Source organism: Dermacentor silvarum, chromosome 2 (genome assembly GCF_013339745.2).
Source record: "Dermacentor silvarum isolate Dsil-2018 chromosome 2, BIME_Dsil_1.4, whole genome shotgun sequence".
Taxonomy (NCBI): Eukaryota; Metazoa; Arthropoda; class Arachnida; order Ixodida; family Ixodidae; genus Dermacentor; species Dermacentor silvarum.
Window position 1 is genome coordinate 135,978,535 of NC_051155.1, and position 69,857 is coordinate 136,048,391.

The 69,857-nt window shown below is 47.9% G+C and overlaps 2 protein-coding genes across 5 annotated transcripts; both read right to left on the reverse strand.

Moving 5' to 3' along the window:
- Positions 1-7,576: 7,576 nt before the first annotated feature.
- LOC119441806 (uncharacterized) lies at positions 7,577-43,035 on the reverse strand. 4 transcript variants are annotated; one of them, XM_037706428.2, is made up of 8 exons: positions 42,653-43,035; positions 19,931-20,157; positions 18,281-18,541; positions 14,376-14,490; positions 13,253-13,375; positions 10,763-10,929; positions 9,226-9,295; positions 7,577-7,800 (listed from the first exon to the last, which is right to left on the reverse strand). In XM_037706428.2, the coding sequence occupies exons 2-8, from the start codon at positions 20,147-20,149 to the stop codon at positions 7,649-7,651; spliced, it is 1,107 nt and encodes a 368-aa protein (XP_037562356.1). In that variant the 5' UTR covers positions 20,150-20,157; positions 42,653-43,035; the 3' UTR covers positions 7,577-7,648. The 4 variants fall into 4 exon arrangements, with proteins under 4 accessions (XP_037562356.1, XP_037562358.1, XP_049517594.1 ...); XM_037706430.2 differs by lacking the exon at positions 42,653-43,035 and having other exon boundaries at positions 10,763-10,926; positions 19,931-20,472; XM_049661637.1 differs by lacking the exon at positions 42,653-43,035 and having other exon boundaries at positions 19,931-20,472.
- Positions 43,036-46,325: 3,290 nt separating this feature from the next.
- On the reverse strand, positions 46,326-53,037 carry LOC119441108 (NPC intracellular cholesterol transporter 2 homolog a-like). The gene is made up of 4 exons (XM_037705802.2): positions 52,552-53,037; positions 51,500-51,598; positions 48,225-48,400; positions 46,326-46,879 (listed from the first exon to the last, which is right to left on the reverse strand). The coding sequence occupies exons 1-4, from the start codon at positions 52,661-52,663 to the stop codon at positions 46,796-46,798; spliced, it is 471 nt and encodes a 156-aa protein (XP_037561730.1). The 5' UTR covers positions 52,664-53,037; the 3' UTR covers positions 46,326-46,795.
- Positions 53,038-69,857: the final 16,820 nt, after the last annotated feature.

The window sequence follows — 69,857 nt, forward strand, 5'->3', positions numbered from 1 at the left end:
CTTTGCCTACATTGGCGACACTGATATGAGACCCGCTTGTAAATTCCGGGTTCTCGTTTGGTAACCAATCGCTACGTTGATTTATTCAGGCGAAAGCCTTAGGTGTCTATGTTGGCGGTGCCCTTGCGGTGCCCCTTCGGTGCCCTTTCCGTGACCTTGCAGTGAGAACCTTGCAGTGACGTTGACGAAACTGTGCCGTGACGAAAAATGGCAGATGACGCACTGACTAAAAATGCTTGGATTGACGTCACATTTCTCAGGGAGGTTCCTGTAACCAAAGTAAATTAGTGGCTTTGAAAAGAAAATTTGGTAAATTTCCGTGGGAGACGCCCACTACGCTCTAAGCGCGTCCTGCAGGACCCAAATAAAGTTTGGCCAGTCCAGTCCAGTCCAGTAAATTTCCGTCTGGGTGGAAATCGAACCCGGGCCTCTGCAGTGCGAGACGAGCACGCTTCCTTTATTTTTTTTGTCATTATTGCTGACTTTGACACTATACACCAACAAAAACACAAAACCCAAACCAAATCACAAAAGATAAAACTTGTCAGCAAAATGTTTACTGGCACGATGTATTAAATTTGTTTTAATGCTGCCAATTCGTCCAGCTTTTCAATCCATGTTGGCTGTTGAGGTAGTGCCCGATGGACATCCCTGAATCGCACATTTATCTGTGCGACAAATTGCATCGCGCTTTATGTACCTTCGTGATGCTTGCCGTAGCTTTAGCGTAACAATATGTTTCTTCGCACAGTTATGCAAGTCCCTTTATGTCGTCACCTTCTAGGATTTGTTGTATGCTTGTTTGAAGCAACGTGTGGTGCCGTTAAAGGTTATCGACGAGAAGTCGTACTTGCGTGCAGACTGTTGCATGTGCGGAAGCCACGGCTGCTCCACGGTTGTGGCTTACTAAACATGTGCCTAGTGCCTGCCTGAATGCGCACGTCACTTAGTCACAGAGACGCGCTCGTGCCAATGCTCGCGCGTTCATCGTCGTCTTCTTCCACAGATGGCATGGCTTTCGCCTTCACTTTTTACAAACGTGTAAAACTTTCCTTTCCTTTAACTGTTGCTTCCTTTAGTGTTCGATCACACAGAGACACGAAGCGCACAATCACTGTATAGGGCGCAATGCTATTGTTGGTGGACGTGGTGGGAGTCGTTGGGAGCAAGCCGATGACAAACACACGTACAGTCGGCCCCGAAAGCTTGCGGGGAACGGGCTATGTGCCGCCCCGGGCTTCGCGGGAATAGTTTTTTTTTTTTCTCAAATCCCGTGTCCCGTAAACTTTGTGGCCGTCTGTACGCGCCTCCTCGCTGAACGGTCAGATGCAGACTAACAAATTCTTTCGGGCACGGTGCAAGTGGTTTCTGGTTATAATGGGAGTCACATAACGGAGTACTATATATGATGGAGTAGACTTCCGATCAAACGAGACCTTCAACCTTGGAGGGACTGCAGCCTGGCTTGTAGAGAAGGTAGCGAATATTGCTTTGCAGAAGCGTTCACCATCCTTTCACCCTTGGCCTTCGGAAGAACTTGCTGCTGAGCCATTTGATGGGTGTTAATGCTTGCAAACATCCGTCAAATCGGCTATCCGGTGTAACCGGAGGTAAGTGAATCCGGTTTTGAAAACCTGTTATCCGGTTATCTGTATTTCAAGAAGCGGATATTCATGATATCTGGTTTAAATAACCGGTGAGCTGAATATTCGAATAATAGGACATGAATATTATGTGTTTAAAAAGGAAGGGCAAGGAGGTTAAGCAGAACAGATATCGGGTTTGCACGAGTGGTTGCAAGAATAACTACAAATATAAGAATGCAAGAGAGAAAGAGCGGTAATTTTGGTAGAAGTACTGAAGAACGAATATCCGGCTATCGGAATATCCGAACATCCGGGTACTATTAACCGAATAACCAACCGAATAACCAATGACTCCGGTTATCCGATTTTAAATTCGAATAACCGGTGAATCCAATAACCGGATAACCGGTATTTCCGCAATACCGGTTGGATGTTGCTGCATGCACTAATGCGCACCCAAGACGTAAAGAGGAGTTCGTTTACGGCGGCCGCTTATAAGAAAAGAAGGAGATATGTCTTGCGTTTGTGTCAGCTCTGCTTGTGTCATATTTTTTGCGCGAGTGTGTCATGAGTCGGCCGCCGACGGTACACGAAAACGAAGTAGACGAAGTTCGCGGAGCATCCGAAACCGCGCGAGCGCTCGAGGCACGCGAACCGAGGTGCACATGTGGTCGAGGCAGAAGCGAGGCGAAGCATGATTATCGACGTGGCTCTTGGGCTGGAAGGTCACTTCGTCAGCTGTGCTCTGACGACGGGAGTGCGGAGAGCCCGGCCACGAAGCTCGTGACGCTGGCAAGGCCCAGGCGTGGCTGTAGACCTCGGAGACGTCCGGGCGAAGCTCCTGGGACCTTTCGGTAAAGGGGCCCTGGAACACTTTTCTAATTAATCATAGAATAACATCTCTATTAAAAGACGTCGTCTCACGTATCTCATGCCGGGAACAACTTTTTTGAATCCTGCAAGTATAAGTGAAGTTATTGCACCGATACGCGGCTCTCTCGCTCTTTTCGTCTCCGCTAACGCGCTGGTAGCTACACAGCAGAGAAGCCCAGAGGGCAAAGCTCCGCGCGAGCGTTTAGTGTCATGGCGGCGGAATAGAGTTACTGTATATTGCTCGACGCGGCACCCCATGGCGGCCACGGGAGACTGTGGTACGCAGCACGCCGCTGCTATCAACGAGGTCATGCGCAGCAGACGCAGCTACGAGCAGCCGCCGGGCGTGGGCCGGCAGTGCAAATATGAAATGATACTTCTGTATTTTTGTGGTCGCAGACATATATATATATATATATATATATATATATATATATATTATTTTACATTTAGTTAACTGAAAATTAGCAATTGTGTATTACTAAGTATGTTCTCGCGATCACGAAATCAGCCAATAGCTGTTCGTGGGTCCAGCTGCTTGCGATGACGCTGCATGACGACATTGCGGAAGAGAGAGCAAGCGATTTTTCGCGGTTTTCGATCGGAGATATTAAGTTACCTGCGGGATGCAGCTCAATAATAGCTGGTTCACATGTTCACAGGAGCCTCTTGTGCCGGCCGGCAACGTTTTCTTTCTATGTACAAAACGTGCTTTCCGTCCCCTTTACGCCGACGAGGTTATTGTGTCAAGGCCACTTCCTCAACTTAAAAAATTAAATTATATATATATCTATAGGATTGTACGTGCCGAAACCACGATCTGATTACGAGACACGCCGTAGTGGGGTACTCCGGAATAATTTGGACCACCTGGGGATCTTTAACGTGCACCTAAATCTAAGTACACCGGTGTTTTCGCATTTCGCCCCCATCGAAATGCGGCCGCCGTGGCTGGGGATTTGATCCTCAACTTCACCTTAGTGAATCAGTGTAGACATTTGGGCTTGTTGGTGTAACATGTTTGCAGGTTTTCTTCTTGTAGCGCAAAAACACACGGACGTAGAAGAAGAACGGAGACACACACAGACGCTAACTTCAAAAACTATTTATTTCCGGGACGGACGCCAGTTTTGTACCCCCACTTTTTTTTTTCCTTTTCTTTTCCCCACTTGCTTCACATGCAGGTGTCAGCTCACACGGTACATGATAGTCCAATATTCTAGGATACTTGCAGGCTAAGGCAAGGCAACAAAGCACATGGTAAAACGATATAATGACACTTGCAAACTAGGCAGGGAACACTTTTATGTTTAACGCACGCGCAGGAATACCAACTCTGTTAACTGCAGAAAATGTGTTATTTACAGAATACCTTTGCAATGTGGAAGGAATTATATTGGACAAACCGGCAGATGCATCAACGATAGGCTTAGAGAACATGCCAATAAAGTTAACAAGCCTTCAGCGGATGGCTTCCTCGCAAGTCATTGTAACAAGTGCGGATGCGGGGAGCCCCGCTTCGAAGATACAGTCATTATCGGGAGAAGCAAATGCGAACTAACTCGTCTAATCATTGAAAGTGCTCATACTGAAAAGTTCGGTGATACTTGTGTTAGCAAATCGTCTCTGTCACTATCCACAAAGGAGTTGGAATTCCTGCGCGTGCGTTAAACATAATAGTGCTCCCTGCCTAGTTTGCAAGTGTCATTATATCGTTTTACCATGTGCCTTGTTGTCTTGCCTTAGCCTGCAAGTATCCTAGAATATTGGACTATCATGTACCGTGTGAGCTGACACCTGCATGTGAAGCAAGTGGGGAAAAGAAAAGGAAAAAAAAAGTGAGGGTACAAAAGTGGCGTCCGTCCCGGAAATAAATCGTTGTTGGAAGTTAGCGTCTGTGTGTGTCTCCGTTCTTCTTCTACGTCCGTGTGTTTTTGCGCTACAAGAAGAAAATCTGCAATCACCTTAGTCAAAGTGCGGCGAAAATTTTTACCCGCTACCGCGAATAGAAGAGATATCCCAGCGCCAATGTGCAGTTAGCTGTTTTACGCGCTAGTCACTGCACTATATATTTCTAAAAATTTTAACACCCGTAAGGGCACTGCTTCGTCTCATGGCTAACGGTATTGAGGTATTAAACATTTTATTGTACACGACAACGATCTCGAAATGTATCTGGCATTAGAGAAGCCGTGGTTGAAAAACTATTATTTCTGTATTTGCTACAAAAAGTCGCCCAAAAGGAAAGCTTCATTTGTTCCCGTCAATTTTAACCCTTAAGGGTGAAGGTTTCAGCCATGAGATAGAACAAGTACCATTTATGCAACAATAAGGGTGTTAAAATGCTTAGTCCATGTGCATGTGCAAAAGTGTACGTCCATGGTAAAGCGCACAGGTTAGATCCTGACACAAGTAAATGTGAAGAAGACACGCGTATACGGACCGAAGCTCGATCTAACAAATGTTTTGTTGTTAGTTCACGCTTCGACAGTTGTTTGTTCGCGCTTAGTTTCATCCGTGTCTTGTTTCCGTTCAGTTGCTACGCGTGTCCGCGTGCCTCAGTGCCATAAATAGCATGCTTTACCATGGAGTACCCCCAACCAGTCCCTCTTGTAGACTTACTAACCACAGAGCTACCGCTCAGCTTTGGTGCTTTGCAGTTCGTTCGGAATTTCGCGCCCCAAATTTTCTGAGTTCTGGCTTCTGTGTGTGCATTTTGGAGGCCCCGACAGACACTGCTGTAGCGGACGACGACGACGATTATATATGCATAGCAAACAAGTTGTTCTTCAGAGATTGCGATGTACTCTGCGAGAGCCTGCTGCTATCGCTGTAAATGAGCTTGGAGTCGAAGGAATCGCTGAAGTCTGTTGATGTGTTAATGTCTTTTTTTGTGTTCATGCAAAATTTGCTTAATGTTCGCACTAAGCAAATTTCGCTTCTTTACATGCCACTTTGTCTGAAGCCTTTTGTCTGTCATATGTGTATGTGTGTGCGCGTGTGTTTCCGATGGCTTATTGAGCAGGACTTGCGTGCGGGCTAGCTGGTGTTCCATAATGGGCAGCACTGACGCTCGAAGGGAAGATAAGTATTCGACAAGGACCGACAGCGTCTGTCCTGATCGTACCAGTCTTCCTTTCGCATTTCAAGGCTACTAATTATGGCAAAGAAAAGCGGTGGTAGACAGCCTGCTAAAGATCGGTCTTACGCACAGGGCCTTTGAAGACGTCGTTTTCCCCAGAGGGCCCGCGGCAATCAGGAAGAGAGCGCAACGACTGCTGATAGCCTTCCTGCGAGACACGGGACTCATCGACACCTGGTGACACACTCCTGATCTCAACTCAAAGGAGGATCAGGCGGAACACTTGCCCAAAACGACAGAAAGCTGAGCTAGTTGGTAAGGATTCATAATGCAAAAAAGGTCGAAAAAAGACGCGTTCGTGTTGTCCACTTCTCTTGTGTCCGTGTCTGCACGCCTTACCTTTTTTTTTTTGCATTAAGAACAATTGCCGGCTATGTATGCCAGGCTAATCCCGCCTGCTTCAACATCATCACCACCACCACGGGTATGCTGGGATATTAAGTCGTGCCAATATTGCCCTACCAGTTTTTGTGAAGCTGAGGCGCTCCCTCTGTCGCATCAGAGTGGCCTGCCTCAGTTCGTCGAAAGTATTGTGTACTCCCAAAGCTAGCATGCGCTCCGTGGAGGTAGATTTAGGCAGGCCCAGAGCCGCCTTGAAAGCTGTTCGAATTATCGTGTTTGCCTGCCTCTCCTCTTCCCTGTTCAGGATTTGGTTGGGCAAGCCATATGTGATTCGACTAATCACTAAGGCCTGTACGAGCCTTAGGGTATCGATTTCTCGCATTCCCGCCTTTCTATACGTCACTCGACGTATCATTTGGGCTATGTTGTGGGTTGCGGATTTGATGGTTTTGAGCGTCTGTGCTGCTCTCCCGATTTATCTCAGCGAACAGGCCGTACCTCTCCCTCCTTCGGTGAGATCGAAAATAACAGTAGCTCCAATTCCCAAGAATATGCATCCCGAGTACAACAAGGAAAGGCGCAAAGCACGCGCACAACATATTCAATCGATGCACTCTAATAACGCTAGGTACAATACGTACTACACGGACGCAGCTGCGTGTGCAGAGGCTACCGGGCAGCGCTACCAAAGGAGGTACGCCCTGGCAGTCAGCCAGCAGCAAATTACCGCGTCGACCACGGCGGGCTCCCCACCTCGGCCTAAATGTTAGCAGTAGCGATCGCACTCGCTCACGCGGAGCGTTCGGAAAGGGACTCGGTCGTGGTCACTGACTCCTGGGAGACATGTTGCATGTTTCTTAAGGGGCACGTGACTGCGGCTAGCCTCGCGATAATCCCCAAATCGTTCAACCACCGCCATCGCCTACTCTGGTGCCCGGGACATGTGGGGGTACAGGGGAACGAACAGGCTAACGCCTTAGCTCGAGCGTCTACTAACCGAGCGATGGCGTCCTCTTCGAACCCAACCCCTCACTCCATCCCTCACAAAATCCCATCAATTTAAATGTCAAAGACATCCTTGTTCATCAACGCGGAGTCCGCAGAAAATACCCGCCGCCTCACCCACAACTTAGCGGGGAAGAGGCCGCCGATCGGCGCAAAATACAGACCGGGGTATTCCCCCATCTGAAACTGCCAAGTGCCGTGTATCCCACCCGCTATAGGGCCACGTGCCCTTGGTGCGGTGGCATACCTACACTAATACATGTAACCTGGGAGCGTACTAAGCACTCTCATAGGCCAACTAATAATATCTCAATGGAGCAGTGGGAGGCACAGCTCGCCCGTTCCGACTTGGCAGGACAAAAGTCCTTAATTAGCCAGGTCAGGCAGGCGGCAGAGGCCAGTGGGGCCCTGGACTGAGGGTCTCCGACCATCGCTATACCTAAAATATTTTCCAGCCAAATAAAGTTTCTATATGTACCACCACCACCACCACCACCACCAATGACAAATGAAGTCTGCGGCACACTGCCTGCGCTGACATTCCTCACAGCACGAGAGGCCATAGTGTGGCTGGCTCCCACCACTGCGTGCGTCGCGAGAAAGGGAGTCATGCTGCATTGGTGAGAGAGTTGCCAAATATGCACTTTATAGGGGATGGGGTCGCTGAAGGAGTGCTGCATAGAGTGCGGAACTAGGCCGCTCATGTCGGGCCACTGGAGGACTGCGGCGCGCCGGTCGACTGCTGGCACGCGTAGGCGGCCCTGTTCTCGCAGTCGTAGTCGTTCCACAGGTGCGCCAGCGACTCGATCATCTCCACGCAAATCTGCGTCCCTCCGCTGTTGTTTGGCTGGCCTGCGTTCATCACAGTGAAAAGGGTACGGGCTAGCGTTACTGCAAGGGCGCAAGGAAATTTTTTCTCCAACCTTGTACACATTGAAAATTAGTGATTGCTTATGTATATATAGCAAGTCAGACTTGGTGTTGACACTTCTGCGTGAAGCCTCTTTTCTGAAGCCTTTGGTTAGTCATATGTGCCTCCGAGACATCAATTCACGTAAAATTTGCTCTGCGTTCGCGCTGCTTGGCACGTGCCACTTTGCCTGAAGCCTTTTTGTCTTTCATGTTTTTTCACGTGAAAGAAAAACACGAAAAGGCAGTAAATGACTCAAATGTGTGGAAGGAAAACTCGGAAGCTACAGCCGACATTCGACGAGCGCATGCTATAGGATCAAGACACAATACAGCACCGCACTTAACACATCGTCTTTACTGAGGCACGTTGTATTTGCGCCTTGCTAGCACGAGTTCGTCAACGTGTACCTAAACAAACGATTTGTCAGCAAGAGCACGCACCTCAGCGGCACCTTGTGCAAAAGAGACCTGAACTTGTTTTCTGTAGGAGTTTTATACGAAGAACATTTGGCCTGTTTCTTCTGATATGAAGAAGCTTTTTTTTTCTTCTTTTTTTAGGGGGGGGGGGGGGAAGCAGAGGGCAGGATTTAACGACTACAGCTGCACATTTTACACTCTTTGTCAGTATACGGACATGAGCTGGCGTCGAGTACAAGAATTCGCGTTAAGATACACAATACGTTATCTTATTACCTATGTGGTTCAATGTCACACCAATATTATGCTAGCGCCCCTTAGTAATAGACAGGCCCATATCATTTCCAAAGAAAACCACTTTAAAAAAATCCGTGCATTTCTATTTTTAAATATGTTTCAACTCAAATTTTTCTTCCTTAGCGCTCGTACCTAACCCTGCTTTAGATTATGATATGCGTAAAAGAGTAATTTAGAGTGGCATGAATGCTGCACTATGTGTTTTTAATGCCCTCAGTATGGACGCAGAGAACACACGCGCCTGCGTGATAGAGTAGCGCCCAAACTATTCTTAACGAGGGCTCATCGTAGGGAGCTAAATAGGTAGTAAAGGTATTATTAACAGGTAAGAAAGTAAATCATAAAGCACAACTGTAATCGTGGAGTCACTGTATAATACCAGTACATAACATAGCACGCTAAAGCAGTCGCTGCCGACAGACCTGATGGAGTACGGTTCTTACGCTATGAAACGAGAACGGCACTGTGATATCGTTGCTAGCCACCAAACAAAAGGAAGCAAGATTTAGCCCCTCGCAGTGCCGCCAGTGTTCCTGTAAAATTTTTGATGAGCGTTTTCTATGTACGCATCATGCCGCGGTGTTATTGTAGCCTACTTGAATATGTGGTCTGCGTTCGTGCACGCGCCGTAAATTATCACTAACTGCGTACCTTTTCCCCATCGTCGGCTGGACTCCGGGACTTGTTCGCCGTTCATGAATGTGGTGTTGCCTTTCGCGCTCTGTGGTCGGGGTGCGAGAAAATATGAAAGAGAACACGTTTAGTGAAAAAAAAAAAAAAGACGCGTATATATGCCTAATGAAGAACGGACACTCATGAAAGGTTTTTCAGCGCTCTTCACGCAGAAGAGTGCTGAAATGGGCCGGTCTGTACGTAAGTGGAACGTAAAATAAAAAAAAATACTCCGAAATTATGCTTGCGAAATCGGCCCGCATTATAAACAGCCTTAAAGCCAACTGCAACAAAATTTCACTTTGTCTAAACTTGATATAAATTAGTAGTGTGTACTACTGAACCAATCTTGACAACCACGCATGGCTGGTAATTGTATAATGTTCTTGTCAGCAGCCTTTAACAGCACCTAAGCAGACGATGCGTGCACCTGGTGGTGTCACTACGACTAAAGGACGAGCGGCGGGTCGACCAGTGGCGGGCAGTACTATCAACTGCCTGCTCAACACGAAGAAACGTGTTCCCGTTCTTGTTAAAGAAGTAAAAAGAACAAGAAGAACGTGCGTAATAGTTGCGTAAAGTATGCATGGGGTGGATGGTTGGGGGTGGGACGCTAACTTTCTTGTTGTTGAGCGGCCTGGCGAGTATATATGTCTGCAGTGGCAACCATTCCGCATTGGTGCATCCGAGAAGGCGATGCTGTCACCTATCCCTTTCGGCAGCCCTCCATTTCCTACGTTAGCGGTGTCGATATTTAAGCTATGAAGGAAAGGAAAGGATTGTCGGGAGCAGCACGTCCGGCAGCTATAGCCTCGGAAAGGCAACCTACACCGACGCAACCCCTCCCTTCCGTCGGGGCCCACCTGCGCATTCACTATTGCAAAATGGACCTACATGGTCTCCGGAACGTTCAAGGGCTTCTTTTGTTCACCGTTCTATGCCTCTTAGGAAGGCCGTCCTCACGCGAGATCGTCCTCTCTCCGCTGTGACGTCATCGCGCCCGCCATATTGTAGCACAGCCAGCACGGAGAAAAGCTGCGCTTTATCTCGATACGCTTATATCTCCAGCGGCAGTGGAAGCTGTTAACGGGGCTACAAAATGGGCTTACGGTGACGTCACGTCAATATTCCTTATACTCTCACCCATAATGTCCACGTGCCTGGCGGCTAGCAATTACCGTTTGACGATCACGTGGTTAGGCACTACTTCCCGCAAGCCTTCTTTCATATACTCTTAATGACTATAGGCTTAGAAGTTATTTATTTAGTATTTTTCCTTCCTCCATGGCTTAAAAAGAAGATGCAAGGTACTGTACCGCGCGCGGATCACGTCACCTACAAATTACAACATGTACGTACTAACTAAAAGCATCCAATTATTTAAGTTTCTAACAGCTTCCGTGACAGGTTCCAGAAGTCGAAGCAGCCATATATACTTCTCGTACGTCGCGTCGTACCACGTGTCTCCCACTTTAGAGGCGGCTAATATCGCAAAGAAATGCGAAAGGTTGCGCACCCTCTGCACGCCGATCCACAGCCTGGGCGCCCTGTTTCGGCGCATCAGCTCCACCAGGGCGTCGTGGTCCTGGGCGCTGACGGGCATGGCCATGGCCAGGCCTTCGGCCGAGCAGGCACGCTGCGCCGCCATGAACGTCGTGGGGCCGGCACGGAACACGAACGCTGCTGGAAGCGCGCGCGAGCGAGAGTTCGTTGCTGGTCATCTCTGTCCCTAGACTAGCAAGCAAGCAAACTCGTCTATTTGAATTGCTCGAGCATAGGATGCGCCAAGTGGCTACAACAAGCTGCCGGTACGCACATAGGACGCTCTCTTAGACAAACAGTCTCTCGGCCCTCTCAAAATTTAACTTGTCCCCCTATTTCGCCTTGCGATTTCCACCCATGATCCACCTTTCGTTTGAGTTTTTCCTCAGAACCCTGATGGCATTATCAAAAGACCTCGGGCTCTTTTCTGAACATAAAACATTCTCAGCAAGAAGAAGCTTGCCTATATAAAAGGTAATCGGTTGCAGGTGCCAGTCGAACAAAGCACTTTGCGGAAATATTCTCATATAGCCCGCTTGTGTAAACAACGTGAATGGTTAAATCAAATACAGATTTCCAGCGAATCACTATTCAATAACATTTAAGGTTGAACCTCTTTCTGTTTCCTACGTGCTGTGCCATGCCGCTGTCTTTTTCAAATCTTGTTTTTTTTTTTTTTTGTCTGCTGAAACGGCTTTACCAATAACGGTAACTTGTTCGGCATGTTGATCCCTTCGGCATGTTGATCCTTTCGTATAGGAACTGTCAGCTGTTTTCGAAGTGTATCGGATGAGGAAAATTTTTGTTACTACTCCTCCATCACTTCACGAAGATAACGTTGCTGAAAAGTCTTCAATATATATTTAATGTTGAGGGACGTGGCTTTTATTTGGGCAAACCATTTCGGTCATTTTGGATACGTTTTTCATTGTTTCTCTATATTTGTGTAGAAATACAAAGAGCCTATATATAGCTATGGGCATTTATTTATAACTAGTAAATTGGCGTGCAGAAAGAGTGCTTGGTCGGCAGTAGAACTGGTCAATACTGAACGGGCATGCGTTCGAAGTAAGTGTCGTGAGAACTGTGAGGTGAACATGTATAGAAAATCTAAGGCACACAACAGATTAAAGAGAGAGAGAGAGAGAGCATGCATATAGTTCCGCGCTATAGTTTTGCGTGCTGAATCTTTTCCATGTATCTAAGAAGATCGAAGGAAAATGCGTCCTATACATTGTTTTTCAGTGCCATGTAGGTGTAAACATACTCATAGCACACAAAAGTATCCATGTATTAAGCATAATAGAGAAATTAAAAAAAATTAGGCAAGGAATACTGATATAAAAACTGATGGCACATTATTGATATTATACATGTATAGGTAGTAAGCCTCCGGTGTAAGCTTCAACAAAGCCGAGAGTTCCATGGAAACACATCTTGCAAGAAGTAAACGTTCTTAAGAAGGGTACCGCATGTGAACTTCGGTATGGTCACTGTCAAATTTGGTCATTTGTATTCGGCGAGTGCCTACTTAACATCGAGAGCGGTGTAAGCGCTACACCGAGTACCATGGCGTTTATAACTAAAACCCGTGAGGAGCTTTAGTTAATCACAGAAAAGAAGGCCTTAGGAATTATTGCGCTATACTTAGGGAAAGTATTATGTATTTACACGCTCCTTTTTTCTCAAACAGACTAGTAATCGCATCCGAGCCAACTTTAAATTGTGTGTTACGCCGGAGGCTCACGTTATTCCATCGGAGCAGTGCTTCCCAAACTTTCAAGCGACAATCCAACGACGCGGAGTTGTAATTTTTGTGTAAGTGATAAAAAGAAAGAAGAAGAAGTAGAAGAAGAAGAGAAGAAAAGCTCTGACTTGCTAGCATGACAGAAAACATGTGTGCAACAAAGTTTCTATTATCCACTTGTGTGATCCCGTTCCTCGCATACATTAGCCGTTGTATACGGCGCCAAGAAAAGCTCGTGACGTATGTTGTGCGCTCACCTTGTCAGATTGACTTCGCGACTCGGCGCTAGGTTACAATAAAAGCAAATGTGCGCATCAGTAGATTGCGCTAATTTCTCAGATGACTCTTAGTCAAAGTGTTTTGCACACATTACCATATTGTGAAACTTCCTGGTTGGCAAACTGTAACATCAGGAAGGACTCTGGAGGGGCTCCAAGTGGTTCCCAACATGCAATTTTAACCTTACATGAATGCAGTGAAGAACAACTTGAGTTCTTCGCACACACGCTCGTTCACGTACATGCGTTTGTCTTCCTTCGGCGGGCACAAACATGCCACTCGGCGATTAAAAAGAAAGAAATAGGACGTGGTCCAGATTAAGCATGGTAATCGTGGAGACTATCTATCATGTTACGAGCGAACGGTAAAAGAAAGTTTGGGAAGCAGACCACTACAAGGTATATCTACGATGGAACGATGGAAGTGTGAGTGTAATACCTCTGTCTTGGGGCTCTGACGTCACGTCATTCAAAGCCTGGATCCCAACTGCATCGTCCACCGCAAGGGGCGTGGCCCAGCCTCCAAGCTCTGACGTCACATCATGCAACGTAGAGCTTCTGACTGCGTCACCACCCGTGCCAAGGTCTTGGTTTACAGAAACATTGGTGCACGTCGCAATGGTGCAGTGTGGGGTGCTGTGTCGACTGGGTAAAAGGGTGTTGTACAACAGCGATACTTCGCGATGTAACAGGTATTTCTGCATAAGGTGCTAAGTTTAGAATTGTTAGTTCGCAAGAGAACTTACCTAGGCAACGTGTATCTGCAATCTGCAAGGAAAGTAAAATCTGCATCTCTTTAGTTGAGGTGATGTTTTCTTGTTTTACGTTTGCGATGGTGTATGTCGGGGCCATTCGGGACAAACCTTCTTTAATTAAGGCCCTGTTGAGACGTGACACAATGCACGGCGAGTTGGCTAAGAGAGAAACATGGCTATCAAATCCCGCATGGCACATAAATATTCCACTATAATAACAGAGAATGGATCTTGAACCGCTATATTTGCCAGCGCGTGTAAGTATAATAGCTATACCTTTGAGACTGTATTCAGAAAAATTGTCTTAAGCTAGAACTGTTCGTAAGAGCAAGTGGCAGCCAATCGTGATGCTGTTAAAATTATTAGCGAATGTAGCCGGCCAATGATAAACAGAGCCGACGAATGAAGAAAAGCTTTGTGTTGTGAACTCGGAACTACGCTTTTCTATCGATGTATGCAAGCGGCCAATAACAATTCGCATACCGAAACTGGCTTACGCTATTTTAAGTGAAATTCATGGTGTATTTCATCACTTTAACCTTTCACATTAGGCTATGAATCAATGATTCGTCAACTATTCTGGCAGATCAGATACAGTACGAGGCCATTTGCCACTGACATGTCTTTTTCTTTTCATATTCATCCTCTGCTGTAAAAGGTTGTGTTTCCTACCTCGTCTGCGCAACGCGCTTGAATGTTAACCAGGAAAGTTTGTCGTCCCATGAGAAAATTGAAGGTGTATTAGACTGTCAGAAGCATGAACGTATAGGCAGAAAGAGGTGAAGCACAGCATCTGTCGCAGCTCACTTTTTCGTCTCCTGTCCTCAGCGGGAGTAACAAGTGGTCGGCCGGTGGGTTGTGCTGGGCTCGCGTCGCTGCCGGTAGCGACGGGCGGGCAGTCTTTCGAGTCCCCCTTGGTGAGCTGAAAAAAGGACGCGCCATGACATTTCCCAAGGGCGATTTGTATCGCTAGCAGCTTCTGAGTGTAGACTTTCCTAGGCGCTGCCTCTATTTTCAATCACCGCCGATGTTTCAATAGTCACTATACAGGGTGTCCCAGACATCACGCAGCACGATTTAAAAAAAGAGGAACGGCGTTACGCGAAGCAAACCTAGTGCGTATTGTTTCCAGTACAGTGGAGTAGCCGCCAATAACTTTTTCGTTACTGAAATTTTATTAGGTAATTGTAATTATTTATATAACTTGAGAAGTACTTTCCTAATTATCGAAGTGCCAATGAGAAAATTCTAGAGCAACATGAGAAACTGCCGATACAGCTTTCTGTTGCTCAATACGTGCTACATTAAAGTCTTTTTCCGAGCGTGAAAGAAGCCCGCGAATACACGCAAAGTGCCTCGAGCGGCCAGTCGCGCGGCAATTCTGCGTGTATTCGCGGGCCTCTTTCACACTCGGAAAAACACAAAAACACTCGGTAACGAAAAAATTACTGGCGGATACTCCACTGTACTGGAAACAATACGCAATAGGTTTGCTTCGCATTATAGCTGGGACACCCTGTATATATGTGACACTTTAAAAATTAATATCTCGAACTGGTTCAGTCCTGAGAATTCGTTCCAAGTGGATACGCCTTGCGAACTCAGCGGCTATAATTCGTAGATTGAACGATGTGCCGTAAAATCATTAATTAAAAAGTTGACTTGCGTAATTATGTTAATTACTCAATTAGGCGTTTTGATTTCTCGTGGAAGTAATGGCCGCCTCATAGATTAGTTTAGATCAAGGATTATAACTGTGCTATCTGCCACAGGCAATGTTTAAAAATTTGGTGCAGCTAAAATGAAACACCCTGTATATGAAGGAAGTAGAGCTTGCCGAGTGCACTTCTTTTAATTTATTAAACAGCGAATCCGAAGAACTACTTCCTTCATATATACATGGTGTCCCTGCTATCATGCAGCACGATTTAAAAATAGAGGAACGGCGTTACGTTTATACGTTATATATATATATATATATATATATATATATATATATATCCCTTGAAAAGGTCGGTCCACCGACCGATATATATATATATATATATATATATATATATATATATCGAGAGAGAGAGCGAGAGATAGGTAAAGGACCAGAAGCACGCTGAAAAAGAACGGGACTTTACTGATGTTTTGGTATATATATGTTTATATAGAAAGCTATAGCAAGTTATAAGGACAGGTGGTCTGTTAGAGTTACAAAATGAGTATGAAGGGAAGGGACGTGCAGTCAAAATCGGATATTGACAGGCATATGGTGTCAGCTTGTGACAACACAGCGGTGATTGGAGACCTCTGCGAAAGGCCTTCGTCCTGTAGTGTAGCTGACATAAAACAAGCTGATGAGGATGACGAAGTTGATGATGATGATGATGACTATGATGATATACGATTCGAATTCCCAGGACAGTGGGAGTTGTACGTTTATTCCTAAAGTGTAGCCTGGACAGCGACAGTGGCCCGACTGAACGTGAGGACCCGTGTTGCCTCTACACCATCTAACGCTGGCCTAATCTCACGCCGTGCAAACAGTAGCCTTTGACTGCCTCTGCGACGAAGGCAGGAGAGCGCGAGTCAATTCAAACCACCTCAAGGACTCACAGTTACTTCCACAAATGCGGCTGTGTACACTGCATATTTTTTTTTGCAACAGAGAGAGAAACAACTTTATTTAAATTAAGACCGTGCTTGGTCACTGTGGATGGAGCCCCTCTTCCAGGGCCCCACTGGCTATTGCGGCGCGCCGGGCCTGGTCGAGATGTAACGGTTGGACAAACTAAGCTCACAATGTATAGATTGATGCGTAAAACTATGACCGCATATACACTTGATGGTACACAGGTTGATGATGACCGCAAGCTTTTAGATCAATGTGCATTATTTAGTTACACACGCTTCTCACAATTACCATCGCTGTACTACCTTCGAAGAACGTTACTTCTCCCTGGAAGCAGCTTGCCTCAGCGGCTGCTGATGTTACATAAACCGTGATGGAAGCAGTACGAAAGCTTGAAAAAACAAAACAAAAAAAAAAACAACAACAACAAATAGGTGGCCACAGACCTTAGCGCTATTTTTTCAACAACAACAGAAAATGCGAAACAGATTGCGTGGTGCACTTGCAAAAAAGAATGGATGACAACCTGCGCTCTACTAAAGGAACTTACTCAATCTACAGCGTTAGAAAAACATGTGGTATTCCACTGGGTTCCAATTCACTGCGGAATAAAACTAAATGAAATGGCCGAAACGTTGGCAAAAAGCGGCTCATAAAAATTCGATAACCCGCCTTAATTCCATATCCTATAGTCCGACACCTTTTGCATCTTATGTATACGAGGCGTCAAACGAGAACTGTGCGCTTCGAACTGCACCCACATCTTGAGTACCAGCTAGACCCTCAGCTTTCACGACGCATCGACACCCTCTTACGTCATCTCCGCCTCGGAACTGTTTACGCCAAGCACTTCTTATTTCGAATTAGGCATGTGACCTCTCCAACATGTCCGTACGGTCACGACCACGGGCATGTTACCACACTACTTCTCGACTGTCCCAAGCACGTTACATATAGATCAGCACCTTGAACAACAACTGACGGTAATTGACTGGCACCGGCCTTTCTCGCTCGCCAAGGTGTTAGGGCCACGTCCTTCAAAAGTGCATCACAAAGCTAGGAAAGCACTTCAATGCTGCTTTGAAGACGCCAGCATTAGTGACGATTATTGATTCCACTGCGCCGTGAGTAGTTGTCTCATTCGTCCATTTAAAACATGCTTACACGGACTTACACGGACTTCGCTGCAAATGAGAACTTCTCGAAATTGACTTTCTCTTTTAGTGTGTTAGACGTCTCTTCTATGTTTATTGTATTCATAAGCATTACCTAATGCAAGCATTTATATTTACTTTATTTTTTATCCTATATTATTATCAATCAAGTGAAGAGAGGTAGCCGTAACCAGAAAACGGCGATAACGACTCCTTTGTTTACTTTTATCTCAATTAAAAAAAAATGACATCCATCGAGTTATTCGCGCTAAAATGTTATTCAGCATTCAACAATTTCAACCAAAGACCGAAGAACTCGATGGATGTCATTTATTTCTTGCAAGAGCACCACACAATCTGTTTCGCATTTTCTGTTGACGTTGAAGAATAGCGCTCGGCACTGTGGCTACATTCTACAGCGATGCTGTTACAGCGAGTTCCACAGCCTTCTTAGTGCGGCGGCCTGACCGGTATCAAATGTCCAAGAACAGCCAGCAGCGCAGCCCCAGCGGTCCCTCTGTACGCGACGCCAGACGTCGGCGTATAGGTATAGCTGGCTCAAATAGAAGTGAGAAGTTTGGATATAGTGGAGGCATAAAAAAAAAAGCCCGAGTAAAGAGAAGGAACTGAACCGGACATTGTAGTATAGTAAAGCGTTTGCGGGGTCTTGGGTATAAGGTTTCCGGCACCGGTAAAACAGACCTCCGAAGAGTGTGAGAACTCTCTCGTACAGCTTCGCCATCTTTGATGTACGAGTTGCTCGGATTGTCATACATCTGCTAAAGCTTTCCTTTTACTTTTTTTTCTTTTTCATTCTATACACCGAATTACTTGCGCTACTTCCGTCATGTTTGTTCACCAACTATAGCCCGGCGAATAATGCTGCTGCACCGAAGACCTAGCGTAAACGAACGAAGTTTGTGCGGTGAACCGCGCACCAGGAGTTGGTCCCGCGTGAGCACGTCGTAGTGTGCGAATCCCGGCGCGTCGCGCATGGGCCTCCGCGAGTCGCACGGCGAGCGCTGCAAGAGGTCGCAGCTGCGGTTGCCGAAGGCGAACGCCTTGCAGCGCGGCGACTTCAGCAGGCACGCCGCCAGGCACTGCACGGGACTGCTCAGGCTGGAGAGCACCTCGAGCGGCTCCATGTCCGGCACGGCGCCCCGACGCGACTTGCAGCTCGCGAAGCCGCTGTTGCCGCCCTGGAAGACACCGGTCACGGGGAGGGCTGCTATATACCGTCGACGAAACCCTTTGGGTCGCTTATACAGAGCTAAGCGCTCTCTAATGACTTTCCTAAAGTCAACATTTGAGAAGACACTTGTATAGTAGACACCCTGTGTCTTTGACACACCTCGTGACATATCGTATAGTAGACACCCTGTGACACGCCGGATAGTTGAAGGACTCTGACCTTACTGTGCGCGTGAACTCTGCCTCCTCTCGGGTTTTCCGTCTTTCTTTCATCCCCACTATCTCAGAAGTGCGCATCAATGCATTTCTCAAAAGTGTACACATCCGATGTTTTAGTATATTGACAATGGTTCATCGTCATTACAGCGACGTTGAGATTGGTATATAGTGCGTCAGAAGAACATAGCAGTGATTTACACAGACATCAACCATTTTTTTAACAAAAGAATGAAAAACTTTTGAATGTCACCGCTTTCTCAAGTGAGTGAGTGAACTGTTGATGGCGATTCATTTACACAACTGGTACATACTCACCTTGAGGAATTGGCCCAAAATATCGGTTTGAACAAAATTCGCTGAGGAGGTTTAGACTATAAGAAAACGCGTGCACTCGGAAAATACGTGTTATTGGACACTCTGACTATTACCAGATGTCTTAGCCGAGTGAGTAAAATAATATATATATATATATATATATATATATATATATATATATATATATATATTTTCTTTTTTTACGAGGGCAGGCGATGAAAGTCAAGAATTAATTCTTTAATTTAGCATCGCAAACGTGAATGCTCCAACGGAAACCGCAATGCCTATAGGTGCCTTGAGAAACACTCTTAATGCGAAAAATCGCCGCCAAGCCAGTAAAAAGTGGTGAAGAGTTATTGGTTCACTGCAATATAGACGTCAAGTAGATATACCGCCAAACGAGACCTGTGTGAATAGCTATTTGGTACCGGCATGGCGGCAGCGTAGTCTCGTTAATGTAACATATAGTTTGCGTGTTGGGCAGAATTTGCGGCTCCAGCAGGTGGTGATAGAACATTAGGCCAGGTTTTATCAGGCCATTAGGCCAGGCGGTCGGGAAAAGGACAGAAACTACTGGGCCACTTAATTAGGAAAGCATTTTCCAATGAGTCGGGGCAGCCATTCAAAGACAAAGCTTCATGCCCAGGCACCCAAATTAAATAAAGAAAGCGCAAATGAGAAGCAACCAATAGATGCAATGCCTGCAGTTTTTTTTTAATCTCCTGGCACTGTGAGAGATGAACAGAGAGAGAGAGAGAGAGAGATAACTGTTAGCAAAGAGTACCGAAGTTGTGAATGAATTGTTGATAACGCTATGTGCTGTTGCATGCACTAAGCTACTATACAGTTGGTTGAGAGCTTACAGCTGGACGCGGGCTTCCGGCTGGACGCGGGCTCCTCGTAGTGACGCGGCCCGCTGTCGTGGCGGGCTTCTTGCTGGAACTGGCGACTACGGATGCGCCTCCGCTGCTGGTGAGGAATATGGCCGTCGTCTTCTCCTCTCCCGGCCCAATCAGAGCGCCCGAGGGACACGTGGCAGCTCCCAGGAGCAAACACTTAAGCAGCAGCTGGTATCCCGCCATGCCCTGCACTTCGGCGAGGGAAGACAACACGGCAGCCACGCTGAGGTCGACCACGCTCAGAACCGAGTTTTCGTCAACAAACCAGGACGCACACTGGTATCTTGACCGTTAAACGGACACTGACGGGAGGTACTGTGTTAAACTAGATTAGAAAATTGTACTTCTAGGACACCGAAGCCGTCAGCATTACCGCACGCGAAGAGTTAGTACGGCAGTTAAGACGTGAAAAGAGACCGGTGGCGACTAAGCGTACGCTTGCCGGCGCCCGCAAGTTCGCGTCTATGACTATGCCTGCCGCGCCTCGCGAGGAATGGCGCTTTGCATCTACATTCGCTCCTGGTATGGTGGCAAGTTGCTTCGTATTGAGCTGTTGAATTGTTGATAGCGCTTCAATATGCGCAATCTGTATTTAACTACCACTGGTCGGTCGAGCTGGTCCAGGACAAAGTTGCTCCGCACGACGTAGCGTATCCGGACGAGAGCGTACTTCAGCACGATCGTGCGCATAGGAAAAGTAGCGCTATACGCATGACGTGGCTCAAGGCGCATGGCGACGCGAGCAGCTTGAGCGCCCATATCTGCCTGGAAGAGATCTTCGCGCTCGCGCCGCGATTCGACGCGCATGAGCTATCCCCCATCGTCTGCGCATGCGTATGCAAGAGGACGTGCGATGCTTGAGCTTGCCGGCAAGCGTACGTATACGGTTTGGCCTTATAGTTTCCGCACGAGCTGTCCGCAACGCCACAAAATTGGGCGCCGTCTGCTCGGGAATATTTTATCTTTCTTCGATTAAAACAATGATGAACTTGCATTGTAAAGGAAGAAGTGACTTAGCCTAAGCGAGTTTTGAAGACTTTCACTGAAAAAAAAGAGAAAAAAAAAGAAAGAAAGGGGAGAGAAACGCGGCTATTTGCCTCGTAACACTGACGTTACAGCTATTACATTATGGGGTTTTATGTACTTGCCAAAACCCAGATATATAACTCTGGTGCATGCCGGAGTGAGGGGGGGGGGGGGGAGAGAGAAGGGGGACTTCGAATTTATGTTGACCACCTTGGGTATTTTAATGTGCACCTATATTCTAAGTACACGGGCGTTTTTGCCTTTCGCCCCCATCGAAATGCAGCCGCCGCGATCGAACCCGCAACCTGAAGCTCAGCAGCTCAATCCATATTCACTGGGCTACCGCGGCAGGTGTAACACAGGCGCACATATATCGCTGTTTGCGCACGAAATTAAAAAAAGGGGGCACTTTGGCCCATAGAGTTTCATACAATTACTAGAGGGAATTGTGGCGCCAGTGTCTACGGCAGCTGCAAGCAGGGCAGCTTAGCCAGTATGGGACTGATGGATTTGCCTAAACTTCGTCCTTCTGGCTTTAAATGGCTTCGTGACCTTACAAAATGACCACTTTTAAGAAAGTACCGCGTTATATATAAATAATTAAGTAAACATTATTTAAATCGTCCGACGGCAGGATTCGAACACAGGAGCTCCAGCACAGAAGCCCGACATTGAAACTATTACGCCACGGACGGATGGACAAGCGGAACCACTGCAATTAGCAGCAATTATGCGTGCTTGCAGAGTCTTACTACCTTCTACAATAAAGAAAGTATGAATTGCTTTGAAATTTAGCCCAATTTAGGCCCAGATAAAGCGTAATGAACGAAGCCGCAAGAACGTCTGAAGCCCCAAGCACGAAGATCAGACAAATTCATCTACTACCCTTCATTCACATGGTTTCTGAACGATCACAGTGCCAGAGTTCCCTCTAGTAATCATTGTTTGAAACTCTATGCTTTGGCCTACATTTCTCAGTTATGTAATATAACATGCGTGCCTTACACGTTTTATGCCGGAGGGCAATCTTTTGAAGCAAATAAATGAAGTAGTTGACCTCCCCCACCCCCCTTTCTTTAGCCCAATAGGTGAAGACAGTCTTGAAAGAATAACTAATGATTCTAAACTTATTTAGTATTAGTCTTTATTGTTCCCTTAAACGCTCAAATGTTCTTTCTGCGTTAATATGATTTTTTTTCATGGTAGCACGCATAGGTTACTTTGCCTATATATCTATCTATATGACCGGTAATTGCTCTCGCCGAAGTATCAGCAAGAGCTTGCTGTATTGGGAACTTTGCAACCTTGATTAATCTCCCCGCCTTTCTTTCTTAACTCTCTCTTGAGAACGTTGTCGTATCTCATTAGCGAGATCGGCCCGTTGTAACCAGATTGTACGCGCGATGCGAACGCTGTCGTAAGCACATACATTCTGGAACCGACGCGGGTCTACACTTATCACCATCTGTGGAAACATGAAGTGTGATGGTAAGTGTTAAATGGAACGTGAATGCAATTTGCCTCGAAATTTGACGGCCTGGCTAAGCACAGGATCCCTGCTAAATGGATGCGACTTCATGGCTGCAGAGCTTGAGTATCGCAACTGGAAATGTGCACTAAAGCAAATAATTAGAATATCAATTAGCGAAAAGTTGCTAATTAATAATTAGTTAACATCACCCTAACGATTTTCTGCGAAAGCAATGTCTGCCTCTAAGTAATCCAGTTGGTGTGACAGAAATATATACGCTAGCCGCCATACGGTATCTTTAATGTTCCTGCTTCCACTTACAAAATCGCCTGGTGTATCAGGCTCTCGGGCATCAGAAATAACTGAAGACACGTCGCTTTCATTTTAAAGGGGTACTGAACAACCACTCGGCCTCGGTGAAAAAACGCGGTATACCCTGCTGTGAACATCTCAGCCAAATTTCGCCTGTCGTGCGTGGCGCGTGGAGCTCGCAAGCGGAGCGCGAAGTCACCTTTTCCTCAAACACCTTCTTTCCAATAGGAGCCTTCTCCTCACTCTTTTCGAGCGCTGTATTTCGTCATATAGCATATTCCTATACGTGGCTCCTTTTGGCCATTAGCGCGACATCACTCAAGAAGGGTGTTCGGATCAGTGCGCTTCTTCCTACTGTTACTGTGTATATTTATTGACGCAGTTTAATAAACAGGCTGAAGTATAAGCGAAAGTCTGCTTTCCAATTCCGATAAGAGTTACGCACTTCCAGAAGAAGCCGACTATCGTCTGGTCACACTCGGCCGCGGCCGCTCGCGTAGGAACTAAAATTTGGCCAGACTGCTTATTGTTGCCGTAGCCGTCGAGTGTCGCTAATATTCGATTAGTTTTGAGCACTCAACTAGCCTCGAACCACGCGAAGCTTAAGGTCAGACCACACGCACGCTTGCCAGCGCGCGCTCACTCCTGGCCATTCCTGGTTAGACGGCTTGGAAGACATCGCTTCGTATGGGGCTATTGACAGCGCTTCGAAATGCGCAAGTTGGATGTATAGCTACTATCCGTCGGTCAAGCCATAGCCTCCTATATACTTCATACCTGCCCATCGGCGCGCGAACGCAGGGACCCGGTCCTCGCGCCTAGTTGCGTCACTCACCGCGAGTTGCCGGTGCTACCCCAGAATAGAAATACAGGACGCTCTACCGCGGCGTGCGCTGTAGCATAACTATATATCACGTTATTTCTTTTTCCAGTGCCGATTTTATGGTTTTACAACATCTGCGGGCGTTTAACGCCGACACAGACGCATACAGGCTGCCGCAAATTGCTTCTTCTTCAAAAAAAAAAAAAAAAAAAAAAGAAAACGATAACAGGGAACCCACAGCTCTCATCTGTACTACAATGAATCTTCATTTTCCTTCTCCTTATTATTACATATGTTTTGTATGTCAGCGTGAAAAAAAAAACAATGTAGGCTCTAATAACTGCACAACAAACACTTTTGTTGCCATCATTTGGATTTAAAGTTTGTGGAGCTTTCGGGAGAGCGGCTTCTGTGAAAAAACTTTTGCGATGTCGTTCTTGTCTGTTATCTTCAGCGCAAAATTAGTGAATAGAGGGTGGAAGAACTTTGTCACCATGATCTCAAACAGCTTCTCGTGATGCTCAGGCACTGAACAATGCAATAGTTCACGCTCTCGCAGAACTTGAGCAGCATTCACGGCAGTCTCCCTTAGCGGCTGCCTAAAATTTCTTCGCTTAGTGAGCACTATTTCAACCTACTTGTGCAAAGAGTTCAGCACAACTGCGAGTTCGTCTGACGGGTATAACAGACGGCTTCTGTCTTGGATTCTGATCAGAACCCGCCGGGGTGGCTCCGTCAGCTAAGGCGTTGTGCTGCTGAGCACGAGATCGCGGGATCGAATCCCGGCCGCGGCGGCCGCATTTCGATAGAGGCGAAATGCAAAAACGCCCGTGTGCTTGCGTTGCAGTGTAGGTTAAATAACCCCAGGTAGTCAAATTATCCGGAGCCCTCCACTACGGCGTGCCTCATAATCAGAACTGGTTTTGGCACGTAAAACAACAGAAAGAAGAAGAAGAAGGAGCCTGATCAGAGAATCTGACCCCGCCGAGGACTTGGGCTTTGTGAACAAACTGAGACATTCTTTGCAAGACATCCGCTCATCTCTCTTGAAGTTATATATATATATATATATATATATATATATATATATATATATATACATATATATATATATATATATTGTGACGTCACAGTAAGGGCGGACCTTTATTGAGCCCGAGAGACGACACGGCGAAGAAGGGCGGCGCCCACAACCAGCCTGAACAGCCTTCGACAGTCCACGCTGATGATGATGCGCCCGCACGCGCGATGAAGATGAGGGGCACACGCATGGTGATGATAATGTACAGATGATGAAGAAGTGCACAATAAATGCCCACACTAATTTCCCTCGCACGAAAGCGGCCATCCTGGCCGCTGCCTAAAGGTACGGGGAGCGCCGCGTGAAGGGCTTCATACGAGAAACGTGGACCACTTCGGTAGAGCGGCAACGGTGGTCAGTTGAGGAAACAACAGGGGTCACGCGATAATTAACTGGAGAAGTCATTTCCAGGACCGTGTAGGGGCCAATAAACTGACACTGAAACTTCTCGCACAACCCAGGAGTGCGAACTGGTTCCAGAGCAGCACTTCATCGCCAGGCTGGTAGAATACTACGCGATGATATGCGTCATAATGATCCTTGCGGTCCCGCTGTCTGGCTGCGGTGTTGACGCGGGCATGCTGGCGACAATGGACGAGGAGGGAAACACATTCTTCGCAGGAAGATCGAGATGGTCTGACAGGGGCAGAGAAGAAAGAAACATCGAGAAAGGAACTGGGTGAACGGCCATAAACAAGGTAGAATGGCGAGTAACCGGTTGTGCGTTGAACGGCGGTGTTATACGCGAAGGTGACGAATGGCAAAATTGTGTCCCAGTTTCTGTGATCGGGTTGAATATAGGCGGCTATCATGTCAGAGAGCGTACGATGAAACCGCTCCGTCAGGCCGTTGGTCTGAGGATGATAACTTGATGTAGTCTTGTGAGTGGTGCCAGAGGCTTTGAGCACTTCGCCTACTAGTTGGGAAAGGAATGTCTTTCCGCGGTCGCTCAGAAGGACACGAGGGGCGCCATGGCGCAGGATGATGGATTTAAGAATGAAGGCAGCGACTTCGGAAGCCGATGTTTAACTTACACAGGCTGTTTCGGCATAGCGCGTCAGGTGGTCGACGGCGGTCACTATCCATCGACTACCGGCGGGAGTCATGGGAAGTGGCCCATATAGATCGATGCCAACAACCTCAAATTGTTCCGCAGGACAGGAGACTGGTAGTAGTTGTCCGGCAGGAGCTGATGTTGGACGTTTGCGACGCTGACAAATGGCGCAGGAAGCGACGTATCTCGCCACACTGGTAGACAGGCCAGGCCAGTAGAAGCGACTTCTTATGCGGTCGTAAGTTTTCTGGATGCCAAGGTGGCCAGCAGTCAAATCGTCATGAAAGGCCTGAAGGACACGCACACGAAGGCAACGAGGTAGCACGGGCAACCAGCGTCGTCCATCAGGATGGTGGATACGGCGGTACAGCACGGAGTTTTCAAGCTTAAATTGTGTCAGCTGTCGACGAAGCCGGGCGTTAGGCGGGCGCGTAGCTCCACGAAGGTGGTCTATAATACGGCGACAGTACGAGTCAGCGAGTTGTTGAGACGAAAATGATTCATGGTCGTGCGAAGTGAGATAATCAAGAGTGGCGAAGGACAAAACCGCCGTAGAAGAGACGTCAGTGAGTGCGTCACTGGAGGCGGGGGCGGAACCATTGATGAGTGCGGCTGTAGGAAGCGGGCAGCGAGAAAGAGCGTCTGCGTCTTGGTGCTTCTTACCAGACTTGTAGATGATTTCAAAGTCATATTCTTGGAGACGAAGAATCCAGCGGCCAAGACGCCCTGACAAGTTCTTGAGTGTGGAAAGCCAGCATAAGGCGTGGTGATCCGTCACGATGGTAAAATGGCGACCGTGGAGATAAGGGCGAAATTTCTGGACGGACCAAACGACAGCGAGGCACTCCTGCTCGGTGATGGTATAGTTCTTCTCGGAAGGTGTGAGCACGCGGCTGGCATACGCAACGACTCTCTCACGCGAAGAGTTGTCTCGCTGGAGGAGTACAGCACCGATGCCATGGCCGCTAGCATCCGTGTGCAAGAGTGTGGGAGCAGTCTCATCAAAAAGTTGTCGCAGTTTCACCTGAAAGGCGAAGCATCAATTGCGATAGCAAATTTGTAGAGAGCTATACGGAGTAATGATAGTAGCTTTATCAGCTGTATAAACTTGGACATGCAGCAGCACTGGCAACACGAAGAACTGTTGTCGACGCCGTCGGCGTTTTGCCCGCGTTCGCTCAAAATGTGTGCGGCGTTGCTGACTGTTGCCGGAGCCTCTGATAAAAATAGGCACTTGGTGCTGCAGCTAAACGTCGCCTCCCTTCCCTCCCCCTCCCCCACGGCCTCTCGCGCGTCGGAAGAAGGCGCGTTTGCTCCACATATATGGTTATTGTAAAGGAGGAAAGAGGCGCCTACTTCTGCAGCCCTTAAGCGAGCACGGCGCAGAACGCGCGTTTGTTCTCCGCAGTGCGTTCACTCCCCGTGAAAGCGCGCGCCCCTCGCGCCCTTTTACTCGCACATACAGCGTTCGGCGCGCGGCGACGATTTCATCTCCATTGACGTCATACGGAACCTCACGGCGACGGCGACGGCGACGGCGACGGCAGAAATCTGCTTTTGAGTGTCCATATAATTGCTATCGCAATAAAATGACACAAGACAGGTTCAGATGTGAGGGCGCCCTTTTATAGCTGGTCAAAGGCAGATTCACATTCAGGTGACCAAACGAAGGGAGCACCAGAACGAAGTAAGTGGCGTAAAGGTGCAGCTATAGAGGCGAAATCGCGAATAAATCGGCGAAAATAGGAAGCGATGCCGAGGAAACTGCGTAGGCCCTTGGTCTTTTCTGGACGAGGAAAGTGAAGCACCGCCGAAATCTTGTCAGGATCAGGTCGAATACCATCCTTGCTTACAATATGACCTAAGACCTTGATCATCTTGCTTGCAAAATGACACTTTTTGGTGTTGAGCTGAAGACCAGCACTGGCTATGCACGTGAGAACCTCGTCGAGACGTTGCAGGTGCTGTGCAAATGTCGACGAGAAAATAACGATATCATCCAGATAGCACAAGCAGGTCTTCCACTTCAGGCCACGCAGAACGGTGTCGATCATGCGCTCAAAAGTTGCGGGAGCATTGCAGAGGCCGAAGGGCATGACGTTGAACTCGTAATCTGGGGTTGCAAACGCTGTTTTTTCTTTGTCGGCTTCGTGCATCGGAATTTGCCAGTAACCTGAACGCAGATCAAGACTTGAGAAGTACTCGGCACCTTGCAGGGAATCGAGGACATCGTCAATGCGAGGCATGGGGTACACATCCTTGCGCGTGATCTTGTTGAGCACTCGGTAATCTACACAGAAATGCACGGAGCCATCTTTTTTTCGGACCAAAACAATGGGAGACGACCAAGGGCTAGCAGAGGGGCGAATTATCTCACGTTGCAGCATGTCGGCGACGTTTTGCTCAATAATTTTGCGCTCAGCTAGAGACACGCGATACGGCCGGCGACGCACGATGGATCTGCCGTCTGTCTGAATCCGATGCGCTGTGACGGTCGTCTGTCCCAATGTCGAAGAATGGGCGTCAAATAAACCTTCACGCTTCTTCAACAAGGCAAGGAGCTGTTGCGTCTGCGAAGGGGTCAAGTCCGAGCTGATTACAGCAGCAAGAGCGGAGGTAGAGGCAGAATGTCCAGCAGGAGGTATTTCAGAGGGAGCAGCCTTGAGGGGAACGACACAGAGAGGCTCTGAATCAGCAATGCAAGCCAAAGGGGTGCGTTTAGGAAGTAGAATTTTCTCAGGTGTTGTGTTCCTTGCTTCGAGAAGCGCAGAACCATTATCAAACCTAACTAGGCCTGAAACAATAGTAGTAGTAGTAGAAAACTTTATTTTATGTTTTAAAACGAAGTCCCAGAGGGTGGAGCCCTCAGTCCAGGGCCCCATTTGCTGCTGCTATCCGGCTGGCCCGGTCGATCAGGCATCGCTGGTCGTCGAAGGCTGTGCTGGAAAGAGCGGCTTCCCACTGGGATGGGGAGGGGTTGGGTATTCTAGGTAAGCCGGGTGGTTTGGAGCATTCCCACGTAGAATGGTAGAGGTTTGGGTGACCACCACAGAAAGGACATTTGTCGGGGTACTGGCTAGGGTAAAAAGTGTGGCGGAGAGCAAGGCTGGGGAACGTATTAGTTTGGAGCTGACGCCAAGCGGCTGCATCTGCACGGTTTAGCTTCACGTGTGGTGGAGGGAATGTTTTACGGGATAGTCTGTGGTGTTGTAGTATATGCGTGTATGTAAGCGGTATCGTTTCCACCTTGTCTGGGTTGGACTGGTCTTCCACCGGTGCCTGGAGGGTTAGGCTTCGGGCTGCCGCATGAAACAATGACTATACCTTTTGTGAGCCAACGCGAACAAGGTAACATTAACACATCGTCATGGTCGATGGCGTCGGACGTGATGGTCAGAATTTGCTGACAGCCTGGAGGTAGCTCGGTATCTTTTGCAGCGAGTAGACGAAGTGGCTGGTACGGTTCATCGCTGAGTCGGTGTCGGTCATATGGACGACGCCTTGCCCACAACATATAGCAGCAGAAGCAGAGGCAAGGAAATCCCATTCTATTACCGTTCTATTACGATATCAATTACATGGACACTCCAAGCAAATTAGCCGTCAGCGTCGCCGTGGGGCAGCGCATATATTTACGTAAATCTATGGAATGCGTGGAATCAAATAGCGCAAGACAGGGGTAATTGGAGGTCGCAGGGAGAGGCGTTCGTGCTGCAGTGGACATAAAAAAAGAAGGCTGATGATCATGATGCAATATGCTTATCCGTGCCGTGTAAGCGGGTTATGCATATATGTATGTTGCTACACTATTCAGTCACGAAAGTTGCTAATACTGAGTCTTATGTTCTTGACTAAATTATCCCTCAGAATTTTGAGAATTGCAGCCCACAAACAAATGGCATGAAATATAACATTCACAGCGCATGCCTCTTAATTTTTCTCAGGCTGTTAAATATTAAAAGTTCAAAAATAATGCGAGGGCTCAATCTTTAAAGTGACGTAATTTTGCTGGCGCGACTCTTTACGGGCAGCGTATAGTGGTGCCTGTGCAATGTCATTACAGACCCTCCCTACACGGCATGTTAAAGCTTTTAAGGGTGCCAGAAATTTTGGGTCTCCCACGTATGTCGCGTCCGCCTTAGTCGGACCCTCATATAGCTAGAATACAGTCCGAGAAGTTGAAGCACAATGGTAAACCTTTCCATCACAGTGAGTGCTTCGTTCTTCGGACGAAACTGTGATTTCATTTTAAACCAAACCAGCCAAACGCTCTTCGCGTCTCTGAAGACCTAAGCCAAAGCGCGCTTGCCGCCAATGAGCCATGGATAGGGAACACTGCCGCCCCTGATGCGTAGAGTTACTGCGTATGCTACCAAAAGTAGTGATGCGTAAAGCCCCTCTACTTTAGTGATGCGGAAGTGATGCGCGGAGGGAAACATCATCTCGTGGTATTCTAGGGAACCGTGAACGAAGTCCCCTGTCTCACTGGTATATGCGCACACGGCGCTTTTACCAATGGAAGCACCTTCTAGCACACGCTCATGGTCTCCTCTGCGGACGCCGACGCAAATGACGCCGACGAACTAAGAAAAGCTAGTGCTTAAAAAAATGCCGCAGTTTCACCCGGAAGGCGAAGCATCAATTGCGATAGCAACTTAGTAGAGAGCTACACGGAGTAGGGATAGTAGTTTTATCAGCTGTATAAACTTGGACATGCAGCAGCACCAGCAACGCGCAGAATTGTAGTCGACGCCGTCGCCGTTTTGCCCGCGTTCGCACCGAACGTCCGCGGCGTTGGTGACTGTTGCCAGGGCCTCTGGGGACGGCTCAGATGTTTTCGACGAGATCAGAACGGGAAACTCGTCGAGCAGCGTCGGAAGTCTTTACCACCTTCTCGCCTCGCGACGTTTTTATATAAATACGCATTTGGTGCCGCAGCTAAACGTCGCCTCCCCTCCCCCCACGGCCTTTCGCGCGACGGAAGAAGTCGCGTTTGCTCTCTATTATGGTGATAGTAACGGAGGGAAGAGACGCTTAATTCTGCAGCCCTTCAGGGAGCACGGCGCAGAGCGCGCGTTTATTCTCCGCCGTGCGTTCGCTACCCCGTGAAAGCGCGCGTCCCTCTCGCCCTTTCACTCGCGCATACAGAGTCCGGCACGCGGCGACATTGGCGCTGAGCCGTGCTCCCTCAAGGGCTGCAGAAGATAGCGCCAACCTTTCCCTTTCCCTCAAGAACCACTTATCATCGGCGACAATTTCATCGCCGTTGACGTCATACGGAACCTCACGGCGACGGCAACGCCGACGGCAGAAATCCTCTTTGAGTGTCCATATAATTGCTATCGCAATAAAAGTTGAAGAGGATCCCTAAGAATATTCTTATGAGAGGAGAACGCGAAAGCGTTTCTTTTGTCTAGGTTGTTGTTACGGAGTGCTGCTGCAAAGTAGGCGTTGCCGAGTTGTGCTCTAAAGGATGAGGCAATGCGAGAGGGGCGCGCTTTCGCCTATCTAGGCAATAAACGCGGCCGCGGCTGCAGGTTGTTGCTGCGGTATAGTGGAGCGCGTGCCGATAGTTGCGGCGGCAGGCGTTGACGCCGGCGTCAGTTCCGGTGGGAGAGGTCACGTGTTTCCAGGACACGTACGGCTTTCGCGGACGCCTTTTGCGGACGCCAGCTGGGTCAACGCCTCCTAAATGTTTTAGGAGGCGTTGGCTGGGTGCGCGCTTTCGCCAACCTAGCCAAGAAACGCTTTCGCGTCCATAACATCTCATGGATGTTCATACAGCATGTGTGGTTTCTGGGAAGTTTGAACAGCGGATGCTCTGACGCGGAAGGACAGGCGATGCTGGGACACATTCATTCGTACCAATATTCATGCAAGCACATTTTCATGATCACCCCATGCACTAACTGACGCCATGCATCTGTACATTCCCGAGCTCAGCAGGTCAAATTTTAGACCACAGTATAGCAGTTTGTGAATTTTCTCTGCTTTTAGCAAAGATAGAAACATAACAGGCATACACTGTCAACGAAATCCTCTATCACTGCTGCTTGGGACTTGCGGCTGTGAGAATCGGTGTAGGTCTATCGTGTCAAAAGCTACGCAGGCAGCCATAGCGACAAATGACGTTTCGTAAAGTAGCGTGTATGGTCTTCCGAAGTGGCCGCTGCCTCGAATAGCGCTACGCTGAACACTATCAGGAACATTCCCAAATTAACGTATATGTTTCTTCTGGCGCTTCAGTTTGGCGAATCAATTCATTCGCAAGATGGCAGCGAGTACTCAAGTCCGTCACACCCCGAGATATCTATAAAGGTTACCGCATAATGTCACCTGACACATTAGGCTGAAGTTTTCAACTTTCACATCTTCCTGTGTTGCTTCACATCTTCCTTCGCATCTTCCTGTAAAAGCGCGCGAGTTAGGGCCAACTTACGCTCAATCCGCAGGGCCTTCCACACGCCTTCCGTACGCGTGCGGGCGAGCAGAAAACTGCGCATGTCGCACATACGCACGCATTTCGGTTCACACTGAGTCTGCACTATACGTGTAGGCCAGAATTTGCGCGCCGGGGTGTGGCATATGGAGTTTTCCACTCGTGAAAGGCGCTGCGGATTGAGCGTAAGTCGGCCCTTACAGTCCCAAAAATGCACTTCGAGAGGGCAGCGACATTAATGATGAAAGAGTCAGAGTTCAAAGACAGCTCTGGACATTAACAAACACGTTCGTGCACTTTGATTTGAGTGCGCACTAAAGAGAACAGTATGTTGTAGCTCACAGTTACCAGTGGTGCGAAACTTGACGCAATTTCGAATGCGTTTGCACATAACATGCAGTAACACACATTTAACAGTGGCTTCTCCACAGCAAAGGCCCCTATGGGGAAAAGCCAGCTTCTGCGAACGAAGAAGTTTGTCCCACCCATGGCATCGTACTTGCTTTTGCAAACAGCACAGTTCCCTGAATTATGTCACGGAAAATGCAAACGTGGCTCTCGTGATGAAACCATGCGCTAGAGATAAGCCCCAGCATGTGTAGCTAGCACTCCGTCTTCATTTGAAACATGACCGGCGTCGCCATTAATTAGGCACATGTGCAGCGCCGAGAAACGCACTAGCAAATTGGTCTATTCTATTGAGTAGTTACGCTCAACTGTGCTGAAACGGTCTACTCTATTGCAGATTTGAAGTTTGCATTTTTGTAAGCCGAGTACTTCAGCGTAGCCTCGCTGAACGCTACAAACACGTAAATTATAAGGAAGACGAACATCCTTCTAGCAGTATCGCCAACGCTCTGCGCGCGCTGCTGGTTACTGGAGTCTTTTCGAGACCGTGCATCACGATGGCTCGCCGTTCCAGCTCGTACCGTCACGGCGAGATCGCGCCACCAGTAAACCTCGTTACAATTTCTGGATGTGCGGAGGAAATAAATAATAAATAAATAAACGAATAAAAAAAAATAGCAGCGCGGAGGGGAGCTTGCAGGTCGCCCGAAATCCATATTTGTTAAAATATTGCATACGAGGTCTGTCCCAAAAGTTCATGCAGTACGATAAAAAGAAATTATTTCATAACCTTTCAGATACATCGATGTGCACACTTTCAAAACACTCCATAAGACGCAATTCCTCCTCTTCTTCCATCGATGAACGCACTCTCGGAAGTCCTCTTCAGTTAAGTGCTTCAGCTATGGTGTTGTTTGCTTTTGAATTGTCCTCAGACCCCCAAAATACCCCCATCGAAGCACAAGTTTGCCTTTGAGAAAATTAGAAAAAAAGAAAAAAAAAGGAAGAAAAAACCCCGGCAGATCCTACGCTTAGTGCGAATCGAATTTATGCGAAGCAGTGTGCGGGGAGCGTACGAAGTTAACGAAACGACCATGGGAGCACCGAGGCGTAGGCGGCTGGTTCATGACCTACATGATACGCATGTCATAACCTATCATTTATGTCCAAGCCAATTTCAGTGGTTGTGAGTGTTTAATCTTTTTTTCGCTGAGTCATTGTCATTTTTGCTGAGTCATTGACTATGCCTTCTACCACCATCGTTTAGTGTTTCCTTCACTTAGCACCCATGTCCGAACCCATTGCAGTGGTTTTTTGACTGTAAATCATTTTCGCTGAATCATTGTCATTTTTGCTGAGTCATACTCACGACATGACTTCTACCATCATCCTTTAGTGTTTCCTTCACTTAGTGCCAAAATCCAAACCCATTCCGGGGGTTTTTGAGTGTTAATCATTTTTCGCTGAGTCATTGTCATTTCTTGCTGAGTCATGCTCATGACTATGACTTCTCCCTTCATCCTTTAGTGTTAAACATCCTTCACTTAGTACCCATGTCCGAACCCATTCTAGTTACATACCAAGTTAACGAAACGACCATGAGAGCACCAAGACGTAGACGGCTGTTTCATGACCTACATGACACACATGTCATAATATTTATGTCATGACCTATCATTTATGTTCGTCATACACTCTTGTCATATTATGCCAAATTGGGAACCTATCAAGTTAACGAAACCACCGTGAGAGCACCAAGACGTAGGCGGCTAGATAGATACTGTCAAAATGGTAAATGTTCGCCAAGAAATGCTTCGCATTTAAAAAAGTTGCAAGGAGCTAATTGGGCGAATAGAGAGTGTGTTTTAGTGTAGTTATGAAAACTGCGTGCCAAGAACTCGCGCTCTATCAATGCAGAGTGCGCGAAAGTATTATTGTGGTGCAGAATACAACTGCCGTGTTTCGACAAATTTGCTCGCACACGATCTCTCAGACTCTTCAGGACCTCTAAATATAGAAAGCTCCATTGAGTGTCTGACCTACAGATACAATTAAATTCGTGGTGCACGATTGGATGACAGTCAAAAAACACTAGTGGTGCGAAAACTGGGCAAACAGCGTAGCTGGCGAACCCACCTAGCTTTATCTCGGTTCGGCCACGTTTTTACGAGGTTATGCTTCGAGACTAGGCCACGTTTTGCGCAAGATAAACCCGGAATAATCGACAGCCCAAGGAGCAACGAACACACGGTCATTAAAGTATCTGGACGCTCAAATGCTTTTGCTCGGTTTCGCGGGCTCGTTACTCCGGATCTTCTGCGAATCGCCGACGTTTGGCGGCGCGACACTCGGGATCGGACCGAAGTCATCTCACTCGCTCTCGAGTAGTGGCGCGGCGGCTTTCGCGCTGCGCTTCCTCTTCTTCGGGAGTGACGCTCGTCTTCGGGCACCCCATCTTCGCGGCGACGTGCTCGGCGCGGAGACGGCGGGGCTTTTGTGTCGCCGCAGCGGCGACGCGGAGCTATATGTCCCGTGGGTCGGCGCAGTGACGTCACGGCTTAGCTCCGCCTCTGCGCAGCCGCGGCAACCACTCCACACGGCGCGGTGGCGTCATGGCTCGGCAAAGCTAAGGCGAAGCGATGCTGCGCGCGCGATGATGTCACGGCTCACGCAGCTGTGGCGAGGCTCGGCGCTGTCGGCGCAGCTGGGGCGAAGCGTTGCTAGGCGACGCATGGTGACGTCATCGCCAAGCGGAGGTTTTGCGGACTACACTCGACGGACCATCCTCGAGCTTAAACAGCTTCGCTAGTTCACAAAGGTATGTGCCATTGCGCTTGGACCCTTTCTGCACTACCTCCAGGATCGGCCCACATTTCGGGCGTACACCACCGGACTACCTCCAGCTTAAAGAGCTTCGCTGCTAAAACACGGGGTCAACATGACTTTGATTATTGCTTTGTTCTTCTGACATTTTCCCGAAAACGTTTCGTTGCTTAGTTTTTCACCGGGTGGCGTTGTCCGCTACTAGAGAGGGGAGCGAGAGGAAGCACGCGACGCCGCGTTGCTCAGTCTCGCGCCGTTGGCGCCATTCGCAGGCGCACACCTTGTGAGCGCGCTATAATTAGGTTCTGTTGGTTGAAGCGTGTGCTTCCACCAATGAAAGAGTATAGTTCGGTCACGGTGATGCAAAGCTCTGTTCTCTTGACCACCATCAGATGGTCTTGCCGTCAGCGCATCACCGGCGGCGGAAACCAGTTCCCCATGGTAGGGTGTGAGCCGTTCATAAAGGCAAACCCGCCAACTAACCAATCGAGTGCGGCCGCGCTTTCGAGTATATGTCATGAAGGAAGCACTCTCAGACCCTCAAGCGATCCAGCGAGCTCGAGATAGGGAGCGGAAACACCTAGCCCGCCAACACTGTCCTGTCTTGCGTGCCACGGAGCCAGCAGCACGGCGACTAAGCGAGATGTGTCATCGGTTCGAGTCGCAAAAGCAAAGTGACATAGACGCGTCTACTCTGAAGTTTGAGCCACAGAGAAAGAAGCACACCGTCTTGCACGCCACGACCCTGCGGTTCGATCCGTCGAGGAAGAAGCGAGGCGCCGGAGTTGGCAAGCAAATGTACCGATCATGACTAAGGCTGCAGCCACGGCGTTCACTAAACAGTTTCTGGACAACTACTTCGGCTACAACTGCTCGGTGTGCGATCGGTTGCAGTTCAAGAACGATCCCTCCGCCGTCGCCCTGTCTCGCCAGGTGATACTCTCGTTCGAGTTTCCTCTCCACACCACATTGTCAGGCTGTGCTTCGTACTGTGTCTCTCATAGACATGGATTGATCCTGAGGCACGGCTACAGGTGATAGGATACGTGGACTACTGCCCATCTCGACGTCAACACCGCAACCGTGCGGCGGGTGTGGCCATTTACCACCGAGACAACGTACACGCGGAACGCCTGAACCTCTTCGAAGACACATCTACGAACATGGGTGACATGTGGCCAGTGCAACTAGACAGTGAACTCGTCGTCGCAGTGGCCAACTTAAATTCTAAAGCCGCCGTCTCACAGGTTGTCCCTACCTCACCAATGCATTGCTGCCGTGCATGTCCTGTGCAAAGCTTCTCGTGGGAGACGAACATTCCGACGAATAACGTTCGTTTCCTGAACGATATTCGGCAACCATTAACGCTGAAACCCGCCACTCCGCCGAGATCCGTCATCCCATCTAGAGGGACGTGCATCGACCTCATCTTCTGAAACCATTTGATCCAAGATCATTCAGCATATAACTACTCACATTAGCCGCAATCGCTACATTAAAGGCGACAAAACTGAACTTGTGTAGAAAGTATTCTCTCACCCAGCTAACGCTTAAAAATTCGCGTTACGCACTCGTAACCGTCTTGTTCATTTATTATTATTTTCTGCGATAACAATTTTATGGATACTTCAGGCACATTTCCATCGTCGTCGTGATGTTCCGTATAAAGTCCAAGTGCGATAATATCGTGGCCGCATGCCGCGCCGTATGCTGTGGGCGCGAGTGAAAGAGTGTGAGGGTGAGCCGAGGATGGTGGCTCGATCTCACGGGCGCAAGTGAGGAAGGCGGGGAGGAAGCGCGCCGTCTTCCATCGCGCGCAAGGCATCGGCGGAGAGGGTGGGGTTTCTATTTGATGGTGGCTGCGTATTGTCGCGGGCCCTATCTTGAAAGCAATCTGCGATGAGTACAGATGAGTACAGAGTGCGCCGAGGGCGGTTAGCTTCATGGGCGCTGTGTTCTCGCCGCTTAGTTCGCGTTGACGCGAGAGCCAGCACGAATGTAAATTCGCTTGCTGCTGCTGCCGCTCTTCCTCAAGCCAGCATTTTGACAGCGAGTGTCCGCGATCATCGAGTGAGATGTGTTTGTTTGCCTGTGCGCGCGTGACACCATACTGGTTAATTTAGTCAGTAAGCGAATGTTTACGAGTTTATACGGATGATTTCTTTCTCATGATCAGGGCCCCTGTAAGTAATTGACCTAGATAAACGTACTCCGTTACAGACTCTAGAGGCTGACTGGCGATCCTGAATTCTTGTTCCCTTGCCAGGCTACTGAACATTGTTTGTCTGCTGCATATTAATCTTCAACCCCACTCTTGCACTTTCTCGGTTAAGGTCCTCAATCATTTGCTGTAATTCGTCCCCATTATTGCTGAATAGGACAATCATCTGCAAACCGAAGGTTGCTGAGATATTCACCATTGATCCTCACTGCTGAGCCTTCCCAGTCTAAGAGCTTGAATACTTCTTCTAAGCATGCAGTGAATAGCATTGGAGAGACTCTGTCACTTTGCCTGACCCCTTTCTTTATAGGTATCTTTCTACTTTTACTGTGGAAAACCAAGGTTGCTATGCAATTCTTGTAGATATTTACCAAGATATTCACGTATGCCTCCTGTACTCCTTGATTACGCAATGCCTCTATGACTGCCGGTATCTCTACTGAATCAAATGCTTTTTCATAATTTATGAAAGCCATATAGAGAGGTTGATTGTATGCCGCTCTCTATTACCTGATTTATGACATGGATATGATCCATCGTAGAATATCCCTTCCTGAAGCCAGCCTGCTCTCTTAGTTGCCTGAAGTCAAGTGTTGTCCTGATTATATTAGAAATTATCTAGGTGTATATTTTGTACAATACTGACAGCAAGCTAATGGGTCTATAATTCTTCAATTCTTTAACGTCTCCCTTCTTATGGACGAGTATAATGTTGGCGTTCTTCCAGCTTTCTGGTACACTTGAAGTCGTGGTATAAACGGCCGCAAGCTCTTAAAGCTTGATATCTCATCCATCTTTGATCAAATCGACTGTTATTCCATCTTCTCCAGCAGCATTTTCCCCTATTCGTGTCTTTCAAGGCTCTTCTAACTTCATCGCCAGTTATAGAAGGAGCCTTTGCATCCTGTTCATCACTACTTCGAATGAAAGTAGCTTGGCTGCTCTAGGCACTTTACAGGTCAGTATAGAATTCTTCCGCGGCTTTTACTATGTCTTCAAATTTGCTGATGATATTACCCTGTTTACTCTGCTTAGAAATAAATTTACAGTAGAATAAAATTGGGTTGGAGTGCATACGGCAGGCATTGACTGGGAGCTTACCACTGTCGTTGAAAAGAAAAGTGTACAATCATTGCATTCTACCGGTGCTAACATATGGGACAGAAACTTGGAGGGTAACAAAGAAGCTCGAGAACAAGTTAAGGACCACAAAGAGCGATGGAACGAAAAATGTTTGGCCTAACGAGACAGGAAGAAAGCGGTGTGGATGAGAGAGCAAACGGGAATAGCCGATATTCTAGTTGACATTAAGCGAAAAAAATGGAGCTGGGGAGGCCATGCAATGCGTAGGATGGATAACCGGTGGACCATTATAGGTTTACAGAATGGATACCAAGAGAAGGGAAGCGCAGTCGAGGTCGGCAGAAAACTAGGTGGGGTGATGAAGTTAGGAAATTAGCAGGCGCAAGTTGGAATCACCTAGCGCAAGACAGGAGTAATTTGAGATCACAGGGAGAGACCTTCGTCGTGCAGTGGACATGAATATAGGCTGATGATGATGATGATGACGGGCGATAAAACTAATATCCTTATGACACTTATCTGTCTAATAATTTGCTATTGCAATCGACGCATCGCCTTTATTTATTTGCTTTCTTATTTATTTATTTATTTAGTTAGTTATACATTTATTTTTCTTATTTATTTATATTTTTTGGCCTTGGCTTATCTCTCTTTTTCTTTCACTTCTTGCTTTGCGACATAAGCTCAATGTCGTATTCGTAAATACAAAGTCCGTCCCTGGTGCCGACTCTTTGCAAGAATTAAGATTTCGTCTGAGGTATTGCAATCAATGCCACACTCTATTCGTCGCAATTTTCACTCAGTAGTCAGAAGTTTTGGTGCCATCTTGGCTCATATTGTTTTTATCTCCAAATTTTAAGTCGGAATCTAGTGAACGCATGACCTTCCCAAAACAAGTGCACCAGATATCATTTCTAACAGTCAATTGGTGGTTGATCACTGAGCTCAAAGGAACGCACAGGATCGATGTTTTCATCGTCGTACGAGGTGGAGGGGCGTCCTGATCTTGAATCGTTCTTGGGGTCCTCACGGCCTTTCTGAAAATGTTGGTCCCACTTGAACACAGTTCTTTCCTTTAGGGCATCATATCCAAATACCTTCTGCAATATTTGATGAATTTCTGCATCATTCTTGCCCGATATCGCAAGAAATTTGACACTGATATCCGTCTGTTCGCCAATCTTCATTTGGACAAACACTATAAATGGGTTGCACAAACAGTGCACGCATATAATGATTCTGCCTAATCATACAGCAGTTCGACTCGTACTAGAGGTCAACCGGGTCCTTTCAAGTTATGAGACTTAGTGAGCGGTGCCGAACCACCCGCTCCCACTTTTTTGGCGGATTCTTCGGACAGATTTTGTACATACCATACGTACAGCCTCCCGCATTTCTAGCTTTATCACGCAAGAACACTATAATATGGTCGTATGTCGTCCTGAAGGGAACATTGCATTAGACGACTCTTGCACAGGAGAGTGCTTAGTGCACTTGAGAGTACTTCTGCCGGTATCGATGATTATCACCGCCATGATGCGTGATTATCACCGCCATGATTATCAATGATGCGTGATGCACGCTCGCGTGATATAGCTAAAAATGCGGGAGGCTGTACATGCAAATTTGCAGCCTATATGTGTTATTGTAGAACATGACGATATCGGTTTTGCTGCATGAGACACGCTGAGAATGCAGATGGCGCTCCAGAATATTTGATTTTCGATTGCGGCAGCTGTGGTCGCATAGAAAGCATAGAGAACGCAAGAACACTCATGTACATACTTAGATTTAGGTGCGCGTTAGTTAACTCCGGCGGATTCCAATTAATCCAGAACCCTCCACTAAGGCCTCCCCCGTATCTGACTGTGCAGTTTCGGGACGTTAAACGCTACAATTAATTTTTTAATCAGCACATCTAGTGGCCGCGAGCTTGAAACAAGCTCTGAAACGCCGTGTTCCGCGAGTATCCATGATCACAAAGGTTGAGAACTGAAAGTGCCGTGCCTGGCAAACACTCCCATCGTCATCGAATATGAACACTACGAATAATCGTAGATGGCCCACATCGTACCGGTCGTCTACCAAACTATCAAGAGCATCTGAAAATCGCCAAATTGAGTGTAGAGAAGAATGGTTTACAAAGAAGGTGTCTAATTAAGAGAGTCGTAATTGCCGAGAATGCACATAATAGTTAGGGCCTCTACTTTCATTTCGACAGCGTATCCCTAAAGTGCAGTTATACCGAATATAAGTTCTTCAAGCCTATATTCCCACCATGCAGCAAAAACGTAGGACGTATAAACCTGTCCGTAGTGATTACAAGACCCGCGAGCGGTAGCTGAGTGGTTTTGATCTGCACAGTTTTGCGATAAGGCGATCGCGGGTTCGCTAGTTCGAAGCCGGCACAGGTCTGTAATTGTACAGTGTCAACAGTTCGGAGCTCATCGATGTCTGGCCGCGACCGTCGTTTATTTGCCTGCTTGGCCAGTGGTTAGTGAAGAAGTGGTTTTCAAGGAATCCCCACTGACATGCGAATGCAGGTGGTGAATTGGAACTTTCCGGACAGTGAGTAAACTGTAAAACTCGCCTATAGTACAGATACCGGTGAGTTCTGTAAATTGTTTCTGGAAAAATTCTGTAATCGGGAATTCATTAACAAACTTTCATGCGTCTTGGTAAGTGCGGCTGATGTAATAAGTTGAACAAATATCTAAACAGCAATGCATCCCCCCTCCCCCCCACCCCTCCCCTTCTCGGATATCGTTAACCACCGCCGTGGCGCATTGGCGATGGCGTTCCTCTGCTGAGTGTGAGGTCGCGGTTTCGACTCCCGGCCGCGGCGGCATTTAGATATGGGCGCAATACAATAACGTTCCTGTACTTCGATTTAGGTGCACGTTAAAGAACCCCAAGTGGTCAAAATTCATTCGAAGCCCCTTACTACAGCGTCTCTAATAGCACAGTAGTTGCTTTGGGACACCAAAGCCCATGAATCAACCAATAAATCGACCGGTCATCACGGGAGGTCATGTTTGTAAGCGTATTTACAGAGAATCCTTGCAACTGAGAGATGCCCTTTCGAAGTGAAATATGAAATCACGGTGAGAATATACTAACGAGGCATTTAATGATTGTGTGGTAATATTTAAAGTATGTAATTAACTTAGAACGTTCAAAGGGCCCTTTAAGTCAAACTTGACAATATTTGCGTGGAGACTCGCTTTCAGCTGGCGGTGTTCTTGAAGTGCGTCTAAGCGCGTAAATAAATCAGCTGAAGTTCCGCTTTTCCTACCGCCTTTTTTCTTTATGCGTCACTGCGTGAACTCATTCATTGACCGTGTAAGGTGTTTTTCTGGGCTAGGTGGTTCATCATAAAGAACGAAAAATCGTAGCGCTAATACGGTGGCCGGCGCATGCAGCAGTCCACGCTATTGTTTCCTTAATCACGAGAAGTTTGAATATTAAAGCCTCTTGGGATGAGAGAGTAGGTCACAATGCGCTACGTGGTGGTGAAGCGGACAAATTCATTTCAGATGTCAAGATGTTCATCGTATGATAAGCCATGGCTTGAGCTTCGGGCCTTACGATGTTCGTGAACATTTTCCCACTGCGGCCAAGAAGAACTGCCGCAAAAGCATATAGAGGATATCTATTACACAGGCCGGCCGTGGCGCCTGGATATCGCAGTTAACTATGTGTTTCACAATATTCACCCGTTGCCTTCTTGTTTCGCCATAACAGCTTTGCTGTATGCCTTGTGACGAAGCGGTCTACGGAAAAATCTACAGGCGTCCCTCCACCATTCCCCGAAACTATCCTCTTCTTTCTTTACGGAACAAAACCAACGTAGTGCCGAAGTTCAAAGTGCCCGCTTGTTTCCAGGGTCTCCGGTAGGGGGATGCATGTGGTCTTAGCGACCGAGTGGATGCGCTGTTAAGTCCTGTATAAACGCGTTTCGTCAGGCGGCGTCGAGTGAAAGGAATTAAGAGGGTCGTCGCTTACCTGCTGCCGCGTTGAAGACGCAGCTCGGTGAAGAGCGAGCCCCTCCGCCTCTGGTTCCCGCGGCGCCTGCAGTCGCTCGGTCGCCTACCAATGGCGGCGGAGATCGGCGGAGTGCGGCCAAGCGGCGCGCTGACCGTGACGTCGACGGCGCTGGTCACGGCTCGCTTAGTCTTGGCCGCGGTCCGAGCCCGCTGTTCCGTAACCGCGCCACCGCGACGTGGCTGCGTGGGCGCGGTCGATGGGCTCGGTCTCCCCGCTCTGCTGGATTAATTGCTGCTCGCGAGGCCTTTCCAATTACAACGGGCGCGTCACAGAACGGAGTCGAGACGCTGACTTTTGGAAACGCGTGCCTATACGTTTCTCCAAACAAGCGCGGAAACCGCGCCTATGCACACAGTTGCCTCATTTTCTATTTTGAATAGGACATTCGGAGGCTCCTCCCTCTGTCGCCCTACACAGTCAATTCAGAAAACCAGAGGAGGACACTTCCTTCCCCTGCGCGGTTTTGCAGTGCCGCACTATCGGCGCGCACGCCGTGATGAATGCAGGGCACGCAGCGTCCGCCTTTGTCCGTGCGTCTGAGTACTTTTTCGTTTCCATACCTCAGCGCATACCGCGTAGATGCCATGGTTATCACGTGGCTTGTGCGGAAGGTGCGCTCGTGAGTGTGCGAGCGACCGTTGGCTAACCCTATGCTAGTAGTAAGAGAGTTAAGCAATTATGGCAATGCGTGAAAGGAGATAACAAAGGAAAGAATCGTCCCGGCTCGTTTCCATTGCGCGGATGCATATTCGGATATGCACGGAACTCAACGGGAACGCTGAGATACCGTTGCCACGGTGACGAAAATCCTTTGAATCGACTTCTGGCCGCGTGTCTTCCTTGCGCCACGCATTCTGAAGATAGGAGAGCACGTGACGTTTTGTAGTCGGTCAACCAGTATGGCATTGACAGCGACTGGGTCTTTAAAACAGGAAGGAGGGACATATCATGAAGACCCGTGTATTATCTATACGTTCAATATGTCATTCAGCGTAATCTAGCACATTATTGTACCTGTTCTCAAGTTCAAGGTGACGAGTAGACCGGCATCGAGATTTTCCCAGCTAGTTCGCGACGTCTGTCCCTAAACGATCGCTTATTTCTACTTCATCGATACCTGCTTGCCAAATCAGCTTAGGGCATCATTTATCATACCCAGTGACGTATTTTCTTATTATTTTGCTCTCATGCATGACGTAATCTCCGGATGCGCGACTAATAAACTTTTTAACAACGTCTATAATGTTGCCACACTGAAAGCGCAGGAATATTTTACCATGCTTTCTTTGAAGGCAGCACATTCGTTTCCTCGCAAGAAAAAGTGACGCTGCTGGCTAAGTCGCAATGTTAAAGCTATAGCAGGTGCGGTTGGGCGATGAAAGTGGGCTGAATTGAGTTCAGAGCTTGAATATTGCTCGACCTTTAGAAGACGCCGGTTACGCGTGCAAACGGCAGCCATTTCGCCTGCACCAGCAATTGTGTAGACACGAGCCAACAATAAGATCTACAAATGAAGTCCTCCCTCGCATGAAGACTTAAGCACACTTCAAGGCTGAGCGGGTATACGTATACTACGAGAAAAGCCACCTTCCGTACAGTTTTCTTTCTTCAACCTACGTGCATTCACCAGCTGTTGTCTAGCTCACAGACGCGCACCTTTTGTCTCGTAGAGGACAGGGAGAGGGCGGAACGCGATTCAGGACGTACAAAAGGCGATTTCAAACAGGTTGGTTGGAAGATGCGGTCGCGTGGGTTATTCGTGTCTACAATGTGGGCCATCTTTACCACGCCAGTGCATCTCTCGTATACCTTATGGAGCTCGCGGCGTGGAATGCCTCTAATTTATATACAGTCGTTACGCTCACTTCGCCGTCTGACAGCGAACAATGAGAGAGAAAGAGAGAGAGAAGGAGCCGACATTCGCCGGGCACTGCCGTAGCTGCGCTATGCTAGGTACATTCGGCCGATTTGGGCGTGTAATTTCCTAATGTGGGACGTCAATTTTACGAAGTAACGGAATATTTTGTTGGCGATCAGAAAGACGATTTTTGATGATAACAAAACACAGTTATTCATCGGCTTCCACTGGAAGTGGCGTACACAAATAGCTTTCTCTAAAGGATACGCCGCTCCACTTCTCCTTAGTGCTGTCGTGGTCTTGAAAGAACATTAACGAACATTAGGAAATCTGGACAACCGCTCCTTTACTATACATAGAATACTATAAGGCCGTGGTCGACGAGTGAATGCAGAATGTTGGGATATTTAAGAACGCGACATAACTGACTGCTTCCCAAAGCTTTTTCTAAGAAAGTATATGAACTGAACAAAAAAGACCAGCCCTCGACTCTTAACCCCATCCTCCTCCCCATCCGCCGTCCTACTGCCATACCTTTTTTTCTTTTATAAAGCACTGGAGACATTCAATAATGTCGACGAGTCAACTTCAGCAAAAGGCTGACATCTTCAAATACTTCTTTCTGGACACAGGGTTATATATCTTTTTCATGATAATATGACATGTTGCCTAAGGATGTGGGCAGTTGTTAGGTTCTGTGTATACTGAGAACAGAAAACTCTCGAACTAAGTTTTGTATTTAGGACCCGCCGTGGTTGAGTAGTTTCTTTGGCGTAGCGCCGCTAAGCCCGAGGGCACGTGATCACATTCCGGCCACGGCCGCCGCATTTTTATAAATATGGTTGCGACATGCAAGAACGCCGGTGTAGTGTGCACTGCATGCACGTTAAAGAACTCCACGCGGTCAAAACTAATCCGGAGTCCCCCACTATATGGCGTGCCTCATAATAATATCGTGGTATTGACACTTAACACCCCGGGATTTAATTTTTGTTTTTATTTTTAGGTATTTCATACGTGTTAGTACATGGATAACTCATTCACTGAAGGTGAATAAGTTCTCCATCTACTGGGCATCATGCTTTTTAGTATGGGCTTGGACGACAGTTTGGTATTGCTTGAACGCTGCGTCGTGGCAGCCTTCAGTCTCTTTCTTTCTTTTTCAATTTACCTTGATAATACTTTTTTGTTGAACAAGGAGACCTGTAGTACCCCAGGTACTTTCTTCCTCGACCTCTCCACACAGTAAACCATTTAAAACAGAACAGAACAGAATATGGCTTGGTTGACTTCTCGCAAACATTTAACACGTCTAAGTGTTTGAATTACAGTTTTTCCGGGTCACGTTGGTGCGTACCATTCATTCATTCATTCATTCATTCATTCATTCATTCATTCATTCATTCATTCATTCATTCATTCATTCATTCATTCATTCATTTGGTGACACTGAATGCGCGGAAATCGTATCCACTTGGGCCGTTTTGTAGTCAGGTCCGATAGCGGCCACTCAGAGTGAACTTCAACTACCTAGCGTTGCAGCAGTCTCCCAGGTTCTCTACAGAAATTGGTGACGGATTATGACAGACTCTAGCACGTTATGCGGAAAAACAAAAACAGGAAACCACAGTCAACACCGAACTGCTCACAAACCGCTCACGTGAGACGAACGCGTTATCGCTCCGCTGAGCAGAGCGCCACTTCTAAATGCGCCTACCGCGCAACCATTCGCACCGGCACATCAGCGCACTTAGACACTTCTACGCCGTGCATGGCTTTTAATGCTGACCCGCGCACTCCCAGTGTACCATCGTCTGTTCATAATTCATTGTTTTTGCTCGCCGCACGTACACCCTGATTGCTCCTGTCGTGCAACAAATGCGGCAGTTGGCAAATCTTCCAGCTCACTCTAAACGTGTTTGTAGCTGTGTTTTATTCGTGTCAATAACGTTATGGTTCCAACGCTGTACACACATCTTTCTTCTTTTTACATAAAAGCTGCGGTTCTCTCAACCACATCGGTGCACTTTACAGTGATCGCTGCCGCAACCAACGGCACGCGACTTTGCTGAAACTTTTTTTTTTTTACGGTCGTTCGCACGTCGCACGCTGGTCGATGGCCCGTATTGTAGTTTGTGTCCACAATTTTCCTTTGCTGCCTGCTTTCTTGGGATACCGCGTGGCGGGCCGTTTGAGCTGTCCGGTATTCAGGTAGCGCCCTGTAGGGGGCCGTTACTTGTGCTTCACATAATGTGAATGGGGAATTCGACGCAGGCTAGTACGTCTCCTCCTTTGCCGCTGACTTGAAACACCGCGAGGATCTCCATCTGCGAAGGCGAAAATATAGGACGCGCAAGGCTTGCAAAGGTAGCGCCACATAATAAAACAACAATTAAGAAAATTAGAACTGCGAACGTCCAATCACAATTTCTGGCTGAACAAGATTAATATCGTTCAATTAGGGAATACGACCTAACAATAAACAAAGTTACTTTGTATTGTTGGGATTACCAGGACAGATCCTCATGATCATCTTTCATCTAACCTGTTCGCCTCTTTCGTCTCTTCAGAGCAGCAACCTAGTGCGCGCTATTATAGGCCGACCTTTTCTGCCTTTTTGTAATGACTTACCTCTTGCTGCCGTAACAAATAACAAAGCATAATCCTACATTAAGCTTGCATACGGGAGGTACAATCTTTGAACCACGCTTAACATCGACCAAATTTTGCGTCGAGACACTCATAAATACATGAGGCTTCTATGCATTCTTGGGTTTCTTGACGGTAACTAAACCCAACGCAGCCTGTCAGAGTGTCAGTGAAAGTACCTCTGAGTATTTTCGCTGACACTCTGACAACTAACTGAGTTTCCTAGCCCTTTTCTTTCCCCTTCCCCGAATGCAGGATAGCCACCCGGACGCGGCTCATGCTAAAGGACCCCTCACCAAACTCCGTTAGAATTGTTTTTAAACACTGGAAATTATAAGTTGCCGTCTAGAGAGTGTTCTAGAGCAATAATATTTCAGAAGAATGTAGCAGCATATTTAGCAATACTTCAAACGACATATTGCGAGGCGATGATTTGAGGAAGCGAGCTAGCATCACCTTAGTAGAGACTCTCTCCCATTGCCTTGACCAGCGCATTCTGCCATATCGAAGCTGAGAGCGTACGTCACGTTCACGTGACGAGCCCCGCCTCTTTCTTTTTCTATATTTTACTTTCGAGCATCAAAACAGGATGAAAAGAGGATTTCGTGCTTCGCGGCGCATTTCCGGTGTAGGTGTCGCGCGCTGTGCGTTTCGCGGGTATTTAGCCGCGAAACCGTAGTAGTATAAGCCACCGTAGTATCAGCGTGTTCGCGTTTGTTGCAGGCGATCTACGCATTCAGGGTGGCTCCAGTGACGTCGTTGCGTAAGCTGTGACGTAGCCTTCTTTGGCGAGCAAGGGGTCTGCGTTGGGAAGCGGTCTACGCCACGGGCTTTATTTTGAATTTTGAGCTATTTTATCAGCGCGCATAGGTGTAATGCCTTGCAGACACGACAGTCAATGTATCATCTACGCACCGGGCTTGCGTGGTAAGGGGCCCTCTAATGTCCCCGTAGTCCTCCTTTTTTATCGCTCTCTCTCTCTGCAATGCGGAATCACAGTGCAGCCGAACAACTCTGCCTCACCTTTGGATAGATCCGGTAGACCCTGACTGCACGCTCAACTGTGTAGTTCCGACCGGCCTGCAGAGGGCAATCAAGGCCCGAGCTGGTGCAGCCATCCTTCTGGTTGAATGGCAGCGGCAGGAGCACGCCGTGAGACTTGCCCATGATGGCCACGCTCACGCTGGACTGGTTCTTCACTGCAAGTAGATGCCTCGCGGTACAACACACGCTTGCTTCCGACAAGCCGCAACGCAGCGCAAAAAAAATTACAGCATATCCACGAAGTGAATGAGTGGGCGAAGCACCGGGGGATCATTCGGGTAAACCACAGCTACGGACGAGAATTAAAGAGAGCGCGCGTCGGGAACGAGAGAGAAAATTACACCATCTTCCCGTAGGGGCACCCTGAGTAGTATGCGAAGCAGCCATGGGGTCGACTCAAGGTAGTTTTATCAGCTGTATAAACTTGGACATGCAGCAGGACCAGCAACGCGCAGGACCAGCAACGCGCAGAACTGTTGTCGACGCCGTCGGCGTTTCGCCCGCGTTCGCACCGAACGCGCGCAAAGTGGAACCGGAAGTGGAAGCGGAACCGGAACGCCATCTAGTGAACACTTCATAAAACTACAGGTGGACACACAACGCCATCTATTGAGCAATTCATAAACTAGGGGTGGCTACATACTACTACTACTACTACTACAGAGGAGGGAACGACCCACACTCTAAGGAGCTTCGCCCCTAAAAAAAACTATACACACCGATGAAAGTGCAAAACATTGCGCTTCACAAGACGTTTTTTTTTTTTCACACTATAGTTGGTTCGCAACGAAGACCGCAAGACTTAGAGCACAAAGGAGAAGGACAGGGACACGGTTGTGCCAGGAAGAGCCGTGTTTTGTTTTCCTTATTTGTGTCTTTTTCTGTGTTCTTGTCCTTGTCATTTCCTGCTCGACATCTTTCGTTTTTTGCTCAGTACAATCTAGCAACAGAAAAAGAATTGTGGAACCACGTTTAATTTACTGCCTGAGCAGCAGCACTTGTCCTCGGCACTGTGTTCCTGTCGACAACTTTTCTACGCTGAATTTTTATTTTCATTTTCTTTATCTTTTTTTTTCTTTTGATTTCGACGAAACACCTCCTTTCATTTTCAATAGCTATTCTCAGCGCCACGCAGACACAGCGATCTGTTGTGTTGCGCTGTAGCGCTGTTAGCGTTATCGCTACAAGTTAAGCGATATTTGCCATGCAGTCCTAATTCGGAACGACGGGCATTTGTTCAGAAAGAAAATTGCTCATCGATTTCTAGAAAAAACCGACGACGTTTTCATTCTTGTGACCCCACTTCTAATTTAAGGAAACTGGAACAATCGCTGGCGGCATCAGCAGCGACTGCGCGGCTTTGGTCGAGTGCTCCCACGTACCAGTGTTTATGGCAAGTGACAGCCTCTCGTGCGAACTTCGAAGTCATTTCGAACGCCTGTGCACAAATGTAGCACACACCTTTAAAGCTGGCTTTTCCGCAAAATATGTCATTGTGGGGAGAAGTCAGCTTCTCTTCCATATATGTTTTACGTAAGCATGTAAACCTAGAACGTTGCAGCAACAGTACTACTAGGGGACAATAGAGAAAGCAGAAAAGAGTGAAATGAGACGACAGAAATTAGCGAGTAGATTCATTTGTTTCATTCGCACTGAGAACTACAAATAAGGCACCGCTGTGCATCTGCCCCTGCCTATTTGCGCCGCCCTAGCGTTAGCCGAAACATTCAACACATCGCAAAACGCATCATTACAGAGCCGCAAGTAATCGCCTCAATTTTATTTAGAAAGGTCGCCTTGCACTTCCCCTTCTGTTCCATCAATACGAACTAGCACCGACGCGTAACTTATTTGCAACAGGACGATGCTGCGTCCTTTTGCGATAGGTTCAGAAGCACAGAAAGCTACACATGTGTTCTATGACATTATTAAAATTATCCCACCACAAATACTGCTTATAGACACGTTGCCTCTTGTAGTGAGCGCGTGAGAGAAAAGCTGTTTTACTGTCCACTTACACAGCTTTAAAACATAACAATGTGGACATTCATAAACAAAATCGCACAGTAACCAGCAAAAAGACAGAATAACATGACACATAGCGACTACAATAAACGTAGCAATGCCTATGCCGAACAGTTTACGGTGGGGCGCGACTAACAGAATGGCAGCTGCACTTGAAAATAAATGAACCTACAAAGAGCATGGTGTGAAAAGTACGACCTCGGCATAATAGAGACTGTAGACAAGCGGTGGCATCTACAAAGGCATACTCTTTCCGCATCGGAATAGGGGATACGCCCATGTGCGACTCTTGTGGAACAACAGAAGCTATCGAACACGCAGTTTGTGTATCTGTCCCCTGTACGGCGTCGAGCGTGAACCTCTCTGGACAGCATTCAACCGGCTCGAGTCTAGACCACTTTTCGGAAATGAAGATCCTTGGACCGTGGCCGTGCGCGTCGACGGCACAGAAAGTCACGAAAGCGTAATTGCAGTGCATTGTTGCATAGTTTATTGCAGACTTGAGCTACTGTACCTCAAGGGGAGAGGTCTTGGTGGCCGTTTATAGACTCAGTGGGCATCTTCAAATGTGCGCTAAACTGAGCTCCCTCTCCTCTGTCTCTTTTCGCCCCTTTATCCCCTCTACCTCCTGAGCTGGGTAGCAAACAGGACGTGCGTTTGGTTTAACGCCCTGCCTTTTCTCTCTTCTATTTCCCCTCTCTCTCTCTACACAAAATGAACTCTTCAGAATTTCGCATACCTACGATGAAAAGAAGTTGTACTCGTCGATGACCATCAATTCAACGTGCAGTGTTGTCCAAATGGACAACATCTGATCATCTGATCGCTTCATTTCTCTTACATTTCTATCACATTCTGTCTACGGCAGGGTAGGAAGCCGAACGACTGCCTGGCTAAAAGCTCCCTGCCCTTCCTCACTCCGCCTGTCTCTTTTATGTGATCTCTACAAACAAAGCATGCAGCACATTCGTTGGAATAAAGTTTCTTTGTCAAAACAATCAGCATACAGTCCTGCACTTCGAAACCTGGTTGAATTAAGCAGAATGTCTCGATTCGATCGATCATGAAATTTGTCAATGACGTGGAGTTAGCTTATTTATTTTCCTTATTGCTGTAGTCCTCGGAACAGTGTAAATAGAAAAATAGACGACAAACACGACGCTATGTTAGTTTTATTGCCTGCAAGCCTTTCCTGATTCATAACTACATAATTGGAAAACAACTCTTACCGTTGTGAAAGTCCATCTCAATCTTCGCCGATCGGCCTTTCTTAAATGTGCAAGGCAACTTTTCGCAGGGGTCCACGCGAACCTGTAGTACATCGCCCCCTTTGCCAGAAAAAATAAACGATAGATTATTAGTTTTGAATAATATTGAAATAAAGATGAAATATTACCTGCAAGAATTGTTTTCTTTTTTTCCATAGGGTCCTAGGCGGCGCTTTATTCCTCGGTCAATCACTTTGTATACAATCAAGACAAGCAAAAGCCTTCTAAAACCGCCAGCCTTTACACTTTACATACCGTTTGCATCATTGCTTACGAAAACAATTTGGAGAATACTACAGACGATTATAAATTATCCAATTAAACGAGATTCTGGGATTTTACATGCCAGAACCACGGTCTCGTTATGAATCACGCCGTATTGGTGGACTGCGGAATAATTTTGACCAGCTGGGAGGCGAGAAATAAATAAGAAGCTAGGGAGGTTAGACGTGACATCATCCTATTTACTGCCTTACGCTGAGGGTACGAGGGTAGAGTTTCGCTTAGTTACGAATACAGCGTGATCAATTTTGTTATAAACAACAATCACACGCAGTCCTCAGCAAGACGGGCGTTGTCACAGTCTGTGATGTTACAGGGAAGTGGTGGAAGGATTTGAAAGTGGCATCGTCGCTATCGCTTACTCGCCACAGGACCAACCTCTAAGTTTGACAACTTCTTATTTGCGACAGGTATACCTGCTCGTATTTGCAATCCCGTAATTGCAACAAACCAACATAGCGCGGCAGCTTTGGCGACACCCCTCATCACAATCGTAAGTGCTGATCTAAAATTTCGCCCTTACTCAGGGCGTCCAGTGAGATATAGTGTTCAATGGGAAAGCTATAGTACCAAGGAGGTTGAAGTTTTTTTTTTTTTCAACCTCCTTGACGTATACTAGCTACGTAATATCAGATTCGAACACACCCACAACCACACCTCACCGAGTAATCGTTGCTTAAAAACGGATTCCCTGATCTCTTTCAATTTCTCGCGTTTGTTTGTGTACCTACCGCAGGAAGTGAACTCCACGATGCTGAAGCTGGCCCCCGCGAGCGACGCCGTGAGCAGGACGGAGAACGCCGCCAAAAGCGTCGGCGTCCACGTCGAGTTCCGATGGGCCATCGCTGCACGTCGAGACGCGCGCACGATGGATACTCGAGACTTCGGTTCGGGAGCAGCGCGTTTTGATGGAGTTACGCGTGCCTCGTGTTCGCGCTTTTTGAAGGCGGCGACCGTAATTTGAACCCCGCCGCGGAATTTGCCGCCGCGGAGTCACTGCGGACAGCGCGTGAGTAACGCAAAGGCCGTGGCGGCTGTCGTCAGCGGCGACGTTCGTTCTTGTCGACGCTCATGCGCGGAGAGAGAGAGAGAATGAACGGAGAACGCAGAAGGTTACTTTGTGCGGCGAACACACGGCACGTGGACTCCGGATCGCAAACTTTGGGATCAGATAGATGAACCAAAGCGGCGTGCCTTTCGCCTACAATGTCACGTGACAGTGGCTTACACATCGGACTTTTTAGTCGTCACGCTACTGGGGCGTAAGGAAGCAGGAGTCGCGTTGCTTACCTAAGTTTGAAATAAGACGTCACCTGCACTTTTTCATTGCGAACAGAATTCAGTTTTTGTTTTAGTCTTTAATTACCGATGCGAACAGGAGTGGCGAATACTCGGGTAAGAGGAACCTATTCGCAGTTCCGGGAATTTTAACGTACCAGCAACCCACCGGAACAGTTTTATTTGTCCTTCGAGTGTCACGTGAATGTGGCTTACGCGTTGGTCTTTATCAGGTTGTAGGTGCGCGAGCAAGCAACAGCTGCAGTTGTTTACTTGGATCGGAAACAGGGCGCCACGTGCCTTCTAATTCTGAGCAGAATTTGTTGGGTTTCGTTGTCATTGCTAGACGCTATCCGAAATCGCCGAAGTGTAGTTTTAACAGCGGAACTGTTTAAGCTTGGCACAAATACGGCGTGCAACGCTAAAACTGGTTCAGCGAGGAGGCGCGCGGCTCTCGCGCGCTTGATCGCGTGCTATGCTCTCTCGAGAGGAGCCTGGACATTGACGTCATAGCTGCGCCGAGCAAGTGTTTAGCAGAGTCATGTGACCGCGCTAATGAAAGCGTGCGCGCGCCGGCGCCCGGGAATTTCTCCGCTCTACCGAGATATAGCTCGTCCTTAGCGCACCTTGACGCCGGAAGAAGAGGCTGCCCGACGAGAGAAGCGCCTTTAAGCCACGCGGGAAAGGAATCGCCGTCTTCGTGCCGATCCAGCCTACCTCGCCAACAAAGCCGCCGATACGCGACGTGGCCGAGCCGATCCGGAATACCGAGAACGCGAGAATCAAGCCAAGCGTCAACGCCCAGCCTTGCCCTGATAGCATAGCCTTGCCCTGATGGCCCAACCTTGCCTAGAAAAAGCCAAGTTAAGTCACGTTAAGCTTACATCAACTAGTTGCTAAGGAACGTCGCCCAGCTCATGTACCTTCATTAGTTTTAAAACCGCAGCTTCGTAGCTTTAGTACCTTTTCGCAAAAATGGGCAAAAGTAAAACCGGAATTCTAAATATTGCTTAATTTCGGCCGCATTATTAGGAAAGCTAATAAAGGTACATGAATGAAATTTTGCGTACTAGATGGAAATTCCTTGAACTCTAAAGTTTCCAAAATTTAGCTTCCTTGAGCGTGTAGTTGCCGGGCTGTTTGCAACGAACATAATGTAACGAAAAGCTTTATTTTCCTTATCCAAATGCGACTGTTAATGCATGATCTCGAAAGGGGGTTTGCTGTGTCTGCCCCGATCTTTCCGCTATACCCTGTGTCCCAGCTAATGTTAGCCAAGCTGTTCAACGAAAATAAAGAATGAATTAAAAAACGCTAGCACAACGCGAAAGACGAAGCACGTAACTGACACACTAATACAACGCGCAAGACAAAGCACGTAACTGAATCGTCACCGAGTCAAATCAGCGCGTACAGCGCGTCGTAATTGCAGCCTCCGCGATCAACTTCAGAAACATTTTCAGAGCTAATTGCGGAGGCCACGCTCCGCTGTGCTGAGTACGGTGAACGCCACCTAGGTGGCGTTGGTAGTGCTTCTTGATGCCAGCGTCCCTTCGAATGCTGGCATCGAGGCGTCGTAGTGCTGAGACCACCGAAGCGTTCACTGTCGGTACGCGTTAGTGTCATAATGCAGTACTTCTCTTTTCTGCTCGTAGGCGGCGGCACCGCCCCGAGCAAGAGCGCGGGTACACGGAGGAGTGTTAGATATATAAGGCGCGTCTGTGTAGCTCTCTGCAAATGCGTTTGTGGCGCAATGGGTTAAACGCTCGGCGATCTATCGTCGCGGACCGAGAGGTCGTGGGTTCGATTTCAAGAAGAAACAGTGCAAGATACAATTATAAGATCTGCGGTGCTCGGCCATAAGAAGTTTAACGACCCAGTACTGTTGATCTTGAAATTATGTCGTGCACCGTGTCACTTAAACCTTTTATTTATTTATTTGAACAGCTTGGCTAGCGTTATAGCTGGGACGCCGTATATACACCGGCGGCTATCGTCGTCGCCAAGCCAAGTGCGCATCCTCAGCTTTTACCCTGCGAAAAAAATTAAAAAGCAAAATGAAAGTTTCGCCATAAGGCCGAAGCAATGAATGTGATAGCAACGTGTTAGAATATTACACGAAGTTCGAGGCTCGTAGCTGCAGTAGCAGAATGAATTCCAGTAAACGTAAGCTGGCTAATAAACCCGCGCTGTGTGGCATGGGTAGACACATGAGCAGAGAAAACTTTATGACCGCGAGCAGCTTCGGTTAGAACCACGAGGTCTTGTCCGCGTTGTCGCCTTGTGTTCACCTCGCATTCCCGTACTGCGGCATGATCACTGCGGGCACAATGTGTGCGTTGGCTGTGTGTCTTTCTTCGGGATGACCGCCGTAACCGCTCAAGAGAATACAATTTGTTTATACCTTTGATCTAAAATTTCTGTCACCTCTATATGTGTCGTGTGCTAAACTGCTTCGATGGTATAATCCACCTTCACAGCAGTGGAATTGCACAAAATTTTTTTTCTAATTATCGCCGGATAAGCATCCTCCTATTTTTTAGTAAATAATTGAGAATCTCACTGTCAATAACCTAACGAACTACCAAACAAAATGTAACCTTTTGACACCTAAGCACTTTGCTTTTTGTGCTAACTTATCAACCGAAATAGAGCTGATAAAGCTAACTGACAGCATAAAGCAGTTTATCAATAATAGGCGGTGGGCAGGGGCGGTATTTCTTGGTTTAACTAAAGCTTTTGGCACTATTAACCAATCCATTTTGTGTGCTAAATTTGAATCCTTGGGAATTTGTTAGCCCTTTTGCAAAGCAAAGGACTAACAGAACCCAAGTTTTTTTGGTTATGGAAGTGCTTTATCCTCTCCAATAACAACTAACCAGGGACGTTCCACAAGCATCAATTTGGGTCATGTATTATTCCTTATCTACATTAATGACTTACCATCATCGCTTAATTATTCTGACTGCATCGTCTATGCTGATGATACGACGATATTCATTAGTGGTAAAGACATTAACAGTCTACTAGGAAAGTTAAACGCCGATGTCGCGAGTCTTGTTTCTTGGCGTAACAATAACTTGCTAAATGTAAACCCTGTTAAAAACAAACTTTATGGTATTTCACTCGTCCCAAAAAACGCCTACAGTAACCACTCAACTATACATCGATAACTGCGTCATTGCTCCCCCTAATTTTATTACTTTTTTTAGGCGTTACATTAGAGCTTCAACCTAAATACAACATTCACTTAAATTCTGTTTAAGAAGATTGCTTTAGGCATGCGCGTACTCATTCGAACAAGACATTGATTTCAGCAACATACTCTAAAATCACTTGATTACGCTTTCATAAACAGTCACCTTACCTACTGTATTTCATCGTGGGGAAATACATACTCCACACAGCTGACATTCCTCATTCACCTTCAGAACTGGGCGGTCATACAACCATAGTTTATAAGCATAGTTTATAACGATAGGTTATAACCCATAGATCATGCACCGCATCAGCACCACCCATTTTTCGCACTCTTGAAATAATAACGTTAACTTGCACATTTCAACTCAAAACTAGGTCTTTTATAGTTTAGAAGTAGAAACAGTGACGTTCAAAGTGAGATACTTCCCCCAACGCTACTTTACAATACAAATAACACACGGTTTTCTGAAAATGACAACCTCCTAATTTCTTCCAAAAGGAAACCCTAACTACGGTAAAATGGCAGCCTTCTTTTCTGCAATTTTATTGTGGAATTCTCTGCCATCAAGTGTTAAATCATGCCCTTCACTACACTGTTTCTGTTGGCTTCTAGAACAGTTTCTACTAACAACATAAGTTTCCTGAAAAATAAATAAATAAATAAATAAATAAATAAATAAATAAATAAATAAATAAATAAATAAATAAATAAATAAATAAATAAATAAATAAATAAATAAATAAATAAATAAATAAATACGAAGGGTTTCGCGCCAGACCTGAAGGTATAACATTTAAAAAAAAAATGTCGCAGTTTCACAGATGCACAGATGTCGCTTTCCGGTATCCCCGCTGGGGATACCGGAAAGGCTCGGAGAGGAGCGCTGCAGCGTTTGACATCGTTGATCGTGACGGCAATCTGAACTCGACACGCGAGTTTACTTGAAATGTTTAAAAAATATCAGAGGTCGTTGAGGGGCCCTTTAAAAGAGCATATCGCGTTAGGTTGGATCACTTATATATATAGGACAAATATTTCAGTTTTAGTTTTTGACGCGCACATGTTTACTCTACACGACATGGCTTTTCTTCCATTTTATTTCTTGTCGCACCTGGCTATTTCTGCCACGCACGCAAGGCTTCTTCGTCAAGTTGACCAGTGTGCTTAATACCTCTGTCTTCAAGAGTGATCTTCCAGTTGAATCAGCGCTCGTGTGTGTTACTGCCTTTTTCATCGTCTTCGTCTGTTTGCGCTGCTGATTCAAGTACGCATATCACTTGGTTAGGCTGATAAACATTCTTACAAGAAAAAGCAAATGCCTCCACTTAAAAGGTAGCCCATACTTTACAACTAAAAGGCAGAGCAAATGGAAAGTAAGCCTTCACGGCGCCCATGCGGCAGCTGTCACACCACAGAGCAGCACAAAAAAAAAAAAATTTTTTAAAAATCCAACTTGACGGAAGTGGCAACAGAAATGCCAGCTCCCTGGTAAATTAGCCAGATATCAATGGGCGTCTCTTGCAAGAAACGATGCCAATTAAGCTGTTCTTGACGTACGACATTGTGTAACCTGTGAGAAGGAAATGTGGGCACCACAAAATGAGATCATGCAGACTACGAATCTGCCACACACAACACATAACTATGCACTAAATAGTAGTACACAGCCTCGGAAGCCATGTTGGCACCGGCGGCGGGCGTGTCCGATGATTCCAATGGTTTTCTGGGCCAGTCGCCGACGTGGAAACGTTCGAAACGTTGTCCTGGGGTGCCGAGGAACATGAAGGTGGCGGCCCATCCATCTTTCGGAGCCCAGCCCAAAAACTTCCGGGCCCGAAGCTTCAAAAACATCGGAACGATGAGAACGTGCGTCTGACCGGGACGGCTGCTCGCAGCGCCACTCGGAAACAATGTTCGTTTTATTGCGATAGCAATTATATGGACACTTCAACCGGATTTCTGCCGTCGTCGTCGCCGTCGTCGTCGCCGTCGCCGTCGCCGTGAGGTTCCGTATAGATAAAATCTTCGCCGCGCGCCGTATGCCCCAGCGGAAGCGTGGGGGGACGCGCGCTGTCACGGAGAGCGAACGCACTCAATCTCCCACGCGCAAGCAAGGAAGCGGAAAGCCAGCGCCGGAGGGAGCAGGGGGGGGGCACTTCTCTGCCAACAACCACGCTCGTCGCTCGTCCGCACAGTCTCTTATCTCTCCCACGCGCAAGCCAGGAAGCGGGAAGCCAGCGCCGGAGGGAGCATGGGGGGGGCGCACTTCTACGCTTCCAACAACCGCGCTCGTCGTTCGTTCGACCGCACCGTCTCTTATCTCCACACGGCTCTGAAGGTACGTTGCGCTGCCAGCGTTTTGACAGTCGTTGGCTGCAGTCATTCAGTGTGATCTATTCATGTTTGTTTGTGCGCGCTCACACCACGCTTGTTCATTCAGTTAGTAATAGTCGGGCCACATTTTCCAACGCACGCTACACATGCAATGCTGCCCAGATCGGCAGTGCATGTGTAGGTGTGTCCCTTCGCACGCGCTGCCCACGGTAAGCGCTTCTCATCAACACCACCGTTTCACACGCGCCTTCTCGTGGTCATCGAGTCTCTCTTCATGTCGGTCTACTTACGCCGCAGCACACCTGCTTACTTAATCAGCTCATGTTTACTACAATTCATATTGCTACCAAGGCCGCTCACCTTACTTCGTATGACATTGCTGTGTTGCTATCGCATTCATTGCTTCGCCCTTAGGGCGAAACTGTGACATTTTTTTGTGGAAAAGGAAAGAAATTTGAACATCGGTCTACCTATTTTCTTTGCTAAGAGACAACTCTTTGCATGTGTTACTTCAGCTTGGCACAGAATGCCTTGAACCATGTAATGCATAACGTTCGCGTGTGCTCGAAGGCCCTGCTTAATTAGGCCCTTTAATGAGCGGGCCCGAGTCTATAGCCCGTGTCTTCAAGCAAGAGTCCGACCCGGCCCCTGGCCTCATGCCCGAGCCCACCGAAAAACGCTTCGGACGGCCTGGCCCAGCCCGCGGGCCGAGCCGGGCCCGGGCTTTCGGGTCGGCCCGGGCCCGTGCTGTGCTCTAGTCGCCACCATGACAGTTGGCCGTCGAGTTGCTGCGGCGGGGCATTCGAAAGGGCGTTGATGTGTTTTGGGTAAGTTTCCTGGCTACCCGCGCATTGAGAGAGCGTAAACTTTATTTTAAAATCAATCAGATTCGAGTCCGGCGTCTTTTTAGTGGGTCTGGGCACCCGCCGCGGACGCGGTTCCGAGACCTTGTCTCGTAGCGGCTTCCTCGGCTCGCTGGACGGCCCAGAGTTGTGCTGTCAGGTTCGAGCTGAGTAGTGCGGTCTTCTAGCACGAGCGGAGGCTTGCGGTGGAAGAAACGGAGGGGTCGGCACTGCCCGAATCGTTTGTTAAATCCTGACACTCCCATAACATGTGATTAAGCGTCGCAACCTGGCCACACGATGTGCATCTGTTTGTAGTGTACATGTCTGGATACATGGCGTGCATGAGTCTGGGGCTTCTGTAAGAATCCGTTTGTAATTGTCTGTATTGTACTGCTTGCGTCCTGTCTAACCTAGCGTGAGGGAATGGGCATATACGCGTCTCTGTAACTGGTAGTGTGTCGTGATGTCGTGGAACCTGGTCATACGATTCTCCCACGCCCAGACGTTTGCAGTACCTCGCGGGGGCTCTTCCTCCGATGATGCTCGGTGAGTGAGCTCTCGAGCAACGCGGTGAGCCGCTTTGTTGGGGGTGCTCAGTTCAGTGTGTGCCGGGATCCATAGCAAGTGCCTTCGGTTATCGAAGTCGGCCTCTCCCTTGTGTATGGGATGTCGCTGGAGTATTTGATACGCCTCTTGCAAGATGCGTCCATTTCCAAAATTTCGAATTGCCGTTTGCGAATCGCAGATCACGTATGTAGTTTTGGTTTGTGTGAGGGCCAGTGCTATGGCCGCTTCCTCTGCCGCTTCGGCATGTGCCGTGTTCACGGTGACGCTCGTGAGGTGGTTCCCTCGGTGGCTAGTAACTCTTCCTGTCTCGATAACGGGCTGCGTCGGTGAAGACTGCCTCTTTGTCGTTAGAGTAACTTTGGTTCATGTGTTGTGCTCTGGCTTTACGTCTCCCCGTGTGGTGTTGGGGGTGCATGTTGTGAGGCAATGGGCTCGCGTATGGTTCTTGGAATTTCCACTTTGATGCCATGCTGCATGTGCACATGTATGTGATGCCGAGCTTTTGGAGCACGTGTCTTCCCGGTCGGGTTTTGGATAGGCGCTCGAGTTGGGACACTTGTTGCACCTCCACGAGTTCCTCGAGCGTATTGTGTAAGCCTAGTTCTAAGAGCTTGGTGGTGCTGCCTCCGGGCGCAAGTCCCAATGCACATTTGTACGCCTTGCGTATGAGAGCGTTGAACTTGTTCCTTTCCGCAACCGTCCAGTTGTGAAACGCTGCCGTGTACTTTATTTGAGACATGACGAAGGCTTGTACGACTCGTATGACGCTGCCTTCGCGCATGTCCGTGTGCTTGTTGGTGAAGCGTCGGATGAGCTGCATCGTGCTGGTGGCCTTTGCCGTTATCTTGCGAAGTGCTTCGCCATTGCCGCCCTTGTGTTCTATCATCATTCCTAGTATCCGGATCTTGTCTACCATCGGGATGGGTAGACCGTTTGATGCCGTTAATTGGATTTCTTCCTTTCCCGGGAGGCGGGGGGTGCAGCCTTTGGGTGGGCGCCCCTTTCTCACCGGTCTATATAGCAGCAGTGAAGAACATTGAAGAACGCTGTTATTGTTTTGTTTTATGTCAGGGATTGCTTTTAAGTGTATTGAAGGTGCAAAAGTTTACGAACAGAGCTTTTTTATTTGTTCACGGGCTACGGAACTCAGTCATGGTTAAGCTTAGCCATGGGTAGACTTGTGCGAGGCTTGCTTTCGCAATACCGGTGTCACACGTAGACTTCTGATCGCGATCGGGCCGATCCGGATCGGATTTCTTGATACCGGCGTCACACGTACCCTTCTGATCGCGATCGGGGCCAGTCCGGATCGGATTTCTTGTTACCGGCGTCACACGTACACTTCTGATCACGATCGGGGCCGGTCCGGATCGGATTTCGTGATCGCGAACAACAGTGGTCAGTTGTTTCTTTTTCCGACGCAAAGTCAAGACCCCGGCCGAAACGTCAGTAAAGTCTTGTTATGTTATTCCTACGTGCTGCTATTTTTCGAACTATATATATATATATATATATATATATATATATATATATATATATATATATATATATATATCGCGCACTCCGCCGCCGCGCGCGACTCACCGCCGCCGGTCTGCGCATTCCAGAGGAGTGACGTCGTAGCCGTGGTAGACGCACTGGCGCCGGCGCGCGCTCGCTGTGCAGTCGCCGTCTGACACTGCGCTGGAGCAGCTGCGCTTCTGACTGGCGTTTGCCAGTGTGGTATAGCCATGGAGAAGGAGAGCGCAAATGCTGCTCAACAGCGCAGAAGAACGGAGAAGCTTGACTCATCGGATCCCGAAGTAGTTGCCTGGCAATTAGCGGTTGAGCGTAAGAGGAATGAACAGAAGAAGGCTAAACGTGCTGCGGAGACACTGGAGCAAAGGGACGAACGTCTAGCAAAGCGGCGTCGCCAGGAGGCTGAGCGACGTGCCCGACCGCCCCTGCAGCAACAAAAAAAAAAAAACCCCGTCGATGACGTCAAGGCTCGCCGATCGACTGAATATACTGTGAAACTCAGCGAAAGCGCCAGTGCGACTCAGACCTTCCAGACGGACTTCGTAAACAATCCGTTTGGATATGTGTGCGACGTGTGCGAAAGACTATGGCACATGAAAGACTTGACGCCGCTGAGTAGTATGTCATTGTGTGTGTCATTGGAGCAGCAGTAAGCATGACAATCAAGCTAATCCTTGACAATCTAGACAACCAAGAAAGCTAAGAATAATCAGCTGAACCTTTGCTAACGCTACCTATATCCTGGCATAGCCGAGCTAAGCCACTGCAACATTTTTTAAAATAATTCCACTCTGTGCATGCGCAAGTTTCCATTTACGTGTCCGTTGTAATCCTTTTTACTTTGTATTTTTTTCACTTTGTATTTTTGCATGTCTCTTTTCACCCTTACGGCAAAAAGGTATAAATTGAGCTCTGTATGCTTGTACACGCACTCTTGATGAAGGCCGGACCCCGGCCGAAACGTCAGTAAAGTCTTGTTGTGTTTTTCCTACGTGCTTCTATTTTTTGAACTACTTCTGTGCCGGATCCTGTTACTCTTTACTTCACTGATATATATATATATATATATATATATATATATATATATATATATATATATATATATTGTTACAAGCGCGAAAGCCTTGTATGATTTGGGTATGTGCCGCAAGCAGTAGTGGGACACGGGGTACGAGGGGGGCAGAAGAAGAAGACGTTCTCCTAGCAATAGCAGAACCTCTGCTGGCGCCCAAGACCGTCGGTTGCGTCCGAATAAACCCTCTTTTCACGGAGAGTTACCTGTAACAGAGTGGTGGAGGTGCTGGGTACACGACGTCGCCGTACTACGGAGTCGCAACCGCTTGAACTTCGCCGGAGCCGCCGTCTCGCCGGTCTCTCGCCGACAACATTCATCATGCCACAGAACGGAGGACCAGACCCGGAGCCAGTTGCAACCACGCAAAGGTCAACGCCAGTTGCCCTTGCCCACCATTACATGGAACCACGCTCGTTCGCGGGAAGAGCGGGAGAAGACGTGGACGAGTGGCTTACGCACTACAATCGGGTGAGCCGATATAACCACTGGAACTCGCTCACGAAGCTTGACAACGTAGTCTTATTTTTGTGAGAAACCGCATTGATGTGGTTCGAGAACCACGAAGAGTCCTTAACAACATGAGAACTCTTTGTTGAAGAAATAGGGAAGTGTTTTGGCGACACTGATGCCAAAAAGAAACGCGCCGAGAGAACACTTGCCCAAAGAGCTCAAACTCCAACAGAGACATGCACAACCTATATAGAAGAAGTACTCAAGTTGTGAAAGATCATAAACCCACGGATGTCTGAGGACGACCGAGTCGGACATCTTCTGAAAGGCATCGCAGAAGACGTCCATAATTTTCTGATAGGGAGAGAAGACCTCACGTCCGTCTCAGATGTCTTGCGTCACTGCCGTACATTTGAGACGTTGAAGACCCGTCGCATTGCACCCAAATTTGGACGACTGGCAAACGTGACAACTGTCGCCAGCGTCGATACCAGTCCATCCACCGACCTTGCCTCTACTATCCGGGAAATAGACAGTAGACAGTTTTAGTTTAGCGTGGTTACCGGAATAGCGGGCGTACCGGAATAGCGGGATCGAAGTGCGCATGCGCAGAACGCTAACCGACCCATACCGTTTACCGTGCGCACGCTATTTCTCAGAGTTAACGTTACCGTGTTAGCGTGGTGTACGTAGTGTACGTAAAACATGGCGGCGGTCCCGGTCGCCCGCTTCGAACTGAATTTGGCTTTGTTTTTGTAGAATTCACTTCGTTCGTAGCAAATGACTGCGTAAACGGCTTTTGCTTAGTCTCATGCCGCTTCGCCGAGAGAGTGTTATGGCCAATCTTGAGGAATTTTCGAGATCGCTTCTCGTTTCGAACGCGCCTAAGCCTAACGAGAGAAATTTTTCTGAGATGCGAGCGCCATCTGTCGCTAAAGTCGGGAGATAGGCGCGACGACGGCATATGGCCTCTGAGATGGGAGGATTTCGTAGGCTATGGTAGACAGCTTGTACTGCTTGTGTGTTTCGTTGCAGATCGACGGACATGTGAAGTAAAAATACAACGCGCTCCTGGCTTCCATTGCGCTGCCTATCGCACTTTCCGGACGCACCCACACATAGAATTAGGTGCCCTGTGTATACGAAATTCAAAGCGTAATGGAATAGCGTCCCGCACGTAAACTACGCTATCACGCTATACTAAAACTCTCTTTCTGCAAAGTTCGTTTGCGGAACGGTAACGCTATTTCCCGTAACCCCGCTATTACGCTAAAGCTAAACTAAAACTGTCTAATTTTAGTTTAGCGTGGTTACCGGAATAGCGGGCGTACCGGAATAGCGGGATCGAAGTGCGCATGCGCAGAACGCTAACCGACCCATACCGTTTACCGTGTGCACGCTATTTCTCAGAGTTAACGTTACCGTGTTAGCGTGGTGTACGTAGTGTACGTAAAACATGGCGGCGGTCGCGGTCGCCCGCTTCGAACTGAATTTGGCGTTGTTTTTGTAGAATTCACTTCGTTCGTAGCAAATGACTGCGTAAACGGCTTTTGCTTAGTCTCATGCCGCTTCGCCGAGAGAGTGTTATGGCTAATCTTGAGGAATTTTCGAGATCGCTTCTCGTTTCGAACGCGCCTAAGCCTAACGAGAGAAATTTTTTTTGAGATGCGCGCGCCATCTGTCGCTAAAGTCGGGAGATAGGCGCGACGACGGCATATGGCCTCTGAGATGGGAGGATTTCGGAGGCTATGGTAGACAGCTTGTACTGCTTGTCTGTTTCGTTGCAGATCGACGGACATGTGAAGTAAAAATACAACGCGCTCCTGGCTTCCATTGCGCTGCCTATCGCACTTTCCGGACGCAAACACACATAGAATTAGGTGCCCTGTGTATGCGAAATTCAAAGCGTAATGGAATAGCGTCCCGCACGTGAACTACGCTATCACGCTATACTAAAACTCTCTTTCTACAAAGTTCGTTTGCGGAACGGTAACGCTATTTCCCGTAACCCCGCTATTACGCTAACGCTAAACTAAAACTGTCTAATAGTACGCGAAGAACTGCGTCGACACAATGAACTAGTGTGCAACACAGCTCAACCGCCGGCTACGTACCCAGTGTATCATTCGGCGCCCACAGCACCATGCGCTACTTTGCCACCGTCTGTGTGTGTCACGGACGTCGATGTGGCTGGAACGACGTGGCCACATCTGGAGACGTTTCGTCAGAGCAGCGGTATGGGCAACGCTTTCACTCCAGCCGTGATGCACAGAGGCGAACGGCTCCTGTTCAACGTACTGGGGTGCTGTACCCTGTTCGACAACCTCTGCCGGATGAGCGCTTGGAGCGGCATTTCGTCGAACGTCCTCTGCCCTTGTGCTACAACTGTGGTATCGAGGGCCACATCGCCAGGTACTGCAACGTGGCCCCACAACGCCGCCAGCCGCCAAGGTACGACCGATCAACAACATCTGGCCAGCAACGTGTCGGCGGTGCGTACACATATCCACGCGGGATGTCCAATGAACCAGAACACTGCGAAACCGTTCACCGGCTTCCGATCGGAGCTTGACACCACCTTCTGCTCCTCGCGTAAGCCGGTCACCGTCTCCCCGGCGCCGCTACCCGTCGCCTTCGCCGGAAAACTAGTCAGCGCGGCCGTTGGAGATGAGGCCGCTGGACAGTCTTCGATTATGACAGAAATACCTCCGCCAATTTGCATGTTTAAAAATAAGATTTGTGTACGTGTAGACGGCGTCTCAACGATGGCCTTAGTAGACACTGGAGCAACCGCTTCCGTAATGAGCCACGCATTCAAACGCCTGCTAGGACGAAAAGTGCTGTTTTCGTGGGACCGTGCCGATGTGTTTCGTGGAGTGAGTGGAGAACTATTGTACCCTGTAGGTGTGCGCGGTGCAACAGTTAGCTTGGGTTGTGAAACGTTTAACGCGGAGTTTGTAGTTTTACCTCATGCTACGCATGACGTAATTCTGGGCCTCGATTTTCTTAAGCTGTGTGGTGCCAATGTGGATTGCCGAACGGGAGAAATTACTGTAGATTCGAGCCTTCCGACCATCTTTGTGGAACACCCGCCGTGTTACGAATGTGCCCTTTGTGTGTCCGCAGATACCGTCGTACCGCCGCTGTCTGCCAAATGTGTCCCAGTCGCCTGTTCTCCTGCAACCGACAGAACATTTGAAGCTACCGTAGAGCCCATTCACCTTAGTTGCCTGAAGAAGAATGTTCTGGTGCCCTATTGTACGCTGTCGGTTATCGGCGGGCGTACTGTATTATGGACGATAAATTGCTCCAACGAACCCACAATACTACCGGAGGGTCTGAAACTTGCGGCTATTCGTGAACATCAAGTATTGGCGCTCGCCATCCTTGCAGAAGCCCCCGATGCCACGGATGAGTCACAGTCGGATGCATGCGCCACGGACACTTCGATGATGGTTATGATAAACAAATCGCTCAGCACTAACAAACGTCAGGAACTGGCAAATATTCTACGAAAACACTTCGCGGTGTTCGACTTTTCCCAGCAAGAGGCTCCACCATCCATTCCCCCTTCTCGTGTACAACATCGCATAGACACAGGATCTCACCAGCCTCTGCGACAAAAGCCATACCGGGTGTCACCTTCGGAGCGCAAGGTGATCAATGACCAAGTCCGTGACATGCTGAAGAAAAACGTTATCCAAGAATCGAGTAGTCCGTGGGCAGCCCCAGTAATTCTAGTTAAAAAGAAAGATGGCACATGGCGATTTTGCGTTGATTACCGCCGCCTCAACGCCGTTACCAAGAAAGACGTATACCCTTTGCCACGAATTGATGATGCTTTAGATTGCCTTTCTTCGGCCTCGTACTTTTCGAGTGTAGACTTGCGGTCCGGATACTGGCAGATTCCGATGCACAAGGCAGACAAGGAAAAAACGGCATTCGTTACACCCGACGGACTTTTCGAATTTAATGTGATGCCGTTTGGGCTGTGTAACGCACCTGCAACTTTTGAGCGCTTCATGGACAACATTCTGCGTGGTTTGAAGTGGGAAGTCTACATGTGTTATTTGGATGATGTCGTGATTTTCGGACGCACGTTTAGTGAACACAACGCTCGCCTCATCTTGTACTAGAGTGCCTAGGCAAAGCACGCTTGGTACTAAACTCCAAGAAATGTCGCTTTGGAGAACGCCAAACACTAGTTCTAGGCCACCCAGTGGACAAAGAGGGCATAAGACCTGATCCAGCAAGAACTGCTGCGGTCGAAGCCTTTCAGCAACCTCGCTCAGTAAAAGAGCTACGAAGCTTCTTGGGCCTGTGCTCATACTTCCGTCGGTTTATTCCCGGATTTGCTCACATCGCGCACCCATTGACGTGTCTGCTTCAGAAAGGCGTTCAATTTGACTGGACCCCAGAATGTGCGTGTGTTTTTCGTGAATTGAAGTTCCGTTTGACGTCCCATCCAGTTCTCAAACACTTCGATCCCTTGGCTCCCACTGAACTGCACACGGATGCTAGCGGTATTGGTGTCGGCGCAGTTCTTATTCAACGCTTCGACACCAAAGAACACGTCGTAGCGTACGCCAGTCGCTCTCTGAGCAAGCCCGAGCGCAATTACACCGTCACAGAACAAGAATGTCTCGCGGTGATTTTCGCAGTACAGCGCTTTCGGTCATACTTGTACGGACGCCCTTTCACCATCGTCACAGACCATCACTCGCTGTGCTGGCTCGTCAATCTGCACGATACATCTGGTAGGCTTGCACGTTGGACACTCCGTCTACAGGAGTACGACTTCACCGTTTCCTATAAAAGCGGTCGACGGCACTCCGACGCCGACTGCCTGTCGCGGCTACCGCTTCCCACGACGGACTGTGACGCGGACAACTTTGACCACTACATCGTAGCCTTGGAGCCAGCATTTCCTGATCTCAATACCTTTAAGACTGAGCAGCGAAACGACGACACTTTAAAACTGCTTGCTGCCAAACAGAAATCAGCAGCCAATCGTTATTGCACACGTGATGGGCTTCTGTACAAGAAGAACTATTCTCCCACAGGCTCACGATATCTCCTGGTGGTCCCGAAAAGTCTACGCACTTCCATCTTGCGAGCTATGCATGACGAACCAACCTACGGTCATTTGGGAGCAGCTAGAACGCTTTGCCGTCTTCAAGAACGATTTTACTGGCCTAATATGCGTGAGACGACGCAACAGTACGTGTCTAGCTGCAACGAATGTCAACGTCGCAAACGTCCCACAAGTCCTCCTCCTGGTAGATTACACCCTGTGCCACCCCCAAGGACTCCATTCGAGCAAGTCGGGATCGACCTTCTCGGCCCGTTTCCACGGTCCTCCAGTGGAAATCGTTGGATCGTAGTGTGCACTGACCACCTGACACGCTACTGTGAGACGGCCGCAATACCATCGGCTACTGCAGCCGACGTGTGCGTTTTCTTACTACGTTTTATCATCATTCGACACGGGCCTCCTAAAGTCGTTATTAGCGATCGCGGGCGACAGATTACTGCAGATGTGGTTGAAGAGATGCTTCGCCTGTGTTGTTCAAGTTTTCGACATTCTACGCCGTACCATCCACAAACAAACGGCCTTACGGAACGCACCAACAGAACTCTCACGAACATGTCCATGTACGTGTCGACGGATCATAAAAACTGGGACATGCGTTATACCTTTCGTAACTTATGCATTTAACACCGCCCAGCACGAAACTACCGGCTACAGCCCCTTCTTTCTTCTTTACGCTCGGCCGCCACGTTATACCCTCGATACGATCTTCCCATTTCTGAACCACGATGATGCCTGCATATCGGAGACAATCTGTCGTGCAGAAGAAGCCCGCCGCCTTGCTTATTTGCGCACTCTTGCTTCACAAGATCGCTCGAAGGCACGTTACGACCGCCGACACCGACACGTCACATATGATCCCGGTGACTTAGTGTGGATGTGGACGCCTACCAGAAAACGTGGGTTGTGCGAAAAACTACTGGCGCACTATGTTGGACCTTACGTTGTGTTAGATCGTATAAGCGAATTGACATACCGCATAGCACGTCTCCTTTCAAATGGTCGACGGTCTTCAAAGACTGAAGTGACTCATGTTGCACGCTTGAAGCCCTGCACCACTCGAGATGCTGTTTGACTTGCCCGGTGGGCTTCGTGTACGTGGGGGGATGTGTTACAAGCGCGAAAGCCTTGTATGATTTAAGTATGTGCCGCAAGCAGTAGTGGGACACGGGGTACGAGGGGGGCAGAAGAAGAAGACGTTTTTCTAGCGATAGCAGAACCTCGGCTGGCGCCAAAGACCGTCGGTTGCGTCCGAATAAACCCTCTTTTCACGGAGAGTTACCTGTAACAATATATATATATATATATATATATATATATATTCAAGTGTGTTCCAGTTGAACACCTGTTCATAGTCTGCGCTCAGGCATATATATATATAGTTCCGAAGATAGAAGCACGTAGGAAAAACATAACAAGACTTTACTGACGTTTCGGCCGGGGTCCGGCCTTCATCAAGAGTGCGTGTACAAGCATACAGAGCTCAATTTATACCTTTTTGCCGTAAGGGCGAAAAGAGACAAGAAAAAAATACAAAGTGAAAAAAAAAATACAATGTAAAAAGAATACAACGAACACGTAAATGGAAAACTGCGCGTGCACAGAGTGGAATTATTTAAAAAAAGTGAATACAACAAGGCTGTGAAAACAAGCTCCTAAATCGTGAGTAGCCCATG

Bases quoted from the DNA above. Each gene is read 5' to 3' on its own strand.
- LOC119441108 (XM_037705802.2), bottom strand. From the start codon at position 52,663: ATGGCCCATCGGAACTCGACGTGGACGCCGACGCTTTTGGCGGCGTTC. The intron at 48,401-51,499 runs GTAAGAGTTGTT...ATCTACTTGCAG, and splicing joins TGAGATGGACTTTCACAACG to TGAAGAACCAGTCCAGCGTG. The intron at 46,880-48,224 runs GTGAGGCAGAGT...TCGCCTTCGCAG, and splicing joins TCTACCGGATCTATCCAAAG to ATGGAGATCCTCGCGGTGTT.
- LOC119441806 (XM_037706428.2), bottom strand. From the start codon at position 20,149: ATGGCGGGATACCAGCTGCTGCTTAAGTGTTTGCTCCTGGGAGCTGCC. The intron at 18,542-19,930 runs GTAAGCTCTCAA...GGTGTCTTCCAG, and splicing joins CCGGAAGCCCGCGTCCAGCT to GGCGGCAACAGCGGCTTCGC. The intron at 14,491-18,280 runs GTGCGCGGTTCA...TCCTTTTTTCAG, and splicing joins TCACGCGGGACCAACTCCTG to CTCACCAAGGGGGACTCGAA.